This window comes from Protobothrops mucrosquamatus, unplaced genomic scaffold (genome assembly GCF_001527695.2).
Source record: "Protobothrops mucrosquamatus isolate PMUCROS unplaced genomic scaffold, P.Mucros_1.0 scaffold866, whole genome shotgun sequence".
NCBI lineage: Eukaryota > Metazoa > Chordata > Lepidosauria > Squamata > Viperidae > Protobothrops > Protobothrops mucrosquamatus.
In genome coordinates this window covers 316,453-387,586 of record NW_015387121.1, presented here as the reverse complement: position 1 = coordinate 387,586, position 71,134 = coordinate 316,453, and the positions used below count along the sequence as shown (strand labels likewise).

Genomic DNA, 71,134 nt, shown 5'->3' with positions numbered 1-71,134 from the left:
TGAGCATTTATTGACTAAAGCAGGAGTGGAGAGTCTATGATTCTCTAAATATTGCTGAACTTGCGGTCAAATTGTCACCAAGATTCCTTGTACTTCAAGAGACCTCCAAAATTACTTAGTACCAAATCTGTCCGATAGGCCAGACTTTTTTCACTTCCTAGCAAGTTGTTTTTGGGAGAAGAATAATTTTTGGCAGGGAGAAAAAAATGTGCATATTCTGCATTAGTACACTATATATATCAAAGTTGGCCAAAGCTGTAATGAGCAGTTTATGTCATAATTCACTGATCTATCTATAGATGTTCATGGTATATAGAAGACTATAATTGGATATATGAAAGGAGTACAGAGTAAAGAGCATGAAGGGAAGGATGAAAGCAATCTAAATGAACATGGGCTAATCTTTTGGAGTTGAGGAATGCAGTATGGAGGTCAAAGTGTAGGTTTAAGTATGAATGAATGATGAATGAAAAAGCTAAAATGTTTTAGAAAAAATGAACTGGTATCATCTAGACTACTGTGTGTGTATATATGAAATAATGAAATTCATAGGCTGCTGATAACTGCTTATTATGCTCCAGAGTATCGTAATAACAACAGCATCAAAAATGATTTTGGGGAACAACTGTGCAACATTCTAAATGAATGTGATCCTGATGAATCAGTTGCTATGCAAGACAACATAATTAGATGGATGGAAACAAGGCCAGAACATAATAAAAATTATTGGGCCATTTGAAGATCCATTAATGAATGATGATTAATGAATATGTACTATTAAAAATAATTGTTCTGAATAAGTAGATGAAGCATCAAACATACATGAACACAGAATGAGTCTGAAAGCATAATTTGTTTATCATGAAAAACTGTTAGACTTAGAAGATCAGGGATCTGAATCTAAGAGTGATTAATCTGCCAGTGGTGAAACACTGAGAAAAATAAAATTAAGGAGTTCTGAAGGAGAGGATCTTGGTGGAAAAATAAACAAGAATATGTCAAGGGAAACAGAAAAGTAAAATGAATGCAGTGAGAATGGGATATGTAGGAAACATGTATGGTAAAAAAAAAGATGACATAGGAAAGAGAATAAATTTAAAGAAAAGACAACATATAGAGCATTGTACAGGTATGGTGGAATTAAGCATGTTTTGCAAAGAGGGAAGACTGTAGGGATAGTTAATGATCTTAGATTTAATTAGCTAGATGTAATTAGCTTTCCTTTTCTCTCACATCCTGCCTTTTGTTTCTTTATTTACTACAGGTAGTCTTCAACTTACAACAGTTCATTTAGTGACTATACAAAGTTACAATGGCACTGAAAGAAGTGACTTATGACCATTTTTCACACTTATGACCCTTGCAGCATCCCCATAGTCATATGATCAAAATTCAGATGCTTGGCAACTGACCCACATTTATGACATGTAGGGTCATGTGATCACCTTTTACAGCCTTCTGACAAGCAAAGTCAATGCAAAGCAAAGTCAATGGGGAAGCCAGATTCACTTAGCAACCGTGTTACTAACTTAACAACTGCAGTGATTCAGTTAATAAGGGAAAGGCACGAAAGGTCGTAAAATGGGGCAAAATTCACTTAGCAACAGAAATTTTGGGCTTAGTTGTGGTTGTAAGTCAAGAACTACCTGTACTTACTAATTTTCTGCATTTCATCTAAAGTTGCATACCCTGAAAGAGATTGGTATGTACACAAGAGGAGGATCCTGCTCACACAACAGCTGCTCATTTAGAAAGTGGCTGAATGAAAGTTTGATTTAGTTTTTTTGCCGTTGGAATTAGGAAAAAGGACATGCAGTCATAAGGGGGGGGGGAAACCTAAGTACTAAAACAGCTTAATTTTTATATTGTTTTTTGGGGGGAGAAAAGTTTTACTTGGCAGATAATATATTTGTATTATATTTACTGTGCCAGTTGATCATTAGCAATCTGCAGTCTCTTCATGTGCTGCATTTTAGCTTTTTCTTCTTCTAACTGTACAGCTTTTAGACGTTCACGTTCTATTGCCTCATCCTTGCTTTTGTACAAATTCTTGTATTGCTTTTTAAATTCAATCTGTGCATCTCTTTCCTTTAAAACTTCAGAATGTAGTAAGGCTCTCTGTAAAAGATATGTTTAATATTTAATAGTTTACACTTCTGCACTACAATGTAGCCAAAAATTAAAAGGAAGAAAAAAATGTAATCTATATTACATGAAAACCTTTCACTCTATCATTTTCAAAATACTGTTGCAATTTGGCTTCTTCTATTTTCTCTTTTCGCTTCTGTGCTTGGTATTTTGCTTCTTCAAGGTCAACCTTTCTTTTTTCTTCCTCCTCTCTCTCTTGCCGTTCTTTTTTGGCTTTCAGTTTTTGTTGTGACATACCCTGTGATGAATGTATAAATAATCTTATTAGGGATATTATTAAAAAAATAGGATAACTGGTACATTTTAAAGATGTGAACAATACTCATATAGTTTTAAATAAAATAATACCATTTTCCCTTGGAATTCTTTCTGACCTATTCCCTTCTCATGGGATAATTTTCTAGGATGTGGTGGGTTCTCTATTGTTCTGTTTCATAGAATGTTTGTCATCAGTTCTATTCCAACTTAGTATGTTATGTTCTATCTTAGAAAATTCAACTCCCAAAAGGGCAGAGTTTGCTGTGAGATGCTGCTTTCGTCATTCTGATGAAAGTAGCAACAGCCCTCAGATGCCACTAGAGATAAACAGTAATATCAGTCAAAGCCCTGGTGAACAGATATGTCTTAAGTGAAATCGAAAGCATTGACATTCACAAATTCTTCTTACTGCAATAGTGTGGGTCCAATTTTTCACAAGTGCTTGAGACTTTAAGTGCAAATCTTTTCGTGCTTTCTTTTCAGCAAGAATGCGTGCTGTTTCTCTTGCACGAGCAGTGAGACTGTCTTGAATTCTCTGCCATTCTGCTTTGGGCAAAATGGTTATCTGGTGAAGATCTACTCCCATTGGAAGAAATATTCCTTCCATCACATCATCATCATTTGCTGGGCAAGAAAGAAAAATAAATTATGTGTTAGAATAACACCCAAACTCTTATAATATGCTTAAGTTTATTAGGTGTTTATCTTTTTAAGCTAGGCATATATTTGTTTTTCATTCTTATTTTATAAACTACTCAGCACTGTGACAGATTAGGTGGTTCATAAGTTCCATACATACAAATTAGAGCCAATTTGGTGCAGTGGTTAAGATGCTGGCCTAGAAACCAGCAGATTGTGAGTTCTTGTATTGCCTTATGTATGAAAGCTGGCTGGGTAGAAGGTGAAAACTGTATTACATATGTTTGTCACCTTGAATTAGTTAAAAAGAATCAAGGTGAGATAAAAATCAAGTAAATATATACATGCATATGTATATAAATCCTTTGTTAACAATGGCTTTAATGAGCCTTCAACTATGCCTAAATTATGTATGTACTGAGATTTAATTACATATTAAATATTTTCATTCAGAAGCAACGATTTAATTTTTTTGTCCCAAAAGATGTAATGAAAAACCGAATAGGAAAGGCTAAGACAGGTGATTGGGGAAAGAGGAACATGTCATGCTTTTCCACCCCAATGGACAAGGAAAATATAGAATCAACATAAAACAGGAATGGAATTACTTTCAGTGGTCTATTTTCTACACACTACAACAACTTGAAACTTCTCACTACTTACAACTGGGAGGCATGGCTGCAATATTATCCATTAAAAATGAAAAACAAAGCTTAATTCAACTGAGAGGGTTAGTCAGTAGCTTATGCCCAAAAGTAGCTTATTCACTAACTCGTAGCTAAACAAAGTTGACTCACAACAGTGGTTTTCAAACTTGGCATCTTTAAGATGTATGGACTTCAATTCCCAGAATTCCAAAGCTGGTATGTTGAGAATTTCCCAGCTGACGTGGGCTGGGGAAAACTGGGAGTTGAAGTCCACACCTCTTAAGTGGCCGAATTTTGAAAAACACAAGACTTAATACCACTACGGCATTAATTATCCATTATTCTGCGAAACCGTGTGTGAGCCTTTTAAGATCGTCTTAAGGAAATCTGACGCATCGTCTTCTTTTTCTCACTCTGACAGAGCGAAGACTGAGGAAATCAATCAATCAATCAATCGGTGGGCAGAGAGATAACTGCGGTCGTCGAGCTCTGGCTCGTGCGCCCAGCAATCCTCCCTCCAATAAAGGAGAATATGTGTAGCTCAGGCTTGAAATGAGGAATTCTGAGCACTGACTGAGCACTGATAATGTTACCCAGTTTGGGAAATGAGACGTCTGCAAAAAAAGCAACAACCAGGATCAGAGAGCACTTGCCAGGTGTCCACTATTTGAGTGGACAGTCCGCTTTTTTCACATTATGTCCACTTTTTTTTTCACAAAATAGTGGACATTTTTTTTTTTATTCGAAAGCTTTAGGATGAAATGGTACGTAATCTAAAGCTGTACAGTCTACTTTTTTTACTACTTAACACCCCCCCCCCTCCCCGCTTGTCCGCTATTTTTTGGAAGCAGACCTGGCAACCCTACCCTCCCTCCCTCTCTCTGCTTCCCCCGCAAGAAACTCACGCGTAGCCTCTCGCAGCTGCCCCTTGCGCCTGCCGAATCGCACCTCGGGACGAAGCATCGCGCCCATGGCAGGCGGGAGGGGGAGGCCGCCGCGAGACGCCCTAACTAACCAACCGAAGCGGCGCGAGGCACCAGGGTGTTCGCCAGTTGCTAGGCAACCAGGAACCGCTGCGTGGCGAAGTTACGCGACGCTCTGCTGTCGGGTTGGTGGGGGGGGCGAGACTTGTTTGGGCGCTCACGTGATCTGACGTGCAACGACGTTGCAGGGCAGTCAGTTGAGTCCCGGGCGTTGAGTCGGACGCCGGTAGGCCGCCTCCTCGGTTCCTCTCATTTTTTTTCGGGCTACGGCCGGCTGGATTCTCTCTTCCGCCTACTTGTGTAGGCTGACTGCTTCCGCCCTCACCGCCTTGCTCTCTCTCGCCCTGTCCCCAGGCTTGGGCCGAAGCCGGGAGGGTGCACTCGGAAGACGGGCTGCCTCCGAGGGATAGGCTTTGGTGCGGCGTCCCCAGGGCCGGTGGCCCAGGCAAGTCCTCGGGCCGGCTTTGGCCTCCTGTCGGAGCTGTTTAGTTGCCTCGCAATGAGTGGCTGCTGTGCACGCGAGGAGCCTTCGCGCGTCTTTCGCGGCTCGTTTTCCCACGGCGTCCCTGGCAGCGTTGCTTCCCTAAGACTCCGTGCGAAGGAGCGATCTGACGGGTTGATGGGTCGCCTTTATAGCGGTTGGTGGCTTTTGTAAAGATACCGATCGTGCAAAAAGAACCTTAAAATGTTTACAGACTGCTGCGGGCAGTGGAAAAGCTTAGCGAAATACGGGCTCTTTCATTAGCGTTTGCAAATGCGGCCTGTACTGCACAGATTCTCACCTGGCTGACCCTACTATGTGCTAATGCTTGGCAAAGCTCTGAGCTATTTCTGACTTACATTCGACTCTTGTCCCTAAGAACAAGATGAATTGCTTCTCTGATAGTTCATACTTGCCAGGCTGTCCGGGGCTTGCAGACAGAACGAGTACTTTTGTTGATCTTATAACTAAACGTTTATTTTTAAATGTAAATGTATTTGCTCCAGTGACTGTAAATTACTCAGGAGAGTAATAGATGTTCATTCCGTTCTTTGCCTATTTCCAAAGAGAGCCAAAAGCAAGTCAGATTCAGTGCTACATTAATTGCCCAGACATTTCTTTTCAGCTTGCTTTGATCTTGTATGCTACAGTATTTTGAAAGTGATTCCATGACAGAATTTATTTATTTATTTATTTATTTATTGAATTTATATACCGCCCTATCTCCCTTACGGGACTCAGGGCGGTGAACAGGCGATAATAAAAACCATAATAAATATAGGCAGTTCTAAAATCAAATTAAATAATGGGCCTGTTCTAAAAACACACCCATACAAAAAAAACCCGCTAAAACATAATCAAACTACGCCAGGCCGGCCGCACGGAATAGATGGGCCTTCAGGGCTCGGCGAAAAAGAATATGGAAGTCACTGAGTCCAGGCATGTTTGGTGAATTTCAAAGACAATTGAAGCTTTTCAGTCAAATCTTCTAGCCAAGATTTTTTAAAAAGTAAAATCCATACAATGAGACTCTAAAGTTAGGTTCATGTTAATGTGATGTTGAATGCCTTCTAGCTCTAATAGTTGACATCCATTGTTATTCCAACATATTCGGATGAAACCTGGTTGGAGGAAAGTACTAAGCTCTTTCATTTAAAATCCCATGCTACAAATGGATTCAAGGAGTTGATGTTTTGGAAATATCTGTAAAATCTATGTACTATATTCTTATGATGTGTAGAATCTGGCCTTTGTTTGATAATAAGAGTCCCCTTTGTTGCATACAGTTATCTCATTTTATTTATTTATTTATTTATTAATTACATTTATATCCCGCCCTTCTCCTTGCGGACTCAGGGCGGCTGACAATTGGATAAAATACTAACATATTATACACCTAATTAAAATTTGATTAAAAAGAAATATTTAAATTTGTCAGATTAAAAGTAATTAAAACCCCTTTAAAATCCCTTAGGCCAGTCCCGCAAGCTGGANCACCCCGAAGCCACGGATGATCTCCCCCAGCGGCTTCACATAAATATTGAACAGAAGTGGAGAGAGGACCGACCCCTGTGGAACCCCACAAGTTAGGGGTCTTGGGGTCGACCTCTGTCCCCCTGCCAATACAGACTGCGTACGGTCGGTGAGGAAGGAAGAGAACCACCGCATCACGGTGCCCCCCATTCCCAACCCATCCAACCGCCGCAGCATGATACCGTGGTCCACAGTATCAAAAGCCGCCGAGAGGTCCAAAAGAACTAAACTGTGAAATATGAGCTTTGTATTTGTTTATCCATGAACTTCACAGGTTAAGATTGGCCTAATTTACCTTTAAGCCAAATTTTGTCTCACACAAGATTGTTGTTAAAATGCAGAGGGAAAACCTGTGTCTTTCTGAGTTCAAACCAGATCAGAATAAGACCATACATTTTCTTCTCTCTATCTCTGTACAGTTAAGTGGCTTGCAGTCATTTTCTGGCAGAACTGAGATAAATTCACTCTATTTGATTTACTCCAATGAATTCAAGTTTCAAACATCATCCAGTGAGTATCATTTATGTATTGTGGTTGTTGTTTTTTTAAAAATGCAACTGGTCATAACTGTGAGGTGGTTGTCAAGTGTCCAAAATGCAATCACATGACCGTGGTGTGCGTGTTTGGGTGTGTGTTAATCATAACATCGAGGATGGGTCATAATTAACTTTTTGGAAGTCATGATAACTTCAAATGGTTATTAAACTACTGGTCATTAAGTGAGACTACCTGTATTTTATAGTTTATTGTATATTCTTTGTTACGTAAGGTAAATCAATATAAATATCACATACAGAGGGCTAAAATGAAAACTTGACATGCTTTGAGTAGCGCTAACTTCCTGCATTGTTTATAGCTTATACATTGTATAAAACATATTGTGGACATTATGTCTGAAACATATGCCAGGTTATGCTCTATGTAAATGATGCCCAGTTTAGATGCCACAACAAACTGATTTGGTATAACAGTATCCAGCTTGGACTCTTATATTTTGAGAAGCATTCAGATGCATTTTTAGAAATATCATGATTTTTCTTGCTGAAAATTGTCTTTTTAAAACTATTAACATATGATTATATAAATGATTTCATTCATAATTAAACTATTTTTCTCATTTTCAGATTATACTTATATCCAACAACAATGAGATTTCTATTGGTTTTTGATTTTGATCATACAATTGTAGATGAGAACAGTGATACCTGGATTGTTAAATGTGCACCTGGTTCAAAAATTCCTGATGAAATAAAAAACTCCTATCAAAAAGGACACTGGACGGAATACATGGATAGAGTTTTTAAATATCTGGGAGATAATGGAGTAAGAGAAGAAGAGATGAAAAGGACTATGACAACAATCCCATTTACTTCAGGAATGATAGATCTTTTAGATTTTATTGGCAAACACAAAGGCTTTTTTGATTGCATAATTATATCAGATTCCAATACTGTCTTTATTGACTGGATTTTAAAAACAGCAAATGTTTTTCAACTATTTGATGAAGTGTTTACAAACCCTGCAAGTTTTGATAGCTATGGCTATCTTTCTGTGCAGAATTGTCATATCCATGATTGTACAAAGTGCCCCATAAATTTGTGTAAGAGGAAAGTTTTAGAAGAATTTTTAGAAAGCAGTTTAACGTCAAGAGTTAAATACTCACAAATTGTATATATAGGTGATGGTGGGAATGATCTGTGTCCTGTGATGTGTTTAAAAAAGAGCGATGTTGTTATGCCACGCCATGGATATATTTTGGAGAAAATGATTTCTCAATTAGCTCAGGATCTTGCTCCATTGGACGCATCAGTTCTTGTTTGGTCATCTGGTGTTGAGATTCTTGCCTACTTAGAATTGCTTATAAAAGAATAGTTCCCATTTAGCTTAACAACAGCAAATTGGTGCTACTGTCTTGACTTTCTCATAGTAGAATCCTTTCTTTATAGATATTAGAAAAATCACGTTTTGTTTACATAATTTTAATTGATTGTCTTCCCTTTCCTTGTACAAAATCAGTGTATGGTTAATAGAATGAATAATTTAATGAAGCAGATGCCAAAATTATTAAATATAATAGTCATCAATATCATTTCAGATGAACTATTAAAGTCTGTTCTATGATATATGATAGTAGGATCTGATTAATTATATATTGGGCAGCCATTTGGCCTGTGGCATGATAGCATACACTCAAATTAGCTCTTATCAGTAAAGAGGAAAAAGAAGCAAATCCCATTATGTGAGTGGAACTCTCACTCAAATAATTGCCAACATTTGCTGCTTTTCAGAAAAATAACAGAACATTATTTCTTAAAATTGAAAAATACTTTCATAGTCCTGTAAAACTGTAGAGACCCAGATTATTTTCTGTAATCAATTACAATACAACAATTGATTGCAGTTTAGTGGCATCAAATAAAAATAAGCTCATACCCATTTTTCTCCTATTTAACAAATATATTCTACATCAGTCAATCTGGTTAAAGGTAATGCACCATTACAAATAAATGTGGGCAATACTGAATACTGTTTAATAATATCTGTCCATAAAAGTGTTGGTTTTATCTGCAAATAAACCATAAGAATGCAAATGAGATGATGCAATGAAAGATATGTATTTCTTTTCATAAGCAAAATACTTTATATGAATCCCATTCAATTCTGTGCATGTTTACTGAGAAATAATCCCTAATCTAGGCCAGTGGGATTTATTCCTAAGTAAACTACCTAGAATTGAATCCTTTAAAGAATTATGTAAAATGAAGAGTATAATGTCAGTGCCACAAATATAAAATTACTGCTTCAATCTATTACTAAGGCATCACATTTATCTTTGCCAATACCTGTGAGGTATAATCTTTCTTTTTATGTAATTTTGTTAGAAATATGAAGATACTGGAAGAGGAGGACTGTATTAGTCTATGTGCAAATAATAATGACATCATCCTTTCCAACTAGTAACTGTTGTTTAGAGGCATAAGCCTTCATAAGTTGAAACTCAGTTCATGACAATTTATGCCTTTTAATAAGATTGGTTAGTTAGAAAAGGTGCTGCCAAACTCCTCTTAATGTGAAAATTATATCTGAAAGTTTTGAAAAAGGGCATAAATAGATAAAGCAGTTTTGTGTTGATCTTTTAGCCTTTGCAAAAAGTGAATGTGTGAAAATTGGTTTAATATGTGGAATTGTATATATGGATAATGTATTTTTTTAGTTTAAAATTAGTGAAAGAAGAAAAAAAGATTAGCTCAATATTAGCTTCCTCTCAGATATTAATTTATGTTGGTCTTAATGAGTAGATTATTTAACTATCTGCTAAAATTCAGATACTGAGTACATTTGATATAGTGAACAATGAATTTGCTTAGAAATCCATATTTCACTTGTTATTCTTTGAAATACTATGTGCCTACTAGAACTTTTGGAACATGTGTACTATTTAAAATAACAATGATTAATTTATCCCATTTGTAGTTTTTATTTAAGATGTATGCTTATAAAGATAACAATTAAATATTTTATTACTGAATCTACCTGTTAAATATTTTGCCTTAACTGTAGAATATAGCGATTATATAAATCAACAGAAACAACATACTGTAATAGGACCTAACAGTTGTTTAGCTGATTAGTATAAAAAGAACATTGGTTTTCTATTTCTTCCTCTGTTGGGGATACTATATATTAAAGCTTTTTCTAACAAATTCTTCTCCCCTAGTTTTAATGAAGCTTAATTTGCATTCCTTCCCAACATAGATGAGGACCCTATTACATGGTGTAAAGATCTGCTTATTTGATAAATGTGAATGCTGATTTTAACAGTTATCTTGGCCCATGGATTATTGCTTGTGCTTTCAACCATTGTGCATCCATCTTGGGCAGGATTTATAACTGAACTATCAGAGTTCTGCTATTTATTATTTGAATAATTCATTTGGCTGCCCTATCTCAGAGCAGTGCCTGGGTGGTGTAAAAGGTTAAAAACCAACAGTTATAAGTAATATCTAATAACTCTTGAGGGAAATAATACATTCTAATCTTAAACTCATATCAGCAACAGTGTTTCCCTAACCTTCTGGCCCAAATGTCTGAGGAAACAGCCTGATCTTGAGAACCTTATGAAGGGCTAACAGGGTTGAGACCAACCAGATCTCTTGAGTATGCTGTTCCACAAGTAGGCACTGGCATTATGTTTTCAACAAGATGACATTGTTTAATAGAGGGGATCTGAAATATGCCCTCTTTGCTAGATCTAGTAGGATCAGAAAAAAAAATAGAAGAAATTGATATAACAGTATTATATAGAACAAAATCCAAAAATCATTGTTTCTCTGGATGCTTTATATGATTTCTTTGAGATTCCTGAAACAAGTCTCAATCCAAAGGTGCTTTTTCAAAAGGCACTTTTGGGACAACCATGACCTGGATGACTGAGAATCTTCATAGACCAGTGATGGCGAACCTTTTAGAGACCGAGTGCCCAAACTGCAACCCAAAACCCACTTATGCATCGTGGAGTGCTGGGTGAGTGTGGCCCATTGGCTGGGCGTGGCCGCTGTGGTAAAGGCAGACTGGGTGGAACTAAAAAGTTCAATCAATCAATTCCAACTTTGCAAGATCTTTTTTTTCCCCCCGAGAGAAGTTGAAATTGACTGATTGATTGAACCTTTTTTTTTTTTTTTTTGCACACGGCAGCGGAGGCCTAAAGCGAAAAGGTTTTATAAAACCCAGCTGAAGGCCTAGGACTGGGATGACGGCACGTGTGCCCACAGAGAGGGCTCTGAGTGTCGCCTCTGGCACCCGTGCCATAGGTTCGCCACCACTGTCATAGATAAACAAGTCTTAAGCTGCCATAGGTTTGTCCCAAATTTAATTCTTTACGTTCTTTCTAGTATTCCTAGTATTTGGAATTTTTCAAGAATTATAGATTCTGATGATGGTGAAGATACAATGACAAAGAAGAGAAAAAAGTTTCTTTGTGCTCTGCTCTTTCTCTTTATTACTATAATTAAAAAGCAAAAATTAAACAAAATTATGGATTCTGTGGAAAATAATGTCCCTACAATGTTGAAGGAACAAATCTATGCCACATTTGCTAAGTGAATTTCTATTATATATACTATATGTTGCTCGTAATTTTTTCAATTATTGTCTTTTCTGAAAAGAATGGCAAGAAACAGGGCTTTTCAGCAATATACTCAATTTTGTAAACTACATTCTCCCGCTTATTTTTTACATTTCATCAGGGCTATATATTCATCTAGGATGTGGGTGAGTGTTGGTCTAGTCTTCCTTGGACAGGAAAACCAGAAAAATAATGAATCATGCCCTTCATTCTTGGTTGACAGACTCTACTTACCAAGGAAGGAAGCAATTAAGGGTGGTGATGGCTTCAAGTCAGTCTTGATCCAGGCCATTGCCTGGACTTTTTCTCAGCAAGATTTTTCAGAAGTGATTCGCCATTGCCTCCTTTTTAGAGCTGAGAGAGTGACTGGCCCAAGGTCATGCAACTGGCTGTGGGGAAGACAAGACAAGAACTCCCAGTTTCTAGTCTGATGCCTTAACCCAGTGGTTCTCAACCTGTGGGTTGGGACCCCATTTGGGGTCGATCGACCATTTCATGGGGGTCGCCAAGCAAGGCTGTCCGCCATTTTTTTGTCCGCCATTTTTTTTGTCCGCCATTTTTTTCCCCTTTTCCGGCGGGTGCCTTACCTCCCTTGGGCTGGGCCAGCTGGTGGTCGGCCTGCTCCGTCTCTGCCACTTGCCAGCTATGCCTCGGCCAGTGCAGGGGGCGGAACCACGCATGCATGGTGCTCCCGGGCAGGGAAAATCCTCGACTTATGACCGGTTGGGTAGTCCTCGACTTACGACCGGTTTAGTCCTCGACTTACGACTGGTTGGGGTCGCGGCATTAAAAAGGTTGAGAACCACTGCCTTAACCATTACCTACCCAAACTGGCTAAAGACTATTTAGAAACGCTCTATAACCAGCATGTTGCTATCACAGCTTCTGCAGCATCTCTGGGAGCTGCTGGGCAGGAACAGGAGATGGAGCAATTTTATACCCCAGGAGTGTTCCCCAGGCCACCCCCCCCGCTGAGCGCTGGATAAGCAAAGCTATTGTTTCCACTTTAGATACTGGAAGCAAAACGGCCACCATTCGTAGCCCAACAGACGCTTTTAAGGCAACCCTTCCTTTTGCCTCAGAGGCCCAGAAGCAGCAGGCAAAGGTTTCTCTGGGGACGAGAGGGAGGGGAGCTGAACGGCAGAAGCTGAGCATGGCCTTGTTGGGAGCAGAGGGGCCTGGCCTGAGGAGGAGGAGGAGGCGGCGAGGCGAGCCAGCTGAGACACCAAAATAGGAACTCGGCTCTCCATCTGTTCCTTCTATAGCCTACAGCCGGTCAGCAGCGAATCTGAATTTCTTCTAAAGATAGTCAACCGGGCAGCCGGGCAGAAAAGGACCGCCGAGCCCTTCCCTCCCTTTCCCTCCCAGAAAGGCTGGCGGAGGACTTCCTAGCGGGTTCCTCTTGCACCCTCTTTATTCCTCTCACTTCTCTGAATAGTAATAAGCGGATTGCAGCCGACTTTGCAAAGGGGCCGGGCGCGCGGCGAAGCTGCTTCCCTCAAAGTTTGCAACCTGCTCGAAAGCCCCCCCCCCGCTCGAGGCTTTCTCTTTTGTTCCAAAGCGCGCATCGATTCGGACCGGGTTGGGCGGGAACGGAGTAGTTGGGGGGGGGAGGAGGGGGGAACAAAACGAACACGAGCTTTGCGCCTCCTGGTCCCCGGTGCCCCGTTTAATAGGTTCCCCCCCCTTCATTTCCACGCGCGGGACATAAAAAAAAAACACGACAAGGGTGCCGAGCGGCTAGGAAGGCGCTCCCACAATGCCCCACGACCAACCCTAGCCCGTGGGGGGCTTCGCTTCGGGCCATCGCCTTTTAGTGCCAAGGTCCTCCTCCTCCTCCTCCTTCCCCCTCCCCTTTGTGCTCAGATTTCTGAAAGCTGCTCCTTTCCTCGTTCGAGCCCAGCTCTGCCTCTGCCTGTCACCCAGTTTGGAGAGCAGGTGGGTGAGTCTTTAGCAAATTCGGGGTGGCCGAACGGCACTTTGGATAAACCATATACAGAGAATGTGTCGACCTAAATGACAGCCGCCGAAGAAGGAGGACCTGCGGCTGACTGGGACTCTTTTTGAATCGGATGGTCGCAATTCCCAGGGCAAGATAACCGTGGTTAGTTTTATTACAGTTAACCCTAGTTTTTGGGCGGGCTCGATCCGAGCCATAGAACTGGCTGGCGACTTGGTGGTTCGCTAGGTCGGGCGACCACAGCTGCATAGAAGGCTTTTTTAAAAGACGGAATCTTTATCGTTTCGGATAACCGCGTCGGGTTTTTTTTATTCCCCAACGCAACATCGCCCCGCGAAATGACAAGAGAAATCGGTTGAGGGCATTTGGTCTTAACCGCTGCCGATTTACTGTCCATGCCGCTTTTGGGATACTTAAAAGTTCCAAATGTTGCTTTTCTGCTCTCAGAAATATCTAATGCCTACAAAGAGATTGCCCTGAACTACAGTATTGTGTTTGCCTTGCGATAAATCCCCGGTGGGATTAGCGATGTGCCGCATGATCTAGTTTTATACCCCCCTTTCCTGAAAATAAGGCTATTGAAGTCAGCGGGGCTTAATTTTGAGATGCATGAGAATATATTGTTACTCCTCAGAAGCAGCATAATTACGTGCCTGTTTGTCTAAAAGTAAACTGGACTGGACTACATGGTATCTACTCCTAGGTAAATGCATACCGTAGTTAAATATGTACATAGGAGAGAAGGGTTAATTTGTTCTTTTCACAGTCCTGCCTGATTAATTGTTGGTTTTACAGCTCCTTTTATAGTGTATTTTAAATAGTAGCACTAGAACCCCTTATATTGCTATATATTACTTTCAGGTTTGTGAAAGAATAATGGAATGAATAATGGTGATTAAAATGAGCAAATAAAATAGGATGACAATGATAAAAATGGAAAATACACTTTTCTTCTGGAACTCTACATTAAAGTGTTTTTACATTCTTGGCATTCCTTGATCTGATAATAGTGTGTTTTAACAAAATTATGAACAATTTTACTAATAGGTCCAACTAAGTGGGATTTATATTTGCTTATTGTTCTGTTTAGAGGGATTTAAATAGGATCACTGTCTTGGTTTCCAAAATTTAGATTGAATTAATTTGTATGGTAAAATGTTTGAAAGAAAATCTTATATTAGAAATTGCTCACGTAAATGTGTATTGTTTATAATAAGAAATCTGCATAGATCATGTACATGTAAAATATGATATACACATATGTGATCTGTGTAGAATTCTTATTATCAAAAAAATAAGAGGACTGATCTTTTCTCCAGTCCTGCAGGCTTCATTTAGGAAAGTTATGGAGACCAGTCATTGAAAATGTGAGCCTGATTGGAAGATCATTTGATGCTGGCCGTCAAATTCTGGGGCAGATGAGGTACTGCTTGGGAGAGCAAGAAAGAAAGTTAGAGTTGTTTGAGGCAGTGAAGACGTTTGAAGAGCTGAGACCAGTACTGTTTAATAACTTAAAACAAATTATTTCTGGATGGTTTTATTTTAAGGGAATATATTGCTGTTGGTGGCTTTGCATTTTCTTTTTTACCCAATGTGCTTCTTGATCTGATGTGCTGCATTTTTTAAATTGTTATCGTTATGTGAGCATAAGAGGTAAATTATTTACAAAAAGATTCTGCCATTAAAATCAGAAAGTCTTATATCTGAATGGGTACTGATAGGAATGAGTACATGAACCTCACTGCCATGTTGTTTCTGATATTTTATTCCAGCGATGGCACTGACTGAGCAGGGGGACTATACCTATAGATACAAAGACCTCTCTCATCCTATAGAGTTTTTGGATGCGTTCAGGACGTTCTATCTCGAAGGGTTATTCACTGATATTACCCTTCAGTGTGCTCCCGATGTGCTATTCCATTGCCATAAAGCTGTACTAGCTGCTTGTAGCAACTATTTCAAAGCCATGTTTACCTCTGACATGAAAGAAAAGTCAAAGGATCAGATTTATCTTTCTTTGTTCAGTCCTGCAATACTAGAATCCCTGGTGATGTACACGTACACATCAGAGATCCAGATAACAAAACAAAATGTTCAAAGCCTCCTTCAAGCTGCTGATCATCTTCAGTTCACTTCTGTCAAAAAAGCCTGTGAGCAGTTTCTGATCAGACATTTAGACCTTGACAATTGTTTAGGAATGCACGCCTTTGCAGAATTCCACGTCTGCTCAGAGCTGGAGAAGGAATCCAGAAGGATAATATTGTCCAGATTTGAAGAAGTGTGGAGACGAGAAGAATTTCTAGAGATTAGCAACAAGAAACTCCAGTTCATTCTCTCCAGAAAGAAGCTTGATATATGGAAAGAAGAAGAAATGACAGAGCCCATTGCCAAATGGATTGCCTATGATGTGGACAGCAGGATCGAATACATTTATGATCTGTTGAGGTGTCTTGAAATTGATTTAAATGAAATGTACTTGAAATCAGCCCTCAGCTTGTACAAGAAATACCAGTTAAAGGAAAATAAAATCAGATCTCTAATACGTAGTGTATTAAGTCCCAAGCCAAGAGCAGTTACAAAAAGATCTACCACTATTATGTATGTGATTGGGGGTTATTACTGGCACCCTTTGTCTGAAGTGCATATATGGGATTCAGTAAACAATGTTTGGGTCCAGGGAACAGATATGCCAGATCACACACGAGAAAGCTATGCAGTCACAAGCCTGGGACCCAATATTTACGTGACTGGAGGTTACAGAACAGACAATATAGAAGCCCTTGATTTAATGTGGATATACAATTTTGAAACTGATGAATGGACTGAAGGCTGCTCCATGCTTAATGCAAAATACTACCACTGTGCAGTTACCTTAAGTGGTTGTATCTATACTCTGGGAGGTTATCGAAAAGGGGCTCCAACTGAAGAAGCGGAATTCTATGATCCTTTAAGAAAGAAATGGTTCCCAATTGCAAACATGATTAAAGGTAATCAGCTTGCTGCATAACTTGTTAATTCAGTTCTGCATGTATCTTTAAATGAAACTATTTGGATAGGTACTAATAAAATATTAAGGTCTGGTTAGAATAGGTGGCCCAATCATTTGGGATCCATGGTCACATTTGACATTTTGAAAATGATGTGAACAACCTCAGAAAACGGATGTCACATTAAGTATGGTCAGGCAGACAGTTCCAGCATTTTTACAGTAGTTCATTCTCAAGGAATAAAAGTATTTCTTATAAGGAGAGCAGGAAGTGAAAGTTCACTGCTTTGTCTTTCTGTATTCTGCCTCTATCATCCATCCATCGTCGTCCGTCCATCCATCCATCCGTATCATGATTCTAGGCAATGTGTAATTGTTAGAGAAAATGTGAACTTTTTGACTTACAAGTTTTCTCTCCCTTCTCAAAATAACATTTGTTTGTCTACCAAAGGAGCATACAAGAATAATTCAGACTCCAAATATTTTATGATAGGTGTACAAAACCAGCTTAAGCATACCTGGACATGTTTAGTAACATCCCATGGCAAGACTCTGATACAAAGTCAATAGGTTATATTTATAATTAAGCAACAAGAAATGCAGGCATCTAAAAATATGATTGGTTACAGAGAAAAACCCAAAGACAAAGATAAGCTCTAACAACTTATATTCTGACTATGCTCAGTAGCTCCATGCTAAAACATTAATTAATTGCTTAAATTCTTCCACAATATATACCAGGAGCCAGGGAGTTATTATCTTCCCCTCCTCAGAAATCTCACCTCTGTCTTTATCTCCTTTCTAAGGGATGTGGATACAATTACCACATCCAGTTCCACTGTTAATCACATCCAATGGTGAGGCTGGCACTTTCTTAAGATTTGCCTGTTTGCCTAAGTTAATATGCTTGCATTTAATAATATGTTTAATCGTATATCAGTTATGTTTAGTGTAGCTTTGTGCTTAAATGATCATTGCTTTTATCAATATAATGATATCTCTCCCATAAGAGCCACTTTAGTGTGGTGGTTAAGACAGCAAGCGGGAGACAGTGTGATCTAGTTCTCCCCTTAGGTACAAAGCCAGGTGAGTGACCTTGAGTCAGTCAGTCAGTCAGTGACAAAGTCAATGAGAAAGCCAATAAGAGGTTGCAAGTCATGGTCACAAATGTCTCACTTAATGACTGTGGGTGATTCTTCTCTTAACAACCCCAATTGGGATTATTGGAACTGCCATCACTAACGGATTGATGGCCACATGATATGTTACTGAATCGCTTCACTTAGAGATGAAGTTGCTGATCCCAGTTAGAATCATTAAATGAGGATACCTATAAAGCATGTGTGAGAATAAACAGAATGTTTAGGGAATAGTTCATCATTAATCAGGAAGTAAAACAAGGATATATTGATGCCTCCTTCACTGTTCAGTATATTAATGTATTTCATATATGGCTAAAGGTATAAGAAATGCAGGCATTACATATTAGAGATATGAAAGTTTGGGTACTTTGTATGCAGATCATGCTGTATTTTTGGTCGAGACCTCACATTATTTGCAGCAATTATTAAATAGATTATGCAATGCAACAAGAAGTATGGATCTGAAAAATAATGTATCCAAAAATGAATAAGGTGTCTTTGACACTAAAATTGCAAATTATATATGGCAAAAAAACTGAGCAAATAGATAAATTAGTATACCATGGTAGAATGTTTACTAAAAATGAAACATCTTAGGATGCACAAATGCTGGAAGATAGGTAATGTTTAGTATAAGAACAAATGACAATGTGTTTGGATGTAGTGGACATAAGGCTGGTTGGCAAATAGAGAAAGATATGGGAAGTTGTGTACATGCAAACTAAAATTAGTTCTTTTTCCTTTTCCTATGTGTTTAATTTCTTTGGTTTACTATTTTTTAACCTTTTGCTGTGCTTTGCACAATATTGCTTATCTTAAAGGGTGGACATGTTGGATAATGGACACGTTTGTGCATGTATTATCTTATAATTGTGTGTAGGTATCATATTAATAGTCTGTTGATGGAAATTTGGCTGAATATTTTTTTAAAGCCTTTTACAAATTTAGTATTACTAAATAGGTGTTGGAAATGCCACTGCTTGTGTCCTGAATGAAGTCATCTATGTCACCGGAGGCCATTATGGTTATCGGGGAAGTTGCACTTATGATAAAATACAACAGTACAACTCAGATATGGATGAATGGAGTATAATCGCCACAAGTTCGTATCCAGGTAAGTTTTGCTTCTACTAAACAACTTAAATAAATACTGTGCACTTGTTCTCCCATTGAAAGTATTTACATGTGAGTCATAGGGCTGAAAAAGGCCATTTAAGTAATTAGTCCAATTCTTACTCAATTAAAGCATCCTGGACAGATGGCTGTCTAGCCTCCACGTAGAATAGCCAAAAAACAAAAAAAATCCAAAATTCTGAAGTAAAATTCTTCCCCCTTCTAGTAAATCAATTTATTTATTTATTTACCTACTTACTATTTATTAGCTTTAAAAGACATTCTGACTGCAGAATGTCTCTGGTGGCTTACACTTAAAATAGGAAAACCCATCTTTTTTGTTCCTTATTCTGTAAAAGGAAGTATAACCACTGTACATCAGTTTGGCCCCTGTACAAAAAAACTAGCATACAGTACTGTGGACATGATCATTGTTAGTTTTGACTCTCATACTTCCTTCCCTTTCAAAAGCCCATGGCTTTAATATTAGTATTATTAATTTGATTAATATTAAAATTAATAATTAAAAACTGGCCTCAAAAATTAACATCTCCTGGCTATTAAGAAAGTCAATAGTTCCTCTGTGGGGGTCCTCCATTGACCTGAAGTCTTCTTCCTTGCTAACATGCAAATGATTCTGAAAGGGACATCCTTCTGGTGTTTTTTAAGGGGAATCTGCCTAGATTTAGCTGATATACTGGTTGCAAATCCTGCAGAAAAAGATCCTGATGACAGATACTGGTGTCCTCATTATCCCTTGTCTAGATTTCTGCAATGTGTTCTCCATGGGGCTCTTCTGAAGACTACCTAAAAGTTCCCATAGACACAGAATGCAGCCATCCACATATTATTATGTGAAATTTGCTTTTCAAACCATACAATAATGCTGAAAGGCTTCTGAGTATAGTTCAAAGTGTTAGTTTTGACCAATAAAGCCTTATATGGCTTGTGACCTGGCAACCTACAGAAGTTCCATTCCATCTGAAATCTACTTTTTCAATTCATGAGTTCTGTATATAGATATCTTGACAATTCCTCCCCCACATAGTATTCAGGAGTGCTAGAAATTGGTGCTTCCAGCTGTAGCACCAAGAAACATATCATACCCTTTTTTAAGTATTCAGAAGAACTGTTTAGAAGAATTTTTAATTTAAGTGAAGATTTAGGTCATTTGGGAAGCTGCATACATTTCTGTGATTTTGAGGTTGATTATTTTAATATTTTAATAATATTGATAATCTGTTATATTTTTCTTTTCTTTTCTATCATTTGGATGTGTTATGATGTTATAAATCACTACATGTTCTTGGAATGTGGCAGGATAGAAACAGAGTAAATAAACATGGATATTTAAATTGGTAGAATTTCTCATTATCATCATAGATGTAGATTTCCAACTTGCTTTTTTTGTTTTTTATTTCCCTTTTTATTCTTTACTTAGTAGTATTTGTACTGATGTTTCATTTTTTTATGCCCTCACTAATTATTATGTTCAACTTCTTTGCAATAACAAGTTATTCATGACTTTCCTGTACGATGCTGAAGAAGCCCTTTTTCTGAAGAATATATCTGTATATAAGTAAATAGATAAACTTCCTTATCTCAGTTAATAATAATAATAATAATAATAATAATAATAATAATAATAATAATAATAATAATAATAATAATAATAATAATAATAATAATAATAATAATAGTAAAGTTGGAAGGGACCTTGAAGGTCATCTAGTCCAACCCCCTGCTCAGGCAGGAAACCCTATACCATTTCGGACAAATGGCTGTCCAGTCTCTTCTTAAAAACTTCCAGTGTTGGAGCATTCACCGCTTCTGGAGAAAGTTAAGCAAAATGTGGCTACAAATCATAATTTAAATCCAAAATTCTTGAAATCAGCAGAGAACCGTATTAGAATGTTTAGATGAAGATTCTATTTCGGTCAATTGGTAGGCCTCCTTTCTTTTTTAAATTCTTCAGAATATAATGGACAATGTTAATAATTCATTTGTTTTGCTGTAGAATATGGATTATGTTCCACTGCACTGGAAAACAAGCTGTATCTTGTGGGCGGTCAGACGACAATCACAGATTGTTACGATCCAGAGCAAAATGTGTGGACTCAAAAGGCTGATATGATAGAAAGAAGGATGGAAGGCAGCGCAGTCGTCATGAATGGATATATCTATGTAACAGGAGGCTATTCCTCTTCCAGAGGGTCATACCTGCAGAACATTGAGAAATATGATCCTGAGTGTAATAAATGGGAAATTGTAGGGAATCTTCCTAGTGCTATGCGTTCCCATGGCTGTGTATGCGTATACACTGTGTATGATAAAGAAAATGTCACTTCTGTGACTGGAACTACAAGATAAGCCACCACGTACAAAAATTTGCCTACAGGAAACAAAAATGTCTTTCAGTAGCTTAGCAGTTACAGGTTAGAAGATAACTAACATCGCAGTTCAATTTAATTAACATTACTAATTCACTCTGCTTTACATGTGGCCACACTGTATATCAGATTCAAAAACTGCTAAATGTTTATTGCCACCTATCAAGGTGACTGTAGGTGGCTTATAATCAATCAATGAAACATCAATATAAAACATTAAAACAATAAATAGTAACATTAAATTTGATTTAAAATTGACAAAGATGGGGAGGGAGGGAGGGAGCGAGATACACACGGGGAAGAGCTGGTGTCTTGTCTTAGTCAATTAACCAACTCCAGAATGATATGCCCCCATTGGGGCCTCAAGCCAATTGGCAGAGCCAGGTCTTCAGGTCCTTTTGGAAGGCCAAAACTGTGGGCGTGGTGCAGATCTCACTTTGAGGGGCATGATGTTCCAGGGGTTATCCTTTCTGAGGAAAAGCTGCTATTGTTTTGGTTTTTTTCTGCAACTCAGTACCTTTTTGTAGGAACACAATCTTTCTCAGCTTGGTCCTGTTTAGGTGTGATGGACCACAACATCTATAATCCTTACTCTCTGGCTGTGGGTTCTTAAAATGCACCACTCCTGGACGGCATCCACTTAGGAATAGCTAGTCTACTCTATGCAACAATGCTCACTTTCAACTTAGAATGATAACAATTTTTATAATTTTTTTTCTCCAGGAAACACATACGGTATATAATTGTCCCATTCTTGAGTTACATTAAATCCTTTGAAGTTCTGATATTACAAGCTATGTGATGAAGCAGATATGGATTGATTTATGACCTGTGTTGTATACCAATGCTAAAGAAGCACTAAAGAAGAACAGGAAGAGGGAGGCATCTTTTCTCTCTCTCTCTCTCTCTCTCTCTCTGTGTGTGTGTTCTTTTGTTGCTTAAAATATAGATATGAAGATATACAAGCTATTCCCCTGTGAACTTTTTGTCTTATCCTGCCTTTTAAACTTAAAGGAGATAGGTAGTAAATATTTCAATGCCCTCCCCCCCCAATTAGTTATCAAGCTAAATCCTAGCCAGTGTAGAGTTTACTGGTTATTTTACTGAGGTTTTCACATGCTTGTGTTATTTACAAGGCAACTTCAATAATGGGGCATGGGGCCAAATTGTGCTACCCTTTTTTTTACGCCAATTTAATTTAGCGAATCCTGAGGAAATAGGAAATGTTTCTTCTGACACGTTATTTTGAGGATACCAAATTCAGTTGGAAAGGACTATTATTGGTCTAAGTGGTAAGTTATTTATTTATTTATTAAACAAACATATATAGCTGCCGAACTCACACACAGGTGACTCCGGGCAGCTTACAACAACACAATCAAATCAAGCACTTGATCTACACCATCTCCATTGGTGGTGTCTAGGCCCTCTGACAAAACCATGTTTTCAGGACCTTTCAGAAAAGCAACACAGTGGGAGCCAACAATGCCTTGGGTGGGAATGATGCTATATAACTTAGATATGGGAATCCTAAATGGTTCTATAAGTGACCATCTAGATTCTAGAGAACAACATACTGTTTCAAGATGTGTGGAATTGTGGGCTGAAAGGGAGGAACACCCCCCCCACTAGGGGGGTTAAGAGACATTTCAGCTTAGAATCTGTTTGGTGGAGGAAACATCTGAAATCAAACCTTTAGGTCTATATTGCTGTTTCCCAAGAAAAGTCAGACTGTTTGGCGAGATTCTTGTAATATAGATGGTCAACAATAAACTATATAATGTGGCCTTCTCACAGGTGGTTTTGATTGCTTGGACCTGACAAGGTGCAGTTCTAATAACTTAAACTGTATGATTATATTTAATAAATTTGGCCATTGCATTTTAGGGTTTTGAGGTATGCATTAGGATGGATAATGACAATTTCCCTATTGTTTTATCTGTAAAAGTAGAGTACACAGAGGTATGCCATAGTGTACAATTGCAGAATGATAGGAAAACTGACTGCATGCCACAGAAAACTAGTGGAGTAGATGAACTTGATTGACTATTTACGAGACGTTTAAATCTGAGGCCTTGCAAAGTCTGTGATCTTAAATTATTGACAATAATCCCAGTATTTGATGGAAAAGTAATTCTCGGGTATTATATGGGGCACACCTACAATTTTGCAATTAATTCAAACTCGGTTCTTGCATGCTGTTTTGGGGGCCCCTAGGAGTATTTGCAATGTTGCCTTAAGATCAGGATTGGGATTGCTAACAATGGATACTCAGGTTTAGTTAGTGAAAATTACGTACAGTACTAACTCAGATTGAAATATCAACAGTCTGGCTTTATCCTTCCAAGTTGGTTATATGAAGTGGGGTAGAAGATGGTTATCATAGGCCTACACTTACCAACTTTTGTTACTATCAGACTTTCAACGGTACCTGTGGGACATTGCTGTCCAGACTGATAGTCTTACAAAAGTATCATTAATCATTGGCAATTTAGAGAAGATTATAATCTGGCAAACTGTCTGCATTGAGTTGCTCAAGCCAAACAGAGGAAGGCATGCATACTAGTGTGTTTTGATGTGATACCTTCAGCATTTTACAGGACCGATAAACAAGCCTTCCTTTTTCAGAATGTCTTTCTCCATGTGGTCCGAAGAGATGGGACTAGTTAACCATGTCCTAATATGCTGCCCATATTAGAGGTAGGCCCATTTAGCATGTGTTATGCTGATTCTTGTATATTATCTGCCTCCTTTGCTACTGACTGATATGAAAGATGAAATTTTACATGATTGCAAAATTTTGCTGCCTTGCTTACTACACAAGAAGATGTTAGGGGTTTAATTTGTACTGAGGATGTTCATTTATTTATGTTTTAATTTGAATTTTGTACAGAACTGTATTATTTTTGGCTGATCTTTGATTGTAATAAACCAAAACAAATTTTGTATGATTTATGTGTTGCTATTAATCACACAATAAAATATGAATATGGACAGTACACCAAAGCACTCCAGTTTTAGGATTACATTTTCAGTTCTACCTGGAAAGGAATTCTTACTTAATACAAATAGTCCTTGATTTATGACCAAAATTGAGCCCAAAATTTAGGTCGCTAAGTAAGACATGTATTGAGTTTTGCCCCATTTTACGACCTTCCTACATTTGTTAAGTGAATCATTTCTGTTATTAAGTTAGTAACACAGTTGTTAAGTGAATCTGGCTTCCCCATTGAGTTTGCTTGTCAAAAGCAAAATGGGATCACCTGAACCCAATACAGCAACGGTAATAAGTATGAACCAGTTGCCAAACTTCCAAATTTTGTTCATGTGACCTTGTGGATGCTGCAAAGGTCGTAAGTGTGAAAATCACAAGCCGCTTATCCCAGTGATTTTGTAACTTCGGTCAGTAAGTGAACTAATGTAAGTTGAGGACAGCCTGTATTTCTCATGGGGCCATCCAAGCTTAAGGATGCTCTCATTTTCAGACAATATTTTTGATAGAAAAATATTTTCCATTGTTGTAATTATTTTTGCAGATCATATTTTCATTTCAAAGTGATATCTATTGGGTTTGTAAAAACTGTAGCTGTTATATTGCATCCTGCAATTGTTCCTTTATTTGGCCTGCGTAAGGCTATTAAAAACAGGTTACGCACCTGTTTTAAATGTGTAGCTATCTGGGATAAAGAATGGGTAAAGCTGAGATTTGTTGTTAGAGGAGTTTATTAAAATGGGCTTTATGAAGTGTACCATATTGTTTTCTGGATATTCAAATGTTATCAGACCTCAACAAGGTTAGTTTGGTCCATGACATAGCATAGATTATTCTATTGTTTACATACTATTAGATGCATACTCAAGAATTGGCATTTGTGAATAACTCTGTAGAGGAAGTGGCAGAACTTGGTTGATTTCTTTGGGCTTGGAAATAAAACAGGTTAGGTAAAACATCTTGAGAGGAGACAGTGGCAAGCCATTGTTTGGTATTCTTTCCAAGATAACTGCATCCATAACGCAGTACAGACCTGTGGGAGAGCCAGCTGGAGCCGTGGTGTTGCCAGGGCTCTGCTGAGCACCCAGGATCCACACTGGGCTCCAGCTGATTGGCGCTTCCGGAAGCTGCGCGCAGCCTGGGGAAAGGAGTCAGTTGCAACTACACTGAAAAGAAAAGGAGGAGGAGGAGATAGACATGCCTGCGGTGTGTGTACATTTGGCCCTGGGCAACCCTGGAGACAGTGAGGGGCTGGCCCACCCCAACTTGCAAAGGAAAATCCTGAATCCAGTGGGCAAGAAGGCAGTCCAGCCACCGTGCTCCTCTGTTTCCTTCTTGCCCCCTGGGCACAGACACAGTCACTGCTCCTTACCGTAGCTGAGGCAGGACTTGCAAGTACCTCCATCCTGCAAAGCGGTGCTCCCCCAGCCCTCCCACCTGCTGTCATGCCAGCAGCCCAGACTAAAGGCCGTGCACTCCAGCCTCGCCCTACCAAGGAAGGGTGTGGTGGCCGAGGCTACAGCAGATCTGCAGCTTGTAAGCGGCGCTCAAAGGCTGTCCAACTTTACTCTGCAATTTCGGGGTTGGAAAGCGGAGGGGCAGTGCCGTGTTTGCAGGCCTGGCGGCACCTGCTGGAAAGCCTCCCACCCCCGCAGCTACCTCCTTCGGAGCTGTCCTGATGCCAACGGGCCTGCCGGCATAGATCTGCCAGCTTTGTCCTGCAAAGCGCGGCTCACCCAGTGCTCTTGCCTGCCACCATGCCGGCAAGCCTGTCGGAATTAGGATGGCTCTGAAGGGGGTAGCTGCAGATCTGCTGTAGTCTCGGCTCCTTGGCTGGGTGAGGCTGCAGCGTGCGGCCTTTAGTCAGGGCTGCTGGAATGGCGGTGGGCAGGAGCGCCGGGGGAGCACCGCTTTGCAGGATGGAGGTACTTCCAAGTCCCACCCCAGCTGTGGCGAGGAGCAGCAGCTGTATCTGTGCCCAGAGGGCGAGAAGGAACCGGAGGGGAGCGGTGGCTGGGCTGCCTTCGGGCCCGCTGGATTCGAGGTTTTCCTTTGATTGGGAGAGTGTGGCCTGACCCTGGCCGAAATGCAAACCCCTCTCTAAGCAGGGATTGGAAGGCTGAAGACCTCTATCTTTGTGGCCATGCAGTTCTGAAATTGATGGGCTGCTGCTAGGGAGGAGAATCAAAATAGGGCAAAACAAGCGGAGTCCACCATGGTTTATTGATGGCAAAGTTTTCCTCGGGTTTTCCTATTCCTCCCTGGGCTATTAAAATCACATTGGCAAGATCTGTATTGAACACCTGGCTGCAAACTACTCAACCGGATTTTAGTCTAGCCCAGACATGTCAAACACAAGGCCCAGAGGCCGGATGCGGCCTGCGACGTGGTTTCATGTGGCCTGCGAAGCCATCCTAGAAACAGTGAGGGAATGGCCCCCGCTGCCTTGGCTCTGGCCCAGGCCGGCGGGAGCCAATGTACAATTTTGTGGTGGCCATTTATGCTGAAACGCATTCAGTCTTAGCTCCACAAGGCTGCCTGGAAACAGCGAGGAACCAGCCCCTGCCACATCGTCCCCGTCCCCTGGGTGCATGCTGGGGAGGTGTCACTCTTTGTGAAGAATGAAGAAATGCACCATTGCCTGGAAGTGGCCAGCAAATGGCCCTCGCCTACTTCACATATCTGGCTTGATGGGCTCCGGGGGAGAGGTTTCAGCAGTCTCTTCCAGTGGACCATGCCTTGGTGCTTGCCCTGGTCCCACCCCCTTCTGCCAGAGATCCTCAGATCTGTCCCACTCCTGCCCAGGCCCCCACAGGCACCCTTGACGCAAACGATGTAGAGCTGGCTATGCCCACCCAGTAGGCCCACCCACTCCAGCCATGCCCACCAGTAGACCATGCCCACCCTGCGCATACCTACCTGGCCCCCCAAGGACAACCGCAATGCTGATGCGGCCCTCAATGAAATTGAGTTTGACACCCCTGGTCTAGCCCCTTGTGCAATCCCAGGCCACATTCTGGAGGTAAGAGGATGTAGTAACAGGAGAGAGCTGCAAAATCAATTTGTTATTTATTCTTGCCTTTAGCAGCAATAACTATGTTGTTTGATGACTTTGCTAGCAACCTGCAGGCTGTGAACTTTCCTTTCCCCTTGGGGGAAGAATTCAGGAATGCTAGATTTATTTTTCCTGCTAATTATACTACCTTGTGGGTTTTTAAAGGAGCTTATGAGAAAAAAAAGTCTGAAAATTAAAGGATGTATGGATTGAGTTGTGAGACAGGGAAGGGAAGTACATGGACTTAAGCATTTCCAGTTGCTGACAGTGTGCCACTAATATTCTGAATGGACGCCTGCATGCTCTCAGGACCCCAAAATTATCTTCATTCTTCATAGGGCGGTATTATGGATTAACTAAATTTTTCTGGGTTCTGATTTTAAGGTGATTATCCTGAGCTATGGAGAACTTTGATCTTCTTAAATACATAATAATAAAATAATGAGAACTAACGGCTCAAAGGGAAGGCAGATTAGAAAGAACAAGACCTTTTGGTGTCTTCAGTTCCCTTCCTGTTAAGAGTTCCTTAATAAGGTTTGCTCTTCCTTCCTAACATCAATAAAGGTGGTTTTTCCAGAAAATATGTGAAGAGCCGTAATTAGTGATTTAGCTATGTTTTCTTTTTGGCTGTGTTTTAATTTATATATAATGAATGTTTAATTGAAGAGGGCTTGGAGAGGTGGAAGTGGCCAATATGGAGGCTGCACCTTGCCCTTCAGATCTCTGTCTCCCCTGCAGATCTCTGGAGAGGAGCGGGTGGAAGGGGAGCTGTGTGAGGGAAGGCTGCCCAAACAAACCAGCATCCTTACCACGCACAATTGGAAATGGGAATTCCCTTTTGAGAAGGGCCAGCTTCCCTTGTGCAGGACCCAGGAGTTCTACTCCCCTGCCGCTTCCTCTTGCTCTCCAGAGATCTGTCAAGATAGAAGTTGGACTTGGAGGAAACTGCTTCCTGCAAACATCCTCCACCTCCTGCTTTGCCAGGAGGGGGCACCAGACAGGGAAACACCAATGATGTCAGAGATTGGGAAAAGAACTTCTCTTTAGCATGCTACACACACACACACACACACACACACACACACACACACACACACACACACACAAACATTCCAAGTTTGGAAACTTGTATCCACATCTGAGCTAGCAAATTGCCAATCATGCCTAGCTTGGGGAGAAGGCCCTCTCCTTCCTCTGTGGATAAAAGTCCCCAAACCTGGAATGCGGTGTGTGTGTGCATGCGCATGCATGTGTTTGGCTGCTAGCAGTTTGTGGGGCACTGAGTTGTCCCCATATCGAGTTAGCCAGTGCGACTTATTCCGTTCTGACCCAGCTGTCTTGAGTCAGTTGTGTCCAGTGAGTGGCATCGAACAGGCCACACCCACCTGCTAAGCAACTGGTGGTACTGAATATTGCCACATCCTAAAAGTGGTACAATCTCTGAAAAGGTTGAAAAGCCCTGGTCTAGGGGTCATGGGATCACAATTTGCAACCTTCCCAGCTGGCTTTTTGACAAACAAAGTCAATGGAGGAAGCCAGATTCCCTTAATGCATGATTCACTTAATAAGTGCAGTGATTTGCTTAACAATGGTGGCAAAAAAATAATCAAATGGGGCAAAACTCACATGGCAACTGCCTTACTTAGCAACAGAAATGTTGGGCTCAATTGTGGTCATAAGGCAAAGAGTACCTGCATATGATAACCTGGACCTTGAAGTGCTACCAGTTTGTAAAGTGGTGGCAAACTTTAATAAGGATGTTATCCTGTGCCATTGAATTCACTCTTTATTCTTCAGCAGCACTCTAGGTGTCCTTTGAACCACTTTATCTTCTGGATTTCCTGTGGAAATTAGGGAATTCTCCAGGATCCATAAGCAAGGAATGTCTGCACCATGATCCTGTCTAAAAGTAACTGCTCCCTGCCCATTCCAAACAGCAACAAAGGTCTAATTTGCACTATGCATCAGAGCTTTAGGAAAAACCACAAATTATTTCTAAAAGCCAATAGGATCTATCAGGTAACCTGTGGTGGACCACTAAAGTGGGTGGTCTAACTTTTCCTCAATCTGTAAAATGTTTAATCCTAGTTTATGATAATGGAAGTAGCCAAAATTAATCCAAGATGCTGAAGCCAGTTGTGCAGCCTTATGCCAAGACTTCAAGAGAAATAGAAACTGTTTATTGAAGGCAAAGTGCACACTTTTCCCTTCCAGCCTTCTAACAGAAAGGTTAAGCCATATTGCCTCACAAACTAGATTGTATTTTAGAGCGGTGTGTTGGGAGAACTGATCTGTTTAGTTTGTAGCTCAGAGCCTAATGTGAGCCCAGATAACTAGGATAAGCAAAATATGCTTCACTACTTAAGTGCATGAAGCAGTTACTTAGAAGTTTCAGTAGCTGAGCTCATGCTAAATCACGATTTGTTTGACTGTGATATACACAGTACTGAATAAATCACAAATATTTGAACGCCTATGGAGATTCTCAATCATCCAGGTCATGGTTGTGCCAAAGGTGCTTTCCCAAAAGGCAACTGGACTTTTCCCCCTTGGAAACTTTTCACTTTTCATCCAAGAACCTTCTTCAGTTCCACACATATCGGAGTACTTACAACATAGTCAGCCTTACATTGTTGTTTATACTCCACAATGTAGGATTCACTCAGCACAGAAAAGGAAGCCAAACCTAACTAAATCGCATAGTGTACATTGTCTTATTCTGCAGCCTCTTTCATCTTGGCGCGATGATGGAATTAACTAATTGTGCGCGCAAGCCGTCCGTAAGAAGAAAAAGCGAAACTAAGATATGTGAATCCCAGTTCATATGTGAACTGAAGAAGCTTCTTGGATGAGAAGCAAAACGTCTTCAAAGAAAAACAAGAAAGTCCAGTTGCCTGGTGAAAAAGCACCTTTGGGACAACCGTGACCTGGATGACCGAGAATCTCCATAGACATTAAGATCTGTGAACTTTCCCTCTCTCCATTCCTTCTCCAAAAGAAGCCGGGCCTTTTCAGAAGTCCCGCGAGTGGCGGGAAGAATTCCGGCAGAATTCTTCGAGCAGCGAATCCGGGGAGGGGAAGATTCGAATCGGCGTTCGCACGTTCCACCGAGGGCGCCAACTCCTCCAGAAGGAGTAAAGGCGGAGATGAAACTCTACCCGCGTGGGTCCGGACGGGAAGGAGGTGTGGTTACTGCCGCACTGGCTGCTGGGCTGGCCGGCGAGGAAAGATCGGCGTTTAAAGATAGGAGCCTTAACTGCCGCCGCGGCCTGCCGCTGGAAGAAGCGTGTGGAGGAAGCAATCGCTCCTTCGACTCCGGGAGAAGGTTGGTTTGGGGGCCCCGCGCTGCAATTTTAGACCGTTTCCCGGCATTAGGCTTACACCCCTACATTTTCGTGTTACACCATGATCTTTCGAGGCTGCGGAGTTAATAGATTTCCACGTGCATCGTGGCTGTGACTCTTGGTGTTAACGCGGAGGGAAGCGGCTTGGACGATTTTCGCCCAGGTGGTAGATAGCAGCTCTCCCCATCATCGCGGTGGTAATATATAATTAAGGATAGAGTCTTATGAGGTCCACCTGAATGAGATATCATCGTGGCAGCGATGGTAGGGGGACGCCGTCTGTCGGTTTTGCGGAAAGTCTCCCGGAATCTGGGATTTGCAAAACGGGGAGTTTCCCCTAAGCATCAACCGCGTTCCTACGTTCGAAGGTGTATCTGAATGGATTCGCCAGTTTGCTCCTTTCCTTGGTTGGGGCCTGTACAGGCAGCGGGCTGAGAGGAGGGAACTGGAAAGGGAAGTTCATTGGAGTTGGCCGGCTAATAAATTCAAATAAGTAAATAATAACTTTCGGGGCTCCTGAGATATGGCTCCTGGGATCCTCGGGTTCACACATGACAATCTTCAGGCTCACTGCGTGATCGAACTGCGCTAATACGGAGAGCCGAAGGAGGCGGTAGAATCGCGACATAATTTTGGCCTCTCCCACTTCAGATTGCAGGAGGCAACGGGATTGTTTGGACCGTTCTGGGTTATTTGAGAGTATCTATCTCCAAGGAAGAGAAGAGAGGAATAAAGGCAACGTTTTCCTCGGTTTAACTCTTTGTACACTCGGGGCATTCTCCACGGTAGAGAACGAGATCTACCTTGTTGTGAGAACGTAGTGCTATGTCACATGGAGCGCCTAAGTGGCAGATGAATCCCTTACTTGAAATGCTCATAGTTCGTAGAGAACAGAGTACTAGCTTCTCTAGGTGCTGACTTTTCGCCCTTTTTCAATTTTGAGTAAAATTGAAGTGATAGCAAGTGTAGAAGATGTATTATAAAATGAACAGAAGTTAATAATAGACTTTCTCTAACAGTAATACTAACAATACTTCTTTTAAATAATTTTTTTTCTTGTGACAACTGGTGGGTACCAAACTGGAACCTTGAGATAATCTTTGTAGCTAACTGGTAGGGGAATTCTGGGAGCTGTAATCCTACATTGGAGGAGAGTAAACTAGGGGAATTTTTCCCCAGACTTTTTCCGTTGGGTATGCAGGGTTATGGTAATAGTGAAGAGTATTCAGAAACTTTATTAAAAGCTGTGTGTTATTTGCAGAATTTTCTCTGCCACCTGCTGCTTTTATAGATCCAACTTACATTGGAAATAATCGGTAATTTGCCTCAAAAAATAGGTTGTACAGTTGACTTCTGTATGTTTTCAATTAAAACAATGATAAGGCCATACAATGAAAATAATAGCATAATAGCAAATATGAGTTATTCCACTAATGTAATAGAAAATATGAAAAAATCTGTACATGAATATCTGCATGTAAATTCTCCTCCACTTAGACAGGACTCATGAAGAGATCCTCTGAGTAGACTTAAGATGATAGTAGCAAGGTATTGGGCTAGGAGTGGGGAAACTCAGCCTGAAGTCCACCCTTAGCCATGGAAACTTATTGGTGATTTTGTCATGTCATATTCTCTTAGCTCACTCCTTACAGAAAATTGGTGGGGGAAAATGAGAAGAGGAAAAATGGTTTATGCCATGTTGAATTCCTGATCGAAAGACAAGTTATAAATCTAACAAACAGTATAGGAGTGGATTAAGTAGGCACTCTTCCACACTATGAAAAAAAAAGAATGTCCTCATATGGAGCCCCACAGCTTTAAGTGGTTTAATCAAGATCCAGGTTGCTTCCTTTGTGAGAATCAAAGCTCTGATGCTGATATATAGTTCAAAAGAACATGTATAGTGTTATAAAATTAAACATGGGTAATCCTAGTTTTTCAGTATTTTTTTTTATATCTCATAGGTTTCAGTATTATTGAAATGGTTATAGTTCTAACTGATGGTGTTCTATACTGGTCTGACCAAAGTAAAGATTTGAATTAATACTATTTTTAAATTTGTAGAAACATAACTTAACAGATGCCAAACTGACATTCTGTTAACGTGGATATGTTTGACATTCCGTTTCTTATTCTATGTCTTCCTATACTCTTGAATATTAAACAATATAATTTAACACCTGTTTTATAAATAATGACAGGCTTGTTTTTAGAAAGTTACTATATCTTTCATAAATAAGGAAAGTCTGAAGCCAGCTTTGCGGTCAAGCTTCATTGCTCAAATAATACATATATACGATTACAAATTATGCTGGAATGAGTTGGCTTCCCATCTCATGCGGAGTCATAGTTTATTGAGTAAGCCTCCAGGGAGTTTATACAATATACTCAGACCATAGTTTACAAACCATGATGCCTGGTTTATACAACGTGACATGAAAACTGAACAGATTATACTTGTGAACTACCAAGAGTCCTTTAAGATTGTGGCAGTACATAAAAAGGATCAATAAATTGCTGAGTGTGATGTGTAAATTGTAGATTGTACAGTTCTTCCTGCTGGGCCTATTTCATTCATTTTGAGGGCTGTCCATTAAGTGTTACCTCGCTTGGGTGTATCAAGTCTTCATTTAGTTTTTCTGGCCAAAGACCCTTTGATCAGACACTGAGCTTTGCTCAAGGGACTTAGGAGAATGGAATAATAAGTGTCTGTATTTCTAAAAAATCAATATCCCCTTGATTCTAGCTGAAAGATGTGACTGGGGAAATAGTTTTCTGGAAGGAAAAAAAAAAGAACAGTTTTGAATGCTGCTTAATTGGGAATAAAACTTATAAGCTTTTAGTTTTAAATTTATAAAGCTTGCAAGGTGGGACTTAATGGAATGGCAAGATTGCTAATACAAAAAAAACAACAGCACGGTGTTCATATCATAACATGATTAGAGAAAGCAAATAAAGGAATTCTAACCCAAGCTTTTTAGTATATTGGTTGAATTCTAAATTGCTTCAAATACAGCTATTAAGGACTTTAATTCATTCTAATTTGAATAGCATTTTGTAAATTAAAGTTTTTAATAAATCTAAAAATATTTCATAGGTATCAGTCCGAGAGATCTAGTGATTCATTATCTTTTTGCTGACCTCCAGGAAAGTGAAAGCCCTGCTTTTTGTACTGGTTAGAGATAAATATTGATCAGAGATGGGATAAGTCTTAACAAAAACATGACATTCTGTTTATCCAGTTTTGTAAGGGTGCTGCTTCCATTCTTTTTTAATTTACAACACTTCTAACCATTTTCCCTTTCAGCATGTTTTCACAAGCAAGTTTAATAGTTGCCAACTAGTTATAGTTAGATGGTGACCCTTAACAGACTTGCAAAAAGCTAAATAGGCTGCAGACTTGGTTAGTATTTGGATGGAAGTCACCTAGAAATCCCACAGCTGCAGACTAGATTGGGAAGTTAAAAAAAATCCCAGAAGTTGGCAATGGCAAACTTTTTACTTCTGTCAGAAAACATGGATATATCCATGTAGCAATGAGTTAACTGAGTGAAATTCAACTTTAAGTAATTTTATTTACTCATTCACATTGCATTTGAATGCTCAATTTGAAGCTATGCTTAGGTTATCTTTACCTATCTTATTCTATGTAGCTGTGACAAACACAAACGTCATTATAAAATATTAAGATGAGATAACTGTGGTTCATGGTAGATAATGAAGTTAAGTAGATAAACTTGGAACCGTTGGTCAATCCAGAATTCTGCAGCAAATATGTTAATATACAATTTTATCTGAGATTGTATTATGCTGGTGTAATACAATCTCATGCAACATATATTGTAACTATTGTGGTATGATGGTTATGGCTTAGAAATGACTGTGGTTCAAGTCCACCCTCAACCATGGAAACTGATTGAGAGATTTGGGGCCAGTTGCGTTCTTTCAGCCCAGTTTATCCCGTAGGATTGAGTAGAGCCTTGGAGGAAGGAGTGCTGTGTAAGTTTCCTTGAACTCTTGGCAGAAAAAAGGGATATACAATGAACAAATAAATGTACATTCACCAATTACAGTTTTTGTTCCAAATACAGTGTAAACCAGGGGTAGTTAACCTTGGCTCTTTTATGACTACCCCTGGACTGTAAACTATTGAGAATTGATTCCAGAATATCTTACAGATCATTGCCTCTAAAATTTGCCTGCCTGCATTTCCTATTTGTTGGAGAACCCTTCTAATACCATCCAGTAATCAGGTCTGAACAAGAATTAGGACTTTCTCTGTCATAACAAATTGTTTGCCCCTGAAATTATTTTGCTCCAGTATCAGACCTGCTGGATACCATTCCCTCCCTTTCTCCACTCCCTTTTTATTATGTTATAAATCTTGATAACATTGCATAGTTTCAATACAGTGAGGTTTATAGACTATCATTAAAGATGATTAACATTCTATTGTTTAGATTGCTTAGAATAATTTTTCTCTATTCTAAATGCCATATCAATTATTTGTTATAATTTAGGATGTCAATATTACAAGCATAAAATTGCTTGACTTTTTTTATCCAAAGTTGAGTATAGCATTGAAGAAAAAAAAATACTAAAATTCGCCTCAAAAGTATTTGTTGTACAGGTAGTCCTCAACTTATGACCAAAATCGAGCTCAAAATTTATGTTGTTAAGTGAGACATTAGTTAAGTGACTTTTGCCCCATTTTACAACTTTTCTTGCCGTAGTTAAGTGAATCACTTAACAATCACTTAAGCTAGTAACCTGGTTGTCAAATGAATCTGGCTTCCCCACTTTGCTTGTCAGAAGGTTGCAAAAGGACACAGCAACGATCATAAATATGAACCATTTGCCAAGCATCTGAATTTTGATCACATGACCATGGGGATGCTGCAAAGGTTGTAACTATGAAAAACGGTCATAAGTCACATTTTTAGTGCCATTGTAACTTTGAATGATCACTAAATGAAATGTTGTAAATTGAGGACTATCTGTATAATAGAGATTTTGATCTTAAATTGATTATTTAATATTAAAGTTGCCATTGTACGGTCTCGGTCTCTAAATATACATGTTATGAAAAAATATATAAACAAGGAAATTTAACAATAGTTAAAATACTAAAAAGTAGGAAAAAAAGAAATTAAAAACCCATTGGGTTTCTGACTCTTCCTTTTAATACATCTAATTTGCAATATTTTAGACATTTAGGCCATCTTAGCAGTCAGATTGCAAATGATTATATTTGTCATGTGGCACATTTATTTTTTACCAATGGTTTCATACTTTCCTGGGTCAGCAAACTGATTATTCTTGTGTGACAGTATCTAATTTTATATACCAAGGCTATTCTCATTTTTAGTTTTGCTTTAATGTGACTGGTTTGAGCAATGTAGGTATACTGGAAAATATCTTTCTAAAAGATTAAATATATACTAAAAAAGAGGGGTCTTAATGGTTTGAATGTGCAGTGTTTCCAGTGGTGGGGTTCAGCTGGTTTGCACCAGTTCGGTAGAACCGGTAGCTAAATTTTGTTGAGTTCGGAGAACCGGCTGAACCCATGCTGCTTCTGGAAGTCTGTTCTAGGCCTCGGAGGCCTGGAGGAAGTTTCCCAGGTCTAGAATGGCCCACCAGAAGTGCGTGGATGTCACTTCCGGAAGTCCATTCTAGCCTGGTGGAGACTTCCCAGGCCTAGAATGGCCCGCTGGAAGTGTGTTGATGTCACTTCCAGAAGTCCATTCTAGGCCTCGGAGGCCCAGGCCTGCATCCACGCAGAGAACTGGATGTTCAGGTATTTGAATCCCACCACTGAGTGTTTTTAATATATTGCTTTGATTGCAGGAAGTGAAAATGGCTGAAAACGGAGATAGTGAAAATATGTCTGATTTGGAAAAGAAGGTTTGTCAACAAATTGAGGTATGAATACTTCTGGTATGCCTATTAAGATAATATGCAAATGTAAGGCTTTGGATAATAGGTCATATAATTCAATATATCTGAAGTACATTAGACTGGGGCAGATTGATCTACACTACAGCTAAAGTACTATAAAGGCAACTCCATGGTAAAACTGTTAATATATGCACTATTTGATCAGATATGACAGTTTGTTGGACACAATCTCAAAGCAGAATTTTCTATTTTAAAAAATTGGAATTGATAATATAGCTCAGTTTGTTATTCTCATACTTTTTACCATGTTTAAGTCTTCTAGTACTGCTTTATAACAGTGGCCCCCAACCTTCATGGCTTGGCAGCCTGGTGGGGGAGGGAGAGGGGAACTGGCATGTGCAAGTGGGAGCTGGTGTGTGCGTGCATGCTGGCCCATTGCTCGCGTGAGCCGAGCTGCACGTGCATGCACTAGCCCACCACTGACATGGCCCACTTCCAAACTGGCCACAGTCCAGTAGTGAGCTACGGTCCAAGAGTTGGGGACTCCTGCTTTATAATATAAAACAGTCATTAGGATAACTACTTCATGTCGTTGTTTACATTTTAAGAAGAACATGAATTTTTAAACTAGCCCAGAGTATCGGTCATCCAAACTTACTGATTGCAATTGGGCCTGGCAACTCTGTCATTAAATGGTAGGATTGTTAAGTGAAGCATTAGACGACCGCACCTACATATATAACATCAGTTCCGGTGGTGGTCTTTATTCGAATCAGCCTGAGTTGTTAAGGGTGATGTCCATATGATGGTAACTTGCAGCTTCCTACCGGCTTCCCCATTGATTTTGCCTATTAGAAGCTGGCAGTGACAGGCATAAATAACAATCAAATGACCACAGGACACGAGGACCATCATAAATGCTTGCCAGTTGCCAAGTGCCTGAGTCATGATCCTGGAGATGCTGTGATAGTTGCACCTTTGTGGACAGGTCATAAAGTCTTTTTCAGTGCTGTCATAATTTTAATTGATGCTGAATACGTTGTTAGTGAGGACTAACTGGTACAGGCAAAAGATGCAATAAAAGCTTTTTTCAGTAAGGGAACTAGAACTGGATAATTGCTAAACGAAGCAGTTAGAATATCACAATTTGGGTTCTGATGTTTGTATTGTTCTTATTTATTTCACAGTACTACTTTGGTGACCACAATTTACCCCGGGACAAGTTTCTTCAAGAGAAGATCAAATCGGATGATGGCTGGGTGACTTTAGAAACAATAATCAAATTCAATAGGTAATACTAATAGTGGGCTCATAGTTTCATAACAAAAAAGAAGAGCTTCTCCTATTATAATAAACCTAAGTCCTAGGCTAGATTTGATTTTAAATCTCTATGAAAAATAGCACTTTTTCACTGTGTAAGTTTGATTATTGATTGATTCATGTTTATTGGTTGCCAGAATGAAAATTGGCAATTTTTATTTTTTGTGTGTTTGTTCTGCAGCATAATTTGAAATATATGGTCATATATCCCCTGTATCTTTTCTCCTTAAAAACAATTATATCCACAGAGGAGAGTACTTGTTAAAGCAGATTTTTGTTCTGACTTTTTTTTTTAAATTTTTGCACACACAATAGCTCTTTTCCCTGCATGGAATGAGGACATTTATTAAGACTTTATTAAGAGTGCTATTCTATTCTATTTCAACACACTATGATCTTTCAGGAAGTAAAGATATACTCAGTGGGTTTTTACATGGCATGGAAAAAAGTCTACATTTGATATATTTCTCATATTTCTACAATGATAAATACAGAATGGACCCATTCTGCTGCATGGGTATTTGCTGGCTGATGTTATCAGCTCTGGAGCTTATACTATCCTCCCTTGGGAGCTTGGCTCTCGTCCCAGAATTTAGCAGAGGCTATATGGTGCTATTATGAAAGACACATATAGGTCTGATTAGAAAACCCCTTAAGAAATGTTTACATTTAAAAATCATTGAAGGGAGTGAGAAATGGTTAAAGTCAATGTTATTCTCTCATGACTTTGCCACCTGGGAAGCCAAGAGATTTTTTGTAAGATTGCTGGAATAGACTGATGAAGAAGCTGTGAGAGGGAGTATAGCACTCCTGTTTTATTTTTCTACCTACCCTAATCGAAAGGATTCATTGCAGAAATTGCACAGATTTCATTTAAATGTCCGAAGATGTCTGAATGTCAGAAGACATGTGACTCCTGCAACAAAAATAATAAAAAAAATCTTTTATCTTCCATTTTGTAGGTTAAATCGCCTTACGAAAGACTTTGATGTAATAGTGGGGGCTTTAAAAAAATCGAAGACCGAACTTATGGAAGTGAGTGAAGATAGGACTAAAATCCGAAGATCTCCAAGCAAACCGTTGCCTGAAGTTACTGAACAATATAAGAATGCAATTAAAAGCAGATCTGTATATATTGTAAGTGGAATGGTGGTGTTAGAATATTGTGAATGTCGGGTTTGAAATGATTGAATCTGCCTTTTCCATCAGGGTTTTCTGTTTAAGGGTCCCAAGAACATGCGAAAGATTCTAAATTCTATTTAGTTGATGTGTGGTGAAGCCCCCTATAAATTGAGAATATACTCCTTTGCTTTTTCAGTAACTCACATGACTTCTGGTTATTTCTTTGTTACCACAAAGGAATCCTGTCGTTCAGCAAAGAATATACTGGTTTTGATCTCAGGTTCTCAATAATTCTATATACAATTATTACAATCATAATAATCTAAAATCATGCTAAAAAGAAATTCGAAATTTTATTTTTTGGGGCTTCTCTATTATATATTAGGAAAAGGATCCAAATTGTTTAGCTTCATGTATGCATACCTATCGTGCTATTCCTTGCAGGGTAAGTATGTAAAGTGCAGAAGGAGTGAGGAATTAAGGCCCAACATAAGAAAAGGAAACATGACTAAAAAAATTTCTGACCCTATTCACTGTATTTCTCTCTATACCTTTTTAAACATATCTTTGCATTCACTTTCATACACTGCTTTATATAGACTTTTGTTCTTTAAACCTCATCTTGCTTTTTTTGAGGATTTCATCAAGACTAATCATTCTTAGTCTTCCCCTTCCTCATGACCCCTTCCTCTTTCCACTGCTTCTTTTGTTTGGTTTTGATCTTTCATTTTCTCCAGCTGAACAAAGCACCTCAAACTATTTTTGTATTCATTCTACACTCATTCATCAACCAGTCATTTTTGACCTTATTTCTTCCTATTTGACCACATAAGGTTTATTAAGCTCCCCATTTCTCTCATATTCAACTTTTATGTTTCCCCTACCATAACCCAACTCTCATTCCCTTCTAAGAAAGTGGCAAGAAGCACGTTATTACAAATAACCATTTTCACTTCTTGACATAGGTGCCATAGTACCCTTTCACCATTGTTTGCATGTCTTAAAGTTTTTCAGCCCATTTTCCCACCTTTAATAAAGGTGTACCTTCTAGTACAGCAGTCCCCAACCTTTTGGGCACCCGGGACCGGACAAAGGTTTTTCTACAGACTGGAAGGGCCGTGGTTTTGCGTGCTGCCTGCCTCCCGTGGATGGGGCTTCACTTGTTTGCACAGACCGGTTTCTGGCATGCCGTGGACTGGTGTTGGTCCACGGACCAGGAGTTGGGGACCCCTGTTCTAGCAAGATACGTGCAATAAGTTTTTGGTCTAACTTGTAGCCCCTCCATTTTTCCTATCAAGCAGACCTATCTTGATCTTCGATATACAGTATTTACACTGTCGTTGAAAATTTTATTTTTCTAAGCCGTGAGTTTTATTTAAATCTGAAGCCTTGCTGTAAGTTTCATGGTTTCTGCTCTTGCGTTAATTATTTACACACAAATTCAGTAATTGATTATGGAGGAACAAACCACATTAAAAGAACTTATTGCTCCCATATAATAATAGCACTTTATTTCTGCATTGCCTAGATCTGTAAAACACTGAACTTAAATATGAGAATTATCTAAACTTTCATTTTTCAGAAAGGTTTCCCATTAGATACAACTTTAGATGATATCAAAGAATGGCTGGATTGTAAAGGCAAGGTAGAAAACATTCAGATGAGGAGAACACTTCAGAAGACATTTAAGGTAATCCCTTTGAACAGAAGAGCTCTAAATTTCCTAAGGCTGTATCGCATCCCAAGATAGATTCAGTTCTACTTTTTCTTAATCCAGGGATCCATCTTTGCGGTATTTGATACTGTTGAATCTGCCAAGGAGTTTGTTGGGACACCAAACCAAAGATACAAAGACACAGAGCTGATTGTGCTCTTCAAGTAAGTATCGTTTCAGTTTTGCATTTGAATTTTGACATGAGCTTCATGCAAGGCTTCTGATGGGCGAGACTTGTTTTTAAATTCATGCTATTTTTTTAAAAGTTTTATTTTACAATGTTAATGTGTGGGCTTTATATACTTTCCTTCCCATAATAAGCTAAGAGTTTTTTCCCCCTTGCATCTGAAGAAGACATGGGGATATTGATTCTATGGTGTCACAACTCTTTCCGCTTATAAAGAGAACACAGTGGCCCCCTTCCTCTTTTTAAACAAATAGAAAAGCAGGTGGGAGAGAAAAATCAATAGAGTTGTGGGGCCCAAATCCCCAAAATGTGCATTTAAGGAGGGGATATAGACAAACTTTTAAAGAAGGAAATAGCTAGCTTAAACTTCGACCCAAATTTTGTCCCTGAAAATATAAAGAGGAGGATCTTGATTTGGGGGAAGGGATTTAGGGGGTGCAGTGGGTGCCATACATTTCTGCAAATCTTAACCTCCTTTCTTTCGACCCAGTATACATACAAATGGGAGACAATTACATGAGAGAGCCCATCATTTTATGCAATGAGGTTGGCCACCTTTTTTTCTTTGGAAGATCCTTTTCCCTTGGAAGAATCTGTTGAAGACACGTAATAGTCATGGATGGGGATATCTATTCCCACCCCCCCCAATAACTTTTCTTTCTTTTGGACCTCCTCATCTCTTAACTCGAATTGTGGTAAAAGGAGAAGATCTAAACTGAGAGGCTCTGAATTAGTTGAGATCATAAAATCTCTCCGGTTTTCTTTCATATATTAATTCTTTGTTATTTGATCTTTATAGCAGATTCATGGCACATGGGGGTCTTGAACGAACAAGTTACTCTGGGTCAGAAACATTTACTGAACAAGGATTCATTGAGTACTTTCTTATTTTACTTGCAGGTTAGGGCCAGACTGTCAGTAGCAATAGGCACTAGTTGCCAATTCAGCTAAGATTGGGTATTGGAGCTCTGGTGGCACATTGGTTAGAAGGCAGTGCTGCAGGCTGATTCTGCTGACTGCCGGCTGCCAGCAGTTAGAATCTCACCGGCTCAAGGTTGACTCAGCCTTCCATCCTTCAGAGGTCGGTAAAATGAGGACCCAGATTGTTAGGAGGCAATAGGCTGACTCTGTAAACCTCTTAGAGAGGACTGTAAAGCACTATGAAGCGGTATGTAAGTCTAAGTGCTATGGCTATTAATGCTGAGTAACGTTTTCAGATCGTGACCTGAAGTTTTGAATATTACTTTACATTTCAGTAGTAATCCCAAATGCATGTGCTTAACTGGGTTATATTCTGTGCAGGGAAGATTACTTTGCCAAAAAGAATGATGAGAAGAAAAGGAATAAACTGGAAGCAAAAGCAAAGGCCAAACAGTAAGTGGCAATGTGAACTTTGAAATGAACTCTTGGCTTTTGTGCCCGAGTTTTGATGTCTGACTTTTTCTCCTTTTTATAACAGGAAGAAGGAAGAGAAACAGAAACATGCTGAAGAAGCTGAAATGGTACATTCCCTTTGATTTCACTGACTGTATAAGTCCATTCTGGTGGCTACATTTTTCTATGCTACAGTGTCTACATTTTAGGCTACGGTGGTAAAATAAAGAGGAAATTGCTTAGACTAACCTGAATCTGATTTCCTGAAACTAAGGCAAATGAGAAAGCTTCAAGCTGGATACTTCAAATCAACAGCCTTTAATATGGTGTGTTTACTCCTTATTGATATTAGGCTCAGTCCTAAAACATATGCCCTGGAAGAAGTACCCAGTGCAATTCTCCCAATAAGGTGAACCTCCTTGATAGACGTGAACCTTGATAGATACTATTTTCTTTTAGAAATAGGGCCATAAAGGCTTTTTACTGGGCTTAAGATGAATCTAATGACTTCTATGAAAGAAGGACCTTAGTAGCAGTCCTGTGTTTTGTAGCTCACTCATTCTGTGGAAAAGGCTGTCCTGACAAAGGAAACCAAATTGCCTGCAGAAGGCTCATAGGATGTTTATAGGTAAATGAATAAGACCGTCTTCCCCAAATTAGCACCCAGAAACTATGCTGAGCTACACTTTCCGTGATGTATAACTAGTATGTTGCATAAAACGCTAAATGAATGTTTTGCTGTACCCTTAATTTATCTGAAAAATGCCAGGTTGGGAAGGCTGAAGACAACCATTTACTTCTTCAATTTTTAAAGACATTTAATGCAGAAAACCATGTTTCCCAACAGCTACTAAAGTGCAAAGCAGGTTCATTTTCATTTGTACCTTGTTATGACTTTGAGTAATAGCCGTATCTTCTGCTAAAAAAAACAACAACCATCAGTTCTGCTCCCACACTGCCAAAACCTTAGAATATAAGATGATGGTGTAAAAGAATTTTTTTTTTAGTCTTTTAGAGCAATGGTTCCTAAGCTTAGGTCTTCAAATGTCGTGGGTCTTGAACTTATATCATTAGGTTGGATGATCATCAGGATTCTACTCTAACAGTTGGAGATCCAAGGTTAAGAACTAAACCTTCAGGGAGAGGAATGTTTCATATAAGCTATTAAATCATCATGTGATGAATACAGACTTACTTCAATGGATCTTTTGAATACAGTATTTTGTTTTCATTGTAAAGGAAGGATGAAATGTACCACCTAGAGAAAATAGCTATGTTGAATCACAAACTTATGGGCAATGGAAATTTTGAGAAAAGCACTTTAGAACAGACTAGAATTGTTCCTGCTATCTTCATTTGGGATTTGGGGGGATGTCTGGAGAAATGAATCTACTCTATGAGAATCTACTTCCACACATCTCCAGGCCACTTTCCCAGTAGGTAGACAGTATGATCCCTAGGATTCAGCTTACATGGGAGGGAGCCCCTGAAAAGGGTATCTCTCAGGAACAAGACTATCAAAGATCTATAAATGCAACCCTGGAAGAGAACCCGGGAACTCTTTGTTTGGATTTTACTTATGCATCAAATTCAGATACCACCCATCTCACTATCCAAATGGGCAGTTTATAGATACGATAGAACCATATAAAAGAAATATAATTAAAAAAAGAATTAAAGTGGTGTGAAAAATAAAATAAAAGCAAAATTAAAAAGACAAGTTAAAAAAAACCGGTGAGAGCACTCTCAAGGCACCAGGCAACCCCAGGGCTGTGTGCCGCTCTTCGACCCCTGTGCCATTTGGCAAAGCCAGGTTTTCAAGTCCTTCCAGAAGACTGAAATAGTTGGAGCCAACTTTACCTTTGAGGGCAAGATATTCTATAGGGTGGGGGAAACAGCAGAGAAGGCTGTTTTCCTAGATCCCCTCAATCAAAATTCTTCAACAAAAGAGGTCTGTAATATAACACTCCCTGCCTGACTGGGTGGGCCAGGTCAATGTAATTGGGACAAGATGGTTCCTCAGGTATACTTCTTTATTGGATACATCTTTATTGATTAAACTCTGGAAAGATCTGAGGGCTTTCATTTGACTGAAGTCCAGTAAATCATCTGGGATATAAATAAGTATCTTACACATTCTTTCCTCTTTTTGTATTCAAAAGAAATATCTGGCAGATAAACAGGGATGCCTGCTGAAATTTTTTGGTGACTTGGATGATCATACTTGTCGAGAAGACCTCCACGCTGTTTTTTCAGATCATGGTGAAATCAAGTGGATAGACTTTGTCAGGGGTGCAAAAGAGGTCAGAAGGGTTACTCTGATATTTCTAAATAATGAAATGTTAAGCAGATAAGATGGCACACTTTTCAGGACTAAATATGCATTATTTGAAGCAAGGACTATTGATTCTTTTACTCTTCTTCTTCATCTCCCTTAAATTTACTGGTAGGATATGCATTAATGGCAAAAATCTTAATGGAAAAACTTGATACATTTTTCAACTCTTCTCTAGGGAAGTAATTCCTAGTAATGCTGCAGAACACAAATGACATTCCTGCTTGTTAGAGTAAACAGTGATGGCCTTGAAAATCCGAGATTCCCCATAGGTTACTCACTGCAACAATTTGTTCCCTGCCAATATATTCCTTGATGCCTAATTTCTTTCTGTAGCCCAAGAGAGGCAAGTATCTTGAGGACAAGGGAGAAATGTGCAGCTCATGTGTTGCTTTCTTCAGCTTTTGGTTTCAGCTGTTGTCAAAGAATATCCTAAGACAGTTATCTATCCCCCAAATGAATTATATACATATTCAGTTAGAATAGGATGAAGCTTATAGAAGACTTTTAATTCGCAGTGACTGTTTCTTCAAGCTGTGAATCTCTGGGAAGGTGCTATTTCCTGGCTGATGGTTGGAAGCAGCCAAATAGGAAGGAGTTCAGAACTCTCCCATTGCCCAGGAAATTGTCCATTTCTCTTCCCTCCAGTTCTTTCCCTGCATCACCCAAGATGAACCCATTTGCAAATATCCCGTTGTGAGGATGGAAATGGCTGGATGGTGCCTGCAGTGATTCAAATTATATTTCTGTGTACAGGGTATCATCCTGTTCAAGAGCAGTGCCAAAAGTGCGCTGGATAAAGCCAAAGAAGCAAATGATGGGAAACTACAGTTGCGAGAGAAAGATGTCACGTGGGAAGTGCTTGAAGGAGATGTGGCCAAAGAAGCACTGAAGAAAATCATGGAGAGCCAGCAGGAGCTGTTAAACAGAAAAAGAGGAAAAGGTGATTTGTTGCATATTCATTTAATCTTTCCTGGAAGTTGTGCTTAAATTGTTGAAAAGGACTGCTCTCTTCAGAGAGGGGGTTCTGATCTAGCGAACCCATCTTTATGTGTTAGAAAGGAGTCACTGAAGGCTCCTTTCGTCTTCAGCGGCTCTGGAAAGGACCAGATTTAGATGCATACAGAACAAACCATGAAGCCCGCCCGCCCGCCCACGGTGGTGCTCTCCAAGGAAAGGAAGGAGGGCGCTGGAAGACCCAACTTTTATCGGGCTGAGGAAAACGTTTTGTCAATGCGATGAACTGAGCTCTGAGCCAAAGGCCTTGCTTTTGAGTAGCCTATGGCTTTGTGACATTGCATGAGGTAATCCTTGACCAGCAAGCCAATTTTTTTTATGCTATATCACGACATTAAAAAGCCTCTGGTGGGCTTTTGGTTTTAAATGCCTCTTCCCTTCAAAAATAGAGAAACATTTCAGATATAGCCTTTTGGTGATATCGTAACTTGGCCCTCAAGAGTATAATTTTTTTTCCCCCCTTAAAAATATCCTCTGGCCCAAAAAAATTGCCCATCTCTGTATTAAGAGAATTCAGAAAAGTGAGGGAATGCATGCCAGAGTAAGTTCGCATACTTAGAATCCTGGAACTGGTTCAGAATTGTATGGGAACTTCTTGATCTCTCTTTATAACCAAATGGGCAAACTAACCCAAACACTCTTTTAAGTAGATGCTAAAGTTGAATGATATCTACGCCTTGCTTTGAAGACAGAATTCCGTATTTTACCTTTTTGTATTTTCTCCAGGAAGGCTTCCCTGTTGTTCTTTCCTATCTTTTCTCAGTATGACTAAAAAAGTCCCTTTGTCCCTCTAGAATTTTTCTTTATCAAGCCTCTTTTTCTCAATAAACTATCCTAACGTCTTTTTAAGAATCATTTTCAGATCCTTCTTTTGTTTTTGGTGGTTTAAAAAAAAAGAGGCTATTGGATTTTTCTTCCTTTGTCTGTACTTCTCATACTACCAAGAAGAAATTCTGTTACGCAAATTTGGGAAGATCCAAACATAGCATTCAAAATCAGGGGATACAATGACATTAGTAGTACATTAATTCTTCCTGCCAGGGAGAATTCTGTAGAGTAGCTATTTGAAGGAATTAACGTCTGGCTGAAAACAGGACCTACGCTCACACCTTTCCAGGTTTCACAACCTTGAGTTGTAAAGATAATAAAGGTAGGATACAAACAAACCAATAAATCATCTCAGTTTTTTAACTAAAATGCTCCATTTATGTGACGTAGCCTATTCTTGGAAAATTTTTAAAACAACATTCTTTGTAAAGGACCACCAGCGAACAGCAAAATAAATAAATAAAATCATAGAAACAACTCTTATATTTCCAAAAAGCTTTTTCTTTAGGCTGAAGGTCATTAGTATCTTGCATTAATTAAATAGGAATTATCACCAAGAATACCACCAAGCTACTGGATACCGAGAACAAGCATTTGCATAAAATATCTGCTTCAGTTGAGTTTTTCCTTTTATTTATTTAAGATATGACATATCATACATGGACTAGCAATATAAATTAACATTTCAACTAGATTAGTAGACTCCAATAAAATATAAATGTCAAAAGATCTATGTTCAAATTTCAATGCCTGGATCATCTAACCATTGAAGCGCAGCATTGTTTATATTAAAACAATCAGATACTGGACGGGTGTATGTCCTCAGCTTACAGCCAGTCACGATGTGATCTATAATTTGATGTGGGACCCCTGAGTAACACTGAGGGGAGGATACTATGCCCTGCTTATATCTCACCCAGCAGGTGAGATGCGAATCTTACTGGATTATCCATTGCTGACAATGACCTTTTTGTGGGGTTATTTATACGTCTTCCTGTAACTGGGTGTTCAGTGACCCATTTGGCTTTCCATTGGGATTTTCCTTTGGTTCAACCCTCTGAGTGCAATAAAACTAATTTGCTACCCATGTAGCTAATAGTTGCTCCTGCCAATTTGAATTGGGATGTGGTGACTCTCCTTTGAGCTAGTCTGCCCTCCATTTATTGCTAAACCTTTTCTAATATACTTTTAAGGATGTGTATTAGGGCCAGAGAAGCTAACCTAAGAAAAAAGGCTTAGATAGCAAACTGGAGCTTTTCCTCTTATCTTTTCAGGATGTTACTAAATTGCTTTATAGTTGTTTCTAATTAAGGTCTTGCAAGATTTACTGTGTTCTCCATTATCAGTGCTCTTTCAGTCTTTTCATGGGACAAATTTTAGTGCTATGGAACTTCCAATTGGATTAAGACTTTTTTTTCCTGCCAATATAATATAGCATGAATGAAAGCTTCTGTGTAGGACATCCAATTCTTGGTAGTATCCTCATGCAGGAAAGAACTGTAGAATTTCTTTCACAAACTAGATTATTAGGACAACTAATTCACTTTTTTTTTTTAAAGAGCAGCCTAGCCCACACCCAATTCTTTGTGGTACTAGTGAGAAAAATGGATTTGTGGCTTGCCACTAATTCTGCACCAATCATTGGAAATTGATTGTTTCTTTACCAACAAAAGCTTTTTCATTACAGAGACACCCCTTTTGGGTTTGTGAGTCTGTTTGGATTTTTTTTCCCAAGTTCTACATTTTCATCTTTCAAGGTTCCTTCCATTTTGAGATACATTGTTGATCCAAGTATGTTCTTCAGTTGACCCAACTAAGATCTTGAAGCAATTGTTATTTACATCTAGGGCTTAGTTTTTTTCATACTAAAATGTGATCATAACCACTCCTCTCTTTGTGTTTTCTAGAAAAGTCTTTTGTTACCAGTCCATGATAGCAATCAAACACATTTGATTGAAATATAACTTCTGTTTTCACACATCACCCAGAAAGTGGGGTTTTCCTATAAAATCTCTTCTATAAATCTCAGAATTATTTAGTGCAGCGACTCCCAACCTTTTCTATACCCTGCACCCCTAGAATGCTTCTGATATATTCCCGCACCCCTTTACAAAAGTTTAAAATAACGACAACTAATTATGCATATACACTATAATTTTGAAAACCCAAGTTTTTACACCCCCTGGAATATTGTCTCACACCCCCAGGGGGTGCAATCACCCCCAGTTGGGAACCCCTAGTTTGGTGGTTTCAAGAAAAGGGAAAAACAAACCATGGCTATACACTCACATCAACATGTCCATTAAACTGCCATAGTCCTGCCTCCCGCCAGAACCATTTTGTTGGTAGAATGCCTTGTGTAGGTATACATTGGAGTAGACTTGATTCGTTCTAAAATTACTTCTTCATTGATAATCCCAGTATCTTGCTAATAGTGCCCTGCATTTCACCAGCTGGAGCAATTAGAATACACAAATCTTAGAGGAAAAATTCCGTTAACTCTAACCCATGCCAGATAGTGCATGCTTTTCATTGCCATAACATAGGAAAACATGTTTAATATCTTAATATAAATTTATTGCTGTCAGAGCAGCAGCTACCTCAGTAGTTAAATTAATAAATGAACTGGTTATAGAAAGAATCATATACACTAGGAGCTACAGTATACACTGGAGAAGAGCTTCCATGCATCTTGGATAATACACAAAAATGAACAAATGGGAGTCAACCTATTTGGATTATCTCCATATACCAAATCACCTAAATAAGCTGTAGTTCACAGAAAGCATCAGTGTTCCTTTATTATTCATGTATACTTGGAAAATAAATCACTAAATCCTTTTTACATGATGCACTGTGAGCACTTCCTTTTGATATAAGATAGACTAAGGGACTACTCTTTAAATTCAGTTATCATGGATACTGGCCACGTTGGCTGGGAATTATGGAAACAGTAGTTCTATCTATGGTCCAAATTGAGAAGGGCTATTTTATATGACTGCCTTCCCTCTTAATGTGAGGAATAAATTTCTAAAAGTGTGATGATCTTAATTTACATACCCTTTTTGCCAGGTCGCAAAGGCAAACCTAAAGGTGGCAAGGGAACACAAGACACACAAGACAAAAAAGTGAAATTCCAAGGCAAGAAAACAAAATTTGAAAGTGAAGATGAAGAGGAGGGTGAAGATGCAAATACCACAGGTGACTTATCTTTGTGGAGCAAGATACCAAAACGTTCATATGGTGTGCTGAAAAATTGCTATTAAGTTATTGTCAAAGCTTCTGTGTTAATCTTTGTTAGCCGTTTGGAACTCTGCTCCCCAAAACAGAATTGTGCAGGCTATTGGAAACGTGCCAGCTAAAAATGTTTGTAGTATTCAGACGATTACTTTAGGTCTGCCACATTCTCTTTGGAGACCATTCTGCATAAATGACGAATCAGAATGGAAACCTGAGTTTCACATCCATGGGTAGATTCACCATCCATTGGACATTGGAGTGTCTTTGTACCGTTTCCCCTAAAATAAGACCTAACTGGAAAATAAGCCCTATCGTGATTTTTCAGGATGCCCGTAATATAAGCCCTACCCCAAAAATAAGCCCCAGTTAAGATTGTAAGCCAGACAGACCCATTTTGTATCATATTTCCCCCAAAATAAGACCTAACCGGAAAATAAGCCCTAATGTGTCTTTTGGAGCAAAAATTAATATGACGCGGTCTTATTTTTGGGGAAATATGGTAATAGTTACATTCCTTACTGGTTTTCTCAAATTTGTTAATGTAACCAGTTTCGTAATCTGTTCTGAGAAAGAGACCAAATTAAATGAGACTATAGTGTCATTTAATATATAAATTAGCTTGATATTACTTGGCTTATTACTGTAGGTCTGATTGTGATTGTTGTAGCCCACCATGACTGAAATCTCAATTTTACAGGGTCAGCAAGTCCCAAGAAAAGACCACTTGAAGAAGATAAGCAAGAAGAGCCTGCTGCCAAACAGCTAAAAACAGAAAATGGTGCTGGAATTCAGTTGTAAAACTGCAAAAACCATTTAATGCCATTTTTATTATTTTAATACAGTTTTAAGTCATTCCTCCATCCATCTTTTTTTTTCCACAAGAGAATCTGATAAAATCTACTTTGATGTCTACCTGTAAGACAAAGAAGAAAATTACATTTTGAGATTCTTTCTTGGAATAGTGGCTGATTTAACATAGTTCTTTAAAAATATCTGATGAATGAGCCTATAATTAGGCTGAAAGAAAAGGCTGAAAAACTGAACTATATCCTAGTATCTGTTATGTACAAAACTTTTATTGAGTAGTGTATAACAAGTATCAGTATCTTGTGTATTAAAGGTTTGTGAATCTTTGTGTTCAGTTACAGATGTTATCAAATTGTATTGCTACCTTTAGTTTATTGGAAGGAAAAAAAATCTATAAATAAAATAAAGCAACTATGTAGACTTACCATGAGCACCTAACTCCAATTTTGTACTTGTCTTCAATGCTGCATTAGAACTTTCTCAAAATATAATATCTTTTCTTTGTATGGCAATGACAGAAAGTGTCTGCTCCAATGAACAGATGTTGCTTTAGGTTTTAGTGCAAAGGTGACTAAACGTAGCTTCTACAGAGGCTGCTTTTCATATAACAAAATCCAATATAGATTATATTATGTGATGAAGGAACAGGGGAATTGATCTAGTAAATAAATATACCCTGCCCATAACTTTTATTTCAGAGACTTAAAAAATAGTATTGTAATGTATTATGAACAAAAGTAGTCCATCAATTCTGATTCTGTACATGTGGAAAATCTCATTTAGTTTTGATTTCTAACATGCACTCCCTGCACTAGTAAATGTGCTAATTTGAGAGTTTATTATAATTGTGATCCAGCTTCTTAAATTTGTGGACTGGATTTGTCTTAACCAAATAGCTAGATCCATATTATTCCTGTTTATCTTCTTCTCCCCAACCGTTCTACTTGTGATAGACAAAAATCAAATTAAGACAGAACAGGTATAGAATTAGAAGGATATTTCTACAATAGAAGGGAGTCATCAGTCTGAAATTTATTTTGTTTTGCTTGTTTACTCTTTTTAGCTAAAGAGTTAATGGTGACTTGAGAATCCAGGTAGAATGGAACATGTGTGTGCTAAACAGAAAGGTTGCACAGCCCTTTCAATTTGAAGGCGAAATGAATTTGGAGTTTGTACAGATGCTCAGTTTATACTTGTATGCAGATGCTTAATATAGTTGTTGGCTTTCCTGTGATCACGTAGTTGCTTGGCACAAGATCCCAAGAATATGTGAGTTTGACTTAAGGAGTTTTAGACACATACAAAATGTGTGTTCCTTTTTACAGCTTTTTACTTTATGTACTAAAATCCTGCACAACCCCAAACACAGAATTTTACATTTTATTTATGTGAACTGGTTTGGTTCAGTCTAGTTTAAATCAGTGGTGCCATTCTCTTTCAAGGGTGAATGCCTATGCCCTATGCAAATAATACTGCATTCTAATAATTCTGCTACCCATATGGATTTTACCACAGGGAAATCTGCATGATTTTCGTAGTAGTTGTTATTACGCACCCCTGCTTTGTAGTCCTTTTACGATATTAGTATAGTAGGTTTTATCTTCTCTGATAAAACACCATGATAACTTCAATCTTTTCTGAGTAGGAATTCTCACTTGTAAGTCTTCCTTGTCTATCATACAACACATCAACCTGTCACTGAAAGATTAGGAGCCACATATTTGATTGCACCAGCAAGAGAGTGGTGAATTGGTGTATGTAATAAAATAGGTCCCATGTTGTTGATTAGGATAAGAGACTCCTATGGCTCTAGAAATTAAATAGTATCATATTTCTACTCCCTCTTATTTAGATCTTCAATTTTGTTTTCAATACCAGATTATATGTAGAGACCCAGCTCAAATGGAAACATTTTTGTCTACGATCATTTGCAAACAGCTCAGTTATTGAGCAACACATTAAATAGGTTTACTCTGAATTAAAAGCGGCCTAATACTTACCGATTTTTTCTTGTGGAATTTATATGATGCTGGTAGATCATATTTCAGTTCTAAAAGTGAATTAAAAAGAATTTAAGCTGTAATGGAAAATCATAAATATATTTGAGAAACGATATATATTAGCTGGAAACAGTTAATACACGTATGATCTGAATTAACTGATACTGGGTTACTGGACATGCTTATGATTACATAAAAGTATCTTGTGTCTGGTTGAGTAGCAACAGTTCATTAGAGATCAACTTCTATAATGCAAATACTGCTTATATTTTGAGCATATTTAATTAAGATACCATTATAAAATAATTTTCACAATAGTTTTGGATCTGTGTATTTTAAAAAGCACAAGGGAAACAACTGCTATGAACCAATAGTATAAAATGATTAAAAGTAAATAAACATATTTTGTCATGCTATTTAAGACAGCTTCTATAAAGGTATTTGGTACCCTATATAAAGATAGACTAATATTTGAATGGGAACTCTGTGTGCCTTTAAATTGAATTCAACAATAACAGCTTGTTCTTACCTGCTAAAACTTCCATCCCTATATTCCATTCATCTGCTTTTTTCTGAATATGCTGAGCATGAAAGGAATGCAAGATATTAGAGGTTCCCTTAATTTTGATAAATCTATATATATTACGTCTGATGACGATGATTTCCCTGAACACATTTTCACAAGGTTTTTCTGTTCTAAACACTGAAAACTATAAACTTCTAGATTTTGCACAAGCTGATTGGTATTATAAAAGTTTAATTCTAATATATCTGGAACATGGTGTTAATAAAATGTCTTAGGCTATTCCAGGATACCTGATTTCAGATCTTATGATTGTAAAATACCCAATATTTCTAATCTTACTGTTCCATACAAGAATGTGTATCAGCACAAACTTTAGACATACTTGTCGAGTTGATGTTTTATGCAAGGAATACACAGCTATTCTTGCCATTTGCACAGCTGTCTTGAGAAAAGCCATATCCATGCCTATAAAAATAAAAAGTGTTGAGTTTTAAACCTATTTTACTCAGTCACAATTATTGTCTCTCCTGCATTTCTAATATCTCAGCAGCCTTGAGCAATATCACCTACAGAAATAAAGTACGGTAGTCTTGGTGGTGTTAAGAAAAGCTTGATAATGGTTAGCACCGTATATTATCTAGCTTTGAGAATACATTTTTCTTTCACTACTAAGTGTCTAACTGATCTGAATACTACAGGTAGTCCTCGACTTACGATCACAACTGAGCCCAAAATTTATGTTGCTAAGCAAGACAGTGGTTAAGTGAGTTTTCCCCATTTTATGACCTTTCTTTCCACAGTTGTTAAGTGAAACACTGCTTAAATTAGTACATGGCTGTTAAGTGAATCTGGTTTCTCCACTGGTTTTGCTTGTCAGAAGGTTACAAAAGGTGATAACATGACCCCAAGACACTGCAACCATCATAGATATGAGTCAGTTGCCAAGTGTCAAAATTTTGATTGTGTGACCATGGGGATGTTGCAATGGTCGTAAATGGAAAACTGTCATAAGTCACTTTTTTCAGTGCTGTTGTAACTGAACAGTCACTAAATGAACTGTTGTAAGTCAAGGACTACCTGTGTTAAATATTCAGTGTTCCCCTATTCTCAACAGACAGCAAACTGAATTTTGTTTTTTAAACATTCCTAATTAGTATAATGTTTTAATGTTTAATCAGTTTAAACAATTCAATAATCTGTTTGTATTATGTAACCACCTTTGTTTAGATATTCAACTATTTCTTATATTGAATTAAAGTTCTAACATCAGAGTTTAAGGTTTGATTTCTGTCAGATATTTTTGATTATCTCACTAATAAATGTACTTATCAATAATAAACACATGATTGGTTAAATAATTATCTAGTATGTGCTAAACTATCAAAAAAGCTTTTGCCTTAAATATAGAATGGAACACACAGTCCACAGTATGCTAATGGTAGAAATACATTTATAAAATGAAAGCCATTTCTAGGTTATACTTGTTTTAAGACAGATAAAAGTAGGGATATGAAGGAATTGAATTTATGGACAATTGGTGGAATACAGGCTAACAAAAACTTCGGAGATAAGATATAAATTAACCTTGCTTACTACAAATCACAGAATGGAACAAATCCAGCACAAAGGTTTTAAGGTAGGGATGAAGAACTTTTAACTACAAAGGTAATATGGTACTGGAATACATGGCAGAGATACATGGTTACTTGGCAGGAATGGGCAAAACATCCTTTGCATGCAACAGCTAATTTCAAATTGTCCATGAATTTAAACACCTGAATTCTGGTCAGATAGTTTGCAAGGAGACCAGAAAAAGCCAAGAAAATTGGTGGCAACGATTAAGAGAAGGCAGGAAATAAAACGCTCTGGGGAGATTGGGTGAGGCTGACAGGGATTAGTTAGATATGTAAGGTTGAAGTCAAATAAATGATGCTGATGTCAAGAGCACCACACTAGGCCAGTCTGCCCATCTATCTTCCCTGACAAAAGTGCCTACCTTTCCCTTAGCTGGGAAAGATGGGGTGGGGGTGGGTCAGGGCAGTTTATATTATGTCTGAGGCGAGAGACATCATGGCAGCCAAGAGATGGTAAGAAAAGGAAGCATGGGTTCACTGGCATTATGGAAATGCTGTAAAATAAACAAAATTAGATAGTGGCTTCTTCAGGAAGTTCATTCCCATTCAAGGAAAAAAATGGCTAACCTTTATTGTGCTTAGTTCCAAAAGGAGGATTCATAATAACTGTATCAAATGTTTTGGACATTTTGTCAAGCAAAGAACATACGTTGCACTGAACCATGTCAACATTTGTGAGGTCAAATTCTTCAGTATTCCTGTTAAATACCTCCAGCGCATTGGCATCTATATCAAATCCTATACATAACCTGGGAAAAATAAAATTAAGAGAATTATAGTAGCACATACTACTTTTAAAACGTGTCAATTCCGACTGCTAATCTTTAAGATTAATTTTAATACTACTAGTAGATCTGTTGTGATTTTCATTTTTTTTTGTTAAAGGAAAAATGAACTGTTAGATTTCTAAATGACAGTTATATAAATTTTGAACGATTAAGTCAATGTGATTTCATCTTTAAATGGCTTTTCAAGTGATGCTATTTCAGTAGATGTTATTTATATAAAAGTTTGAAATATGGAGTATGTATTCTATAATGTAGTCTCTGATGCAGTTTATTCATATGTAAACTAAGTACTAATTTATCACTAGCCTAACAATGTGTTTTAGTTGCACATTTTGTTTAAAATAATGTGAGTACCTACACTACATTCTTAATTAGAAATGTGTCTAATAAATCTGTATTTACAATACAGGTAGTCCTTGACTTACATCCAGAATTACAGTCTTAATTTGTTGAACTCGTTAAATGTGGTGTCAGTGTGAAGTGTGAAATCAGACACAGGAACGTGCCTGTGCCTGAATTCACAGCCTAAGTTGTTAAGCAAATGCCGCAGCCATTAATTGGTTTCTTCAATGGGCATTTTTTGCCAAAACCCAGAAGTAAATATCAGAAAACAGCAAAATCCACCAAAAATTGCAGTTGTGAGACTGCGGCATGGTGCAAATGGCCATCAATGCAAATCCAGTAGTCAAAACACCCAAAATACAATAACTTGATGCAGATGTTTGTATATGGCCATTAGAACTCTGGAACTGGGTGGTAAGTAGCTCAGGGAGATCTGTCATAACTTTGAATGGTCACTAAGCAACCAGTTGTTAAGCAAGGACTACCTGTAGTTGGACTGAATGGCAAAGATCCAATTTGACTGCTTTAACCATGTAGCTTTTCTTGGTGGCAATATAGTAATGGCTTGTCATTACCTTTGTTTTATTTCAGGATGGTTGTTTTTTTTTTAACTTCGCAGTTTTAGTTTACAGCCCAGGGATTTCCTAGTAATCTGATTCTGATTAGCTTTAATCATGACTAATTAAAAACATGCAACAAGCACTTTCTAAAGCTACCAGGACCATTTAGATGGACTTATTTTGAGATAATATAGCTCCTTGTTTTGACATTCTTGTTCTGAAGTACCTCTGGTTTTCACCCTTCCTCATTTAGTTTAATATTAAAAGAGCAATAAGAAAATGAGATTCCTTACCCTGCTCCCAACATGGCACTTCCAATGCTCAGTATGCCACAACCACATCCAAGGTCTGCCACAATCTTGTTTTCAATATCATCAAATGTATTATGAATTGTATAAAGCATACATGCTGGAGAATAAAGACATATAGGCAACAGGTTCAGAGCAAATACAAACTATACTAAAACTGGGATGAATAAAGGTCATCTGATCTATTTCCTCATTCAAGCAACATTTTATTTTATTCATCCACAAATTAATATGTCAGCAAACTTTATAACAGTAATGTAGTATAACACCTACTAAGATGGCTACAATGTGTCTGTAAGGCAGATGAAAACTCACATAAGTGAAATACCAAAGCTTTCAAGGAAAGGCCCTCCTTAAATACAAACATCTAGATTGAAAACAAGCACTGATTTTTATAGGTAGAAAAAGTATAGGGGAGAATCTAATCAAGAAACAGGCATTAGTTACACAGGAGACTTTATCACTTAAACTTTAGCGAAATATTAACTTCCCAACTTCTAAGATTCTTGAAATTAAACAATCAGCATTATTATATTAGATAAGGAACATATAATTTAATGAAGATAATCTTTAGAATGAGCTGTTAGAATATGTACAATAGACCAACACTATACACACAACAAAGAGAAGAGTAAAATTTACCTGCAATATGTGGCTGTGTCGGATATTGTTCAAGCAGGAGTTTTGGATTCTCAAAGACATCAACTTGTTGCAAACAACTCTCAAGTTCTTTAAGTTTTAACTTTTTCATGCTTAGAATTTAAGATTTATGATCAGTTATATAAAGGGAATGAATGAATACATACAAATATTAATGCTTGTTTATACTGTCCTTTTTATAATCTCAATAAAATGTTTTTTAAAAAAATCTGAGGCATACAATTTAAAATACAAGAAAACTCAAAATTTATTGACATTTATTTATATTTCATAATTCTTAGACCCCCATCTCCCTTGAATGAAAAAATGTTATCCAACAAATGAACTGGTTCATATTCCAACAGACTAATCATCTGGATTTGCATTACATTAAGCCATAAATTATGCTTCACAAACCGTAATGGCTGCATTAATACAGCAAACTAAACCAAATTTATACTAACAGATAGTATTTTGAAATATGAAACCAGACTGGGGGAAAAAAATTCTGTTAATTTTTATGCTCAAAATTTAGTGTTGCTTAACTTTAAACATGGCAGAAAAACTGATTACAAATCCAAAATAAATACAAATGGAAGCACTATACAATAGAATATGTAGGGACATTTAAAATGTTCCAAAGTAACGACCTTACTTTTCTTCAGATGAACGTTAATGGAAAAAACTGGGGGAAGGAGGTAGATACTTCATACTTCTGAGCTTATGAACTGAAATTAATCATGAGATGCATCGTTGTATCCAAGTTTCTTTCCAGTCGAGCTAGACTCCAAGCGTTTTAATGGACAATTATTTTTCTTGCCTGTTTTTTTTTCCCGAGTTTCCGTTAATTCTGGGATAAATTTGCAGAATATCCTTATATAGGAGGAAAACTAAGTTAACTATTTTATCTGTTAATATAAGTATAGAAATTATTTATACAAATAATCGCAACATCTACTCTACCCTACACCTGCTAAAAACATAGAAAACGCTTTTACCTCTCTGCCCTTTCCTCAACGATCACGCATTTCCGCTTTGTGCAGCAACTTAAGCAACCCTCCAAACAAGGGAAGCAAAGTCCCGTGCCTTCAGTTCCTATCCAGAAAACAGAGCACAAGGAACCTTTCCCCCCCCATATCCATTATTCTGGAAATCCTAGTAGAAAAGAAGCGAAGCTGATGGGATCTCAATTTGGACACGTCTATCCGAGAGAAAATAGTTTTAAAGTAAAGAAGTCCGGTTTCTGTGGATTGTTATGTAATGCTGTTATCATCTATTTTCCCGGATTTTTAAAAAAAATAAATTCCGCAATGCCAAGCAGGAGGGTTTTACTTGCACATAAATGTAGAGTATACCATAAAGGTGTGGTGAATAGCTCACAGGTTTGATTCGATTCGGCTCAGTTCGATCCATCTCAATCCCTCGAAAATGTAAACGTGGTTCATTATGGCTCGAAAGTTATCTAAAAATACTAACAATACTTAACCTGCGGTAACTGCTGTTCCAGGGTTTAACGCCTTCTGTGCCATCAAGTCATTTTCGACTCCCAGCGATCACACAGATTGAACGTCTTAGCAACTGTTTATTTTTAATGGTTGCCGTTTCCACTTGCCCTAAAGATTATGCATTTTATTTCTGCTCACCTCATCAAGGCTTATGTTGCATTTCCACATTCTTTGGTTTCCCCCCCCCCGTGCATTTATGCACAGTATAAAGTAGAGCTTGTCTTGCTCTGTGGGTATGTTAACAGGCGGCTTTCTCCACCTTCGCTAGAGATTGATGACACTTGTTCCTTTGGCACGGAGAAAATTTAGGAGAACGTTTCAGATCAGAAAGATCTTATTCTGGGGTGCCTGCTATTAGACTATTTAGCAACAGCTTGCTATGTAAGAAGACCGGGTGAGCGCCCTGCTTCATCCCTGATAAGTTTCTGGTCCTACTTCCTTAAAAGTTTCATCCAGCCATAATCAACGCCTAACCGGATTACGTTCATTAAAGGAAGGCGGGCAAGAAGAACTTGGCACCACGAGAAAAGTGCCGCTCAAAGTCCTAAGCCAGGGGTAGTCAACCTTGGCTCTTTTATGACTCGTGGACTTCAACTCCCAGAATTCCTGAGCCAGCTAAGCTGGCTCAGGAATTCTGGGAATTGAAGTCCACGAGTCATAAAAGAGCCAAGGTTGACTACCCCTGTCCTAAGCGCATGGGGGGGGGGGCGACCTCAGCGACCCCTGCAACGCGGACTAAAGTCTCCCCGGGGGCAGATTCGCTCCCGAGCAAGCACGCGGGGATTGCAGCTCTTGGTTTTCCCCGAGGCCTTTCGCAGAAAGCGCCTTTTCAACCGGCTCTTCCACCTGACGAAGGTCCCGTCCCGAGCCTATGCGAGCAGCGTTTATCAGGGCGGGCACCACCAGCGAGTCTTTTCACGGAGCGGGGGTGGAGGCGGGGGGGGAGACGACGGGAGACTCTCGGAGAGGTCAAAGTAGTAAGGGCGGCCGGCAAGCAGACCGCCCAGCGCTGTGGCAGAAGGTGGAGGGGAGAGTGTACTGTAGGCGGCCGGGGTGCTGACTTTCCCGGCTATCGCGAGAGGCGCCGCTAGGAGGGAAGGGAGGGGAAAGGCGAGAGAGGGAGGCAGGTGAGGGAAGAAGCGCAGCTAGAGTCGGAGGGCTGCTGCGCCGCCCGTAGCGGCTGCCTTGGTGGAGGGACGTCCTCGGCCGCCCTCATGGCGGGCGCGGGGGCTGGAGGGGGCGCCCAGGAGAAGCGGGCTACGGCGGCGCGCCTGAAAGCGGCCCTCAGCGCCGCCGCCGCCGCCGCCGCCGAAGAGAGCGAGGCTGCCGGAGAACTCCAGGCGCTCCTGGAGCGGGTCTTGGGTCCCCTGGCGGGCAGCGACGACACCGAGGCGGTGTCCGAAGCGCTGGGGTGGTGCCGCTCTTTGCTGGCGGGCGGCGAGCCGTGGGACGGCTTCGTGCAGGCTGTCAGGGCCTATGACCCGGCCACGCTCTGCGGCCTGGTGTGGACGGCCAACTTCGTGGCCTACCGCTGTCGGACTTGCGGCATCTCGCCTTGCATGAGCCTCTGCGCCGAGTGCTTTCACCAGGGCGAGCACGCCGGACACGACTACAACATGTTCCGCAGCCAGGCAGGGGGGGCCTGCGACTGCGGCGACGGCAACGTAATGCGGGAAGCCGGGTGAGTGGAAACAAGCCCGCTGGCTAGCCAATGGGAGGGTCCCGGGGCCGCTCCAGCAAAATGGGGGGGGGGGGGTTCAGGAAAGCCACGAATGGCTCGCTCGCTCGCTCTGTTCCCTTTCTCTCCCAAGGGGTTTTGAAGGAAGCGCACGTGCCAAAATAAAAATAAAAATCGTGCATGACAGGGCTGTGATCCGGAAGGACAGGTGGATGGAAGCTCTGTAAAGAAGTTAGCCACCTCTTAGGCTGACGCCTCGTGCTATTTCATTGGGACTACAGTCACTCATCTTCATGGGCGTCTGCTTTTAGGATCCTTACTCATAGTAGCTAAGACACAGTACTTTTGTGTCCATCTAGTTACAGTGTTTCTCAACCTTGACCATTTTAAGGCATGTGGACTTCAACTCCCAGAATTCCACAGCCAGCATTGCTGGCTGTGGAATTCTGGGAGTTGAAGTCCACATGCCTTAAAATGGTCAAGGTTGAGAAACACTGATCTAGTATGTGTTGAATCGGGGATAAGCCCCTAGAATGCAGCACAACCTCCCGCGTACTCTGTAGCATCAATATGTCCTGCTCCCTAAATGTATTGTAGAATCTAACATATTGTGGCATACATTTTTGTGAAGCAGGTTTTAGTTGGTAGAAGCCATAATACATTTGTCTTTAAAGAAAACTTACTCTTAAGCTTACACTTGTTCCACAAGCTGCATTCCTTTGCGAATTACAATCCTTACTTCAACCAGAAGTCCTAAATTATTCTTAGAAGAGAAAATATCAGTTCTTGGACGTGAAAGTTAGGTATCAATAATTCTGCCAGCCAGGTTCAAACTCTTGGACGTTTTCCTTGGCCCCTGGAGGCCTATAAGATTTTGCTGTTAAAATTCTGATAGGGTTAGTGTATCTATAAAAACAAAAGCACAAACGTGGTAGAAGGCAGATTAATGTGGCTCCATATTTCCTGATTCATAGGTTTTAAATATGAGATTGAACACTGTACTATTAATAAAAGATACAGTACTCTTCTGCTCATTAATTGTATTTATTTATTGATCTTTTACATTAAGTTGAAAGAAGAGTAATGTTGCAGGGCTCTGTATAAGTTAGAATTGTTAAGTTTGCATCTTACATATTCCAGGCAATACAGCAGTACTTCTTTTTATTCTGTGTTCTTCCTGAAGTTAAAAACATTGGCTTGACTCACTACACTATGCCAGTATATTAATTCATGATTCTGTATAATAAATAAAAACAGAAAATTGTAGGGAATTCATTCTAATGTGAATTCATATCTTATGTGAATTCATTCAGTAGTATCCCTCTTGCTAGCTATAGGTCAGCAAGTTGTAGAAGTTTCCATATAGTTTTCTATGTTTTCACCAAAATGCCCATGACATTATTACCCCATATCCTCTTAACACTGGTAGAGATTATTTATAACTATGTCTTTAGCCCTTCCATATGAATGTTTATATTATTAGGAGGCTTTATAAAGTTGTCAATCGAAGGTTATGCAAGGGCTTATTTTTGACATTTGAGAAATAGAGAAATCCCACATACCGAATAACTCTTGTCTATAGTAGGAAATATAGGAGAAATGGGGCACAGGCTGTTGCACTGAAGACTTGTTTCTAATTTCGGTCCAGATTATAAATCCTTGGACAAAATAATATCCAAGCAAATTACCAAAACAAATTCCTGTACAACATGCTTTTATTTTGTGGCAAAACAAAATGTTGACTTCTGAATTTGAATGCTAGTGATCAGAGAACGATCTTTGAAACATGGTTCACGTATATAGCATAAAGAATAATAGAGGGCCAACGGGATAAGGAAGTACTTGAAAAAGGTTAGAAAATATAGATTACCTTAAAGAATGGAGTAAATAGTTGGAACAAGAAAGTAGCCTGAGAGAAGAGCTGACTGACAAAATGATGCAAAGAATTATAATAAAAGAGATGACACATGGGGCATATTTCCTTTTTGAAAGTCAATAATGCACTCAAATGTTGGGTAGAGCTGCTGCTAGTGGTGCCGGGGTAATAGTAGATGTCAAGTTGCTATGAGGGCATACTTTTAGTTCAGTACTTTTTTGACAGGATGAGATGATTGAATGCTGCCAAACTTTCCTGTCACAAAGAAAGCATGTGATAGAGTCATCCTATCCTCTTCCTCCATGTTAGTAGTTTGATACATGAACTTTGAAGTATGCCAGTATGTAAATAAGTCTCAAGTGTTGACTATTCAGTGTGATATACGCTGCCCATTGTTATTAGTATGAATTTAGAGAGAGAAAACAAAATATCTGTGGGCCCTAGTCATTTTTATTTTTATGCCCGAACAGTTGCACATGACAGTAGACAAGTTTTTTGTTTAAAATATTACTACATCTTATAATTTAGTGGTAATATAACAGTAGCCTTCAGCCTTTGTGGAAAAGGTTCACACAAGTCATAAAGTGATTGCTTTTAGTTTTGAATATTATATGAACCCAGTCATTGAGATTGTAAGTAATAGTTTATGATATATTCCCAGTTAAAGTAACAGTGATGTTTCCTGCATCCTATGTTGTTACCTAAATACAATATCTGAAGAATCCTGGAAGATAAAGCAGCATGATGAATCAATGAATATTTTCTCCTGTATTTTATCACTTTGGGGCAAACAAACCAAGATTTCTACTTGAAGATGGCTTGTGTATTTAGAAAAAGACTTGCCAATTTAAAATAAAAAATTGTTAATGAGTGCCTGTGCACACATGCACGCGCACGTACACACACACACACACACACACCATTTTCTCTCACTGCCCATAGTACAAAAGTCTTTTTCCAAAGTTTTGGTCAAAAAGTCAGATATGATGTGGAGTGAGGTAGCGATCTGTATATCATTGGTATTGACATATATGGTGATAATGTCTTAATTTTTTTTTGTTCAGGGGAACTTTTTGAATGGAGGATTATTCAGTCAGGAAAACAAAAATAGTAATGAAATTATTTTTCCATGTGTCTGTAAAGAAATAGGTTTATCCCACTCCACAGATATTTATGAGAGTTAGTCATTTTTTGGGACATAAATAATTGAAAATGTGTTCACTCCTACGCAACAAGTTCTTTCTAATGGTTCTTATCAGGTTTTTTTTGTTGTTTATATTTTGGAAATGTAACTGGTTATTCTAGTCCACTGACTGGAAGTACTCCTAAGCAAGAATGTAAATAGGGAAGTGATTGTGTGGCAAAGATGAAGAACCAAGCCTTTTCTTTTTGGAGACACGGGGGATAATGGAAAGGATTATGGAAGATGGCATACTTGAATACTTATTTACATGAAAATAAAATTTTATTGCATTCTAAAGATTTCGTATACTAGCTTACACCTGAGATATTCTATACCAATGAAGTTTTTCATTTGCTCTTTTTATATCTGGAAAAAGAACATATACGAAACATAGAATAAGTTTTGGTTTAAATTAAAAAAATGTACTCCCAAAAGTTCTGCTTCCAGAACTTCAGATAGAATCTACCCACCTGTTTTGCTTAGGCTGGGAATGCTTCCTCTCAGGATGTTCTGGGAAAGTGATCAGAAACAGTCATTCTTGTTTTTATACTTCATAGCTCAGAAATTCACTGTGTCAAACTCCTTATGGCAGCTCACAATTGAGGAAGTAGGACTTTTAGGAATTCAGAGGAGGCAGGTTTATTGTAATCAGCAAAGGGGTGAGATGGTAGAATCTTGAAAACTGTATAGCAAGTGTAGTTACTGAGTATATTAGGACTATGCTTTTATTGCCTTCTAGCAATCTTGATTTAATGTGAAGAATGCTAGTTGCTTATCTGAAATCACAAAATGTCCATCTGTCCTTGTTTTGCTGTATTTTAGAAGCATAGGTTTTATTCTTGGGTCAGATAATTCCATCACAACTGCCTCTCAAGGTTAAGATCAGTGGTTCTCAACCTGTGGGTCGGGACCCCATTTGGGGTCGATCGACCATTTCATGGGGGTCGCCAAGCAAGGCTGTCCGCCAATTTTTTTGTCCGCCATTTCCCCCCCCCTTTTCCAGCGGGTGCCTTACCTCCCTTGGGCTGGGCCAGCTGGTGGTTGGCCTGCTCCGTCTCTGCCGCTTGCCAGCTACGCCTCGACCGGCGCAGGGGGCGGAACCACGCATACGTGGCGCTCCCGGGCAGGGAAAGTCCTCGACTTACGACCGGTTGGGTAGTCCTCGACTTACGACCGGTTTAGTCCTCGACTTACGACCGGTTTAGTCCTCGACTTACGACCAGTTGGGGTCGCGGCATTAAAAAGGTTGAGAACCACTGGTTAAGATGGTTCTTCTGCTAATGTTTTGGAAGGCCGTGAGAATTACTCTTTTCCACTGAGCTTTTAGCTGAAATATATTGTGGAAGGAAGGGCTGAAGAGAGGCAGGGGTAGGGCTGCATGCTTATGGCCCCATTCTTCAACTTTGAGCTTTATCATCTGTAGTGCTTAATTACTGTGCACACTTGCAACCTTAGGTGCTTTTTAAGATCAACAGGAGATAACATGAAATGGAAAGACACATAGTCCTTAACTTACAACCAGTGGTGGGATTCAACCAGTTTGCACCACTTCAACAGAACCGGTAGTTACTTTTTGGTTGACCAGGCCCAGAACGGACTTCCGGAAGCGGCATCCACAAATATGTTCACATATTTGAATCCCACCACTGCTTACAACTGTTTGCTTTATGATAGCTTGAATTAACAACAGCCTCCGGAAAAGTCAGTTATGACCTAAATTTGAACTTATGTCGGACACCCCACCCCCACAATCACATGATCGCAATTTGGGCACTTGGTAATGGACTCCTATTTATGATCAGTTGCAGCATCCCGCAGCCACATGATAATTTGTGATTATTATTTTTTTGCCAGTTTCCATCACTAAATGCCACTGGTGACACTGGATTGGCATTTACAACCATGGTAAAAATCATCAAAAAAGCAGATTCAGTCATGTAATGACTGGACTTATGAGTGCAATGACTTACAATGGAAATTCCGGGCCTAATTGTGATTGTAAAATGAGGACTACTTGTAGCAGATCTGTGCATTTGTAAAAGAGAGGACAAACCCTGTCAACGTTAGCACCTAGGAACCTAAAGAATATGGTACAGGAAGAAGTGTAGAACCAATCTATGCCCTCTCATTACAAAAGAGAAGCTCACATGGTTTGCTTGCCATCTGTCTGTTATGGAACCTATAGGAACTCAAAAGTCAATTTGGGTAATCCCCAATTGGAGAGGGATGAATGTGCAGTTGACTGTAATTGGTGTACAGAATAGATAGGAAGGCTTGTAAGTTTTTTCCAAGTTTGTTTGGGAAGTCATTATTGTGACATGAGCAGCTACATAAATTGAATAATATATACATATAGTACACACGACTTGTTCCTGGTAACTGCTCTTAACTTACACATTTTGCAGACATGTCACACCCAGCAAACAAACCTCTATCGTTCTGCATGATTTCCTCCTACCCAACTGCCTGTAGTTAATACTGTTGTGTCTGTTCCCTCCATAAATCACTGAGTGTACAAACTATTATCCCTGTGAAAATGTCATACAATTCATTGGGATACTTTGCCAAAGGCTGGACTGAGTTCTGCTAAGATTGTTAAAGTTGCCTTCCAACACTTTTTCACATCCTTAGACCGCCAGGAATTTTAGATTTCTCATTTGGTTCATCTAAATAAATTTTCTTTTTCTTTTTTGTTGCGGAAGGGCAAAAATAAAATAAAAACAATTCATTGATAACAGTATTGAGACAGCTTTGGTTGCACTTGTGGATGATCTGTATTGGGCTTGAAATGAGGGTAGTGCATCCACCCTAGCTCTCCTTGGGTTCTAAGTACTCTTTAATACATCAACCTTGGTGTTATTTTGGACCAGACAAGCAGGAATTGGAGGAGCACTCACTTTAGTGGCTCTCCTCCTTCCTCTTGGATCAGCTCCAGTTGGGGTTGTGTTGGTCTAGTCCTAGACCAGGGGTAAGCAACCTTGACTCTTTTATGACTCGTGGACTTCAACTCCCAGAATTCTGGGACTTAGAAGTCCACGAGTCATAAAAGAGCCAAGGTTGCCTACCCCTATCCTAGACCTTTGTTTTGTGGGGTGCTGCAAGGCTCTCCTCTTTCCTCTTGAACATACATAAAGTTTCTGGGAGAGGTCATCAGGGTAGAGTATCATTAATCCCCAGTTGTATGTCTCTGCTTCTGGCTGCTAAACAAAATGTCGAAATTCTGCCCCAATGTGGGTGGTATGCATTTTTTTTTCTGTTAACTTGTTTGATATAAAATATTTTTTTGGAAAAAAAAGAAAAGCGGATGAACTAAAATTATTTTTACCTTGCCTGAGAAAATGGGTTAGTCTTCTTTCAGGAAGTAATTCCTTATTTGAAGCCATGGCCTAGAACTCCTGCTCAGTGTTTGAATAATATAATTGAATTAGAAAGCGATCACCAACTTTTATTATTGGTGTGTTAGTATTTTAAAAAGACTTTTCTGTGATTTCATGTAAGTACACAAATTGGCTTATATGTGGCATTAAAGTCCAGTGAATAATCATAGAATTAAAAAGGGCCATTGAAGCCCTCCCTTACTCTGTGCAGAAAACCAATTTTAAGGATCCTTAATAGTTCTAGCTTCCATCTGAGCACATGACGTGAAGGAGAGCCACAGATAGTCTTTGGGTTATGTCCACTTGTTCAGTGGCCAAAGTGACAACAATGAACGAGGGAGACTTATGACATTACAGCAAGCCACGATTTCTGACATTCCCTGCTGGCTTCCCACAAGCAAAGTCAACGGGGAAGTTGGCAGGAATAACAACAGCAATAGCATTTTGACTTATATACCGCCCCATGGTGTTTTCCAGCACTCTCTGGGTAGTCAGGATCAAAGTCCAGACTCTGGGCAGTTTGTCTGCAAGACTGCACTGTAACCATTGCACCACCAGGAAGTCAAGTCACTCCTGTTCCTGCTGCTTTTTCACTCACCCTTGCCCTATAATGCCTACCCGTGGCAGTGTGACACTCTTTTGTTTACCCTCCTGTGCTCTGTAGAGTCTGCCTGCAGCACTCCCCCATGGCTTCCACCCACTGGTCCTGTGGTACAGTAGGGACTGTCAAAATGCAGTCATGGGACATTGCATTTTACAACTGCATTGCTTAGTGATGGAAATTCCAGTTCCAATTGCCATTGCAACTCTACTAATACCTGTGACTGGCTGCATTTGCTCAATTTGTCATTATGGATAAGATCTTTTCCTAACATTACACTGGAATTTGCTTTCTTACAACTTAACTCCATTGTGCTGAATTTTGCATTCTGTGGCAATAGAGAACAGTTCCTTACTTCCTTCTGTACGACATTGTTTTTGTTTATGGGTTGTTTTCCAACTACTGTACTGTATATGCAAGGACCTTTCTTTATTTCATTCAGGAAATTGTTGAAGACTTAGTTGTTCTCCCAGGCCTTGGGGACGGAAAAATTTTGGAGCCCCCCTTTTGGCATGGTCTTGCTTTTTAGCTTTTATACTTTCCTTTTGTGGCATATATATATATATATATGTGTATGTATGTATTTATTCACACACATATGTGTATACACCTACATATACCTACCTACCTACCTACCTACCTACCTACCTACATACATACATACATACATACATACATACATACATACATACATACATACATACATAGAATTAGTTTTTAGTTTAATCTGCCTAGAGTCATTTTGGGAGTCAGACAGCCTAAAAATAAAATATATATTTTTGTTAATTGTGATAATTTAATTTTGAATTATTTTATTACAGGTTCTGCAAAAGGCATCGAATAAAATCAAGCTCAGAAGTTCCATCTGTTCCAAAAGATTTGTTGATAATGTCAGAACTAGTTCTTCCACAATTCATCTTCTGTCTTATTCAGTACTTAAGAGAAGGTTATAATGAGCCAGGTAAACCTAATACCAATATTTGTGTTTTATGTCACAAGTCAAGTTCTTAACACTACTAATAAATTTAGTTTTATTTGTTTTATTTTGATTTGGATGGGTAGACGTTTATATTCCTTTTTATTTTCAGGATCATTGAAAGTATCTATATAGTCATTAAGTGTCAACACCAACCTGATGGGGGTATCAATTTCTAGGAAATTTTAATTTCAAGTAATTTGTGATTTGCCAATGAATGGTGTTTTGCTAAAGCTTGAATAAAATATGTATATTATATATTACAAGTGAATTTAATTTCGCAAGATTCTATAAACTCCCTTGAAGCTATTTTTCCTCCTGTCCTATTTAAGCAACTTTTAATGTTTTTTGAAGAACTGGAAGAAAAAAATGAATTCCATCTGTTTCAAGATAGAAGAGAAGATGAGTTTGTATTCTGTGTTGGTTTGAAGAGTAATTCTACAAAAAACACATCACAACTAGTACACAGTGCCCTTCTTAATAAAATATGAACAGCAAAAGCCAAGCTTTAAGCACCAGATTACATTCAAGATATTGAATGGAGTGATGAGTGAAAGAAGGAAAAATACTTGGATAATTAAAAATATCAAAAATCAAGAAAATGAGTCTTCTGATTGGGTGCAAAAGTTATAAGAATAACCACAATCCTATGCTGAACACAGGAGGAAAGAAAATCAATTACTTAGTTAAAATGGTTTATTATTCTGTCACAGTCTTCTTGGAACTTCTGTGTGAAAATGTATGTTATCTGCATATCAGTGTTACTTCAACTCAAATTCCTCGTGACTTCTGTAAATGGCTTCAAGTAGATGATGCAAAATATGTGGACCAAACAGAATATTGAGGTATCCCAGAAGTTATAGAATAAAGGATAAATTCTCCAATATCATATTTTCAGAAAGGACTGAAACAAGAAGGATATAAATGGTGAAAGGTGGAAAACCACTGAGGCCCAAGGAACTAGGAAGATCATATTGCCTATCCATTCCTTGATATCAGACATCAACAAGATGAGCCAAATTAGTTCTGTCCCCAAACTAAGTAGGAATCCAAATTGTCCTACATCAAAATAATCTTTGTTATCCAAAACCACTTTGAGTGAAGTCACCAATTCTAGTCACATAAAGACATTATGAAGTGTAGTTCAATTTCATCAGGGACATGCTAGTCTTTGCACATTCCCAGGCCAGAATCCAGTTGCCATTTTCTTCCTACCTCCCTATGCCTACCAACAGTCCACTGGCAAGAGTTGGTTTACCATTGTGGCTCTACTTCCCTATGCATGCTAAACAGTGGATGGGAAGCTGCTCATCCCCTCAGCCCTGCCTCCTTTGCCCATTAACTGTCAGCTTTGAAAGTTCACTTGCTGCCTTAGCCGCACATGCCCCAATAGACACTGATTTACTGAAGCATACAAGTAGTAAAAAAAGGTAGCAACGTCTGTACTAATATTCAGAAAACTGACAGTAGTGACTGTGGTTACCAACCCAGATTGCATATGCTTTGCTAAGAGGAACTGTGATCTTATACTGGTTACCCAAAAAGAAACATTTGAACATTAAATATATATCTAAAAAAATGACATCTCATTAGGCTGGAGACCTACATGCCTTTTTGTACTAAGAGATTTCTATTGAGGAAATTCTTGACCAGCAGGTTTGTGCTTAGAATTGTTATTATGGTATGTGGTGCATGTACAATCTAAAGTTATGGTTGCAAGAGTGGTGTGTTCTGTTTGGCAAAATAATAACCAGTCAGTAGTTATTAAGCAATTCAAACCATTTACCCAATTTTGTGCAAAATTCTTGCTTGGCTTCTTTCAGTTCTTGATTTGCCATCAGAAAAAGAACTTCACAAAGTTCTTCAGATGTTGGAACCCCACATTTCATTTCTGGAAGATCTGACAAAAATGGGAGGAGCAATGCGTTCGGTCCTTACTCAAGTTTTGACCAATCAGCAGTACTATAAAAGTCATAGTTCTGGTGAGTTGTTTTATTTTGCTTGAAGGAACATTCATAATTAAACTTGTTTTAATGCTTTAGGATCAGGATAGCTGCTAAAAGAGAAGCAGGCTTTACTTTGCTATGAACTGTACATTCTATTGATCTCTTTAAGCCTTACTGATGTCAGTTTTTGCTATTTTAATTGTTGAAAAATATATATTTGAGTTGCTTTTAGGATTTGGTTTATGCTGCTAATATAGTTTAGATGTTTTAGAAACTGGTTCTTAAAAAGTTTTGTAAGCTACCTTCCACAAATGTTTGTACTGAAGAGCATATTTCAAATTCTTAAATAGAGAATATATGCTGTATATTGCTTCTGTTCTTTTTCTTAAAGTAAATTGTGTCATTGTCCCCCTAGAACAGGGCTTTTCAACCTTTTCACCCATTGTACCACTTTTAGGATATGGCAATATCCGAGTACCACCAGTCGCCTAACAAGGTGTCAAAAACTTCATGACCCCCCCCCCAAAAGGAAAAAAGTGATAAAGTACAGGTAGTCC

At 38.9% G+C, this 71,134-nt stretch overlaps 6 protein-coding genes across 7 annotated transcripts in view; 4 read left to right on the top strand and 2 right to left on the bottom strand.

The window, feature by feature from the left end:
- Window positions 1–4,733, bottom strand: part of CCDC173 (coiled-coil domain containing 173) — a 10,821-nt gene extending 6,088 nt beyond the window's left edge. Inside the window, exons 1-4 of the mRNA XM_015819172.1 lie at window positions 4,598–4,733; window positions 2,816–3,030; window positions 2,213–2,386; window positions 1,925–2,118 (exon numbers count right to left, since the gene is read on the bottom strand). Of these exons, the coding sequence (XP_015674658.1) occupies window positions 1,925–2,118; window positions 2,213–2,386; window positions 2,816–3,030; window positions 4,598–4,664 (650 nt within the window). The 5' untranslated portion in view covers window positions 4,665–4,733. The remainder of the gene's footprint in view (window positions 1–1,924; window positions 2,119–2,212; window positions 2,387–2,815; window positions 3,031–4,597) is intronic.
- Window positions 4,734–7,179: 2,446 nt separating this feature from the next.
- PHOSPHO2 (phosphatase, orphan 2) lies at window positions 7,180–10,393 on the top strand. Its single transcript, XM_015819171.1, has 2 exons — window positions 7,180–7,199; window positions 7,814–10,393. The coding sequence occupies exon 2, from the start codon at window positions 7,836–7,838 to the stop codon at window positions 8,559–8,561; it is 726 nt and encodes a 241-aa protein (XP_015674657.1). The 5' UTR covers window positions 7,180–7,199; window positions 7,814–7,835; the 3' UTR covers window positions 8,562–10,393.
- A 5,155-nt stretch (window positions 10,394–15,548) lies between these two features.
- KLHL23 (kelch like family member 23) lies at window positions 15,549–21,385 on the top strand. The gene is made up of 3 exons (XM_015819178.1): window positions 15,549–16,761; window positions 18,864–19,016; window positions 21,033–21,385. The coding sequence occupies exons 1-3, from the start codon at window positions 15,549–15,551 to the stop codon at window positions 21,383–21,385; spliced, it is 1,719 nt and encodes a 572-aa protein (XP_015674664.1).
- A 9,264-nt stretch (window positions 21,386–30,649) lies between these two features.
- On the top strand, window positions 30,650–51,076 carry SSB (small RNA binding exonuclease protection factor La). The gene is made up of 12 exons (XM_015819168.1): window positions 30,650–30,777; window positions 36,644–36,718; window positions 37,882–37,985; window positions 38,977–39,151; window positions 40,719–40,826; window positions 40,914–41,014; window positions 42,340–42,411; window positions 42,497–42,539; window positions 44,574–44,714; window positions 45,503–45,689; window positions 49,664–49,792; window positions 50,529–51,076. The coding sequence occupies exons 2-12, from the start codon at window positions 36,653–36,655 to the stop codon at window positions 50,627–50,629; spliced, it is 1,227 nt and encodes a 408-aa protein (XP_015674654.1). The 5' UTR covers window positions 30,650–30,777; window positions 36,644–36,652; the 3' UTR covers window positions 50,630–51,076.
- METTL5 (methyltransferase like 5) lies at window positions 50,627–58,463 on the bottom strand. 2 transcript variants are annotated; one of them, XM_015819169.1, is made up of 8 exons: window positions 58,091–58,463; window positions 57,439–57,548; window positions 56,782–56,896; window positions 55,366–55,547; window positions 53,547–53,629; window positions 53,168–53,219; window positions 52,639–52,688; window positions 50,627–50,744 (listed from the first exon to the last, which is right to left on the bottom strand). In XM_015819169.1, the coding sequence occupies exons 2-8, from the start codon at window positions 57,545–57,547 to the stop codon at window positions 50,676–50,678; spliced, it is 660 nt and encodes a 219-aa protein (XP_015674655.1). In that variant the 5' UTR covers window position 57,548; window positions 58,091–58,463; the 3' UTR covers window positions 50,627–50,675. The 2 variants fall into 2 exon arrangements, with proteins under 2 accessions (XP_015674655.1, XP_015674656.1); XM_015819170.1 differs by lacking the exon at window positions 58,091–58,463 and having other exon boundaries at window positions 57,439–57,671.
- A 2,036-nt stretch (window positions 58,464–60,499) lies between these two features.
- Window positions 60,500–71,134, top strand: part of UBR3 (ubiquitin protein ligase E3 component n-recognin 3) — a 91,706-nt gene continuing 81,071 nt past the window's right edge. The window contains exons 1-3 of the mRNA XM_015819177.2: window positions 60,500–60,621; window positions 68,477–68,616; window positions 70,455–70,613. Coding sequence (XP_015674663.2) covers window positions 60,500–60,621; window positions 68,477–68,616; window positions 70,455–70,613 — 421 coding nt within the window. The remainder of the gene's footprint in view (window positions 60,622–68,476; window positions 68,617–70,454; window positions 70,614–71,134) is intronic.

Bases quoted from the DNA above. Each gene is read 5' to 3' on its own strand.
- PHOSPHO2 (XM_015819171.1), top strand. From the start codon at position 7,836: ATGAGATTTCTATTGGTTTTTGATTTTGATCATACAATTGTAGATGAG.
- KLHL23 (XM_015819178.1), top strand. From the start codon at position 15,549: ATGGCACTGACTGAGCAGGGGGACTATACCTATAGATACAAAGACCTC. The intron at 16,762-18,863 runs GTAATCAGCTTG...ATTACTAAATAG, and splicing joins AATTGCAAACATGATTAAAG to GTGTTGGAAATGCCACTGCT. The intron at 19,017-21,032 runs GTAAGTTTTGCT...GTTTTGCTGTAG, and splicing joins CGCCACAAGTTCGTATCCAG to AATATGGATTATGTTCCACT.
- SSB (XM_015819168.1), top strand. From the start codon at position 36,653: ATGGCTGAAAACGGAGATAGTGAAAATATGTCTGATTTGGAAAAGAAG. The intron at 41,015-42,339 runs GTAAGTATCGTT...TATTCTGTGCAG, and splicing joins GAGCTGATTGTGCTCTTCAA to GGAAGATTACTTTGCCAAAA. The intron at 44,715-45,502 runs GTCAGAAGGGTT...TTCTGTGTACAG, and splicing joins TTGTCAGGGGTGCAAAAGAG to GGTATCATCCTGTTCAAGAG.
- METTL5 (XM_015819169.1), bottom strand. From the start codon at position 57,547: ATGAAAAAGTTAAAACTTAAAGAACTTGAGAGTTGTTTGCAACAAGTT. The intron at 56,897-57,438 runs GTAAATTTTACT...TTTATTCTCCAG, and splicing joins GACACAGCCACATATTGCAG to CATGTATGCTTTATACAATT. The intron at 53,220-53,546 runs GTATGTCTAAAG...TTTCATGCTCAG, and splicing joins ATAAAACATCAACTCGACAA to CATATTCAGAAAAAAGCAGA.